The sequence below is a fragment of the Choristoneura fumiferana genome, chromosome 12, assembly GCF_025370935.1.
Source record: "Choristoneura fumiferana chromosome 12, NRCan_CFum_1, whole genome shotgun sequence".
In the NCBI taxonomy this organism is placed as follows: Eukaryota; Metazoa; Arthropoda; class Insecta; order Lepidoptera; family Tortricidae; genus Choristoneura; species Choristoneura fumiferana.
In genome coordinates, this window is record NC_133483.1 from 15,113,483 (window position 1) to 15,177,614 (window position 64,132).

At 37.0% G+C, this 64,132-nt stretch overlaps 9 protein-coding genes across 9 annotated transcripts in view; 5 read left to right on the forward strand and 4 right to left on the reverse strand.

The window, feature by feature from the left end:
- The window catches only part of LOC141433487 (uncharacterized), an 8,129-nt gene extending 3,222 nt beyond the window's left edge, over window positions 1–4,907 (forward strand). The window contains exons 5-7 of the mRNA XM_074095539.1: window positions 4,120–4,287; window positions 4,368–4,534; window positions 4,752–4,907. Of these exons, the coding sequence (XP_073951640.1) occupies window positions 4,120–4,287; window positions 4,368–4,534; window positions 4,752–4,815 (399 nt within the window). The 3' untranslated portion in view covers window positions 4,816–4,907. The remainder of the gene's footprint in view (window positions 1–4,119; window positions 4,288–4,367; window positions 4,535–4,751) is intronic.
- On the reverse strand, window positions 1,509–8,039 carry LOC141433484 (uncharacterized). Its single transcript, XM_074095535.1, has 7 exons — window positions 7,985–8,039; window positions 7,679–7,843; window positions 7,426–7,592; window positions 7,294–7,330; window positions 1,990–2,154; window positions 1,748–1,914; window positions 1,509–1,659 (listed from the first exon to the last, which is right to left on the reverse strand). Exons 1-7 carry the CDS (start codon window positions 7,994–7,996, stop codon window positions 1,593–1,595), a joined length of 780 nt encoding a protein of 259 aa, XP_073951636.1. The 5' UTR covers window positions 7,997–8,039; the 3' UTR covers window positions 1,509–1,592.
- A 6,146-nt stretch (window positions 8,040–14,185) lies between these two features.
- Window positions 14,186–21,087, reverse strand: LOC141433488 (uncharacterized). The gene is made up of 7 exons (XM_074095540.1): window positions 21,026–21,087; window positions 20,741–20,905; window positions 20,490–20,656; window positions 20,362–20,398; window positions 14,669–14,833; window positions 14,413–14,579; window positions 14,186–14,320 (listed from the first exon to the last, which is right to left on the reverse strand). The coding sequence occupies exons 1-7, from the start codon at window positions 21,035–21,037 to the stop codon at window positions 14,257–14,259; spliced, it is 777 nt and encodes a 258-aa protein (XP_073951641.1). The 5' UTR covers window positions 21,038–21,087; the 3' UTR covers window positions 14,186–14,256.
- On the forward strand, window positions 15,899–24,129 carry LOC141433486 (uncharacterized). Its single transcript, XM_074095537.1, has 7 exons — window positions 15,899–15,965; window positions 16,217–16,384; window positions 16,465–16,631; window positions 16,725–16,761; window positions 22,802–22,969; window positions 23,697–23,863; window positions 23,967–24,129. Exons 1-7 carry the CDS (start codon window positions 15,954–15,956, stop codon window positions 24,028–24,030), a joined length of 783 nt encoding a protein of 260 aa, XP_073951638.1. The 5' UTR covers window positions 15,899–15,953; the 3' UTR covers window positions 24,031–24,129.
- A 10,226-nt stretch (window positions 24,130–34,355) lies between these two features.
- Window positions 34,356–36,521, forward strand: LOC141433456 (uncharacterized). The gene is made up of 4 exons (XM_074095508.1): window positions 34,356–34,400; window positions 34,873–35,451; window positions 35,707–35,873; window positions 36,388–36,521. Exons 1-4 carry the CDS (start codon window positions 34,389–34,391, stop codon window positions 36,425–36,427), a joined length of 798 nt encoding a protein of 265 aa, XP_073951609.1. The 5' UTR covers window positions 34,356–34,388; the 3' UTR covers window positions 36,428–36,521.
- Window positions 36,522–39,789: 3,268 nt separating this feature from the next.
- On the forward strand, window positions 39,790–42,605 carry LOC141433455 (uncharacterized). Its single transcript, XM_074095507.1, has 4 exons — window positions 39,790–39,849; window positions 39,927–40,433; window positions 41,245–41,411; window positions 42,475–42,605. The coding sequence occupies exons 1-4, from the start codon at window positions 39,790–39,792 to the stop codon at window positions 42,542–42,544; spliced, it is 804 nt and encodes a 267-aa protein (XP_073951608.1). The 3' UTR covers window positions 42,545–42,605.
- A 3,078-nt stretch (window positions 42,606–45,683) lies between these two features.
- On the forward strand, window positions 45,684–48,071 carry LOC141433454 (uncharacterized). Its single transcript, XM_074095506.1, has 4 exons — window positions 45,684–45,716; window positions 45,946–46,530; window positions 46,797–46,963; window positions 47,934–48,071. Exons 1-4 carry the CDS (start codon window positions 45,705–45,707, stop codon window positions 48,001–48,003), a joined length of 834 nt encoding a protein of 277 aa, XP_073951607.1. The 5' UTR covers window positions 45,684–45,704; the 3' UTR covers window positions 48,004–48,071.
- Window positions 48,072–49,352: 1,281 nt separating this feature from the next.
- LOC141433722 (uncharacterized) lies at window positions 49,353–54,814 on the reverse strand. The gene is made up of 7 exons (XM_074095816.1): window positions 54,794–54,814; window positions 53,777–54,418; window positions 53,521–53,687; window positions 53,172–53,223; window positions 50,547–51,305; window positions 50,081–50,247; window positions 49,353–49,501 (listed from the first exon to the last, which is right to left on the reverse strand). The coding sequence occupies exons 1-7, from the start codon at window positions 54,803–54,805 to the stop codon at window positions 49,429–49,431; spliced, it is 1,872 nt and encodes a 623-aa protein (XP_073951917.1). The 5' UTR covers window positions 54,806–54,814; the 3' UTR covers window positions 49,353–49,428.
- Window positions 54,815–55,425: 611 nt separating this feature from the next.
- Window positions 55,426–60,615, reverse strand: LOC141433810 (larval cuticle protein A3A-like). Its single transcript, XM_074095912.1, has 5 exons — window positions 60,550–60,615; window positions 59,338–59,491; window positions 58,957–59,057; window positions 58,067–58,233; window positions 55,426–55,898 (listed from the first exon to the last, which is right to left on the reverse strand). Exons 1-5 carry the CDS (start codon window positions 60,559–60,561, stop codon window positions 55,802–55,804), a joined length of 531 nt encoding a protein of 176 aa, XP_073952013.1. The 5' UTR covers window positions 60,562–60,615; the 3' UTR covers window positions 55,426–55,801.
- Between the last annotated feature and the right edge of the window lie 3,517 nt (window positions 60,616–64,132).

Genomic DNA, 64,132 nt, shown 5'->3' on the forward strand with positions numbered 1-64,132 from the left:
AAGACGAAAAACATTTTTAATTTTAAGACACATTCACCCCTTAATTAAATAGTGTCGGGTAACAATTTATACACCTTCAGTGTATAATATCACAAAGACAAACATTAAATAATATAGAACTAGGTTATGTATATATAATAATTACGTTAGATACTTAAATAAAATAAGTTATTAAAATTTATCATCATTTAATGATGATAACAATAAAATTCAATTTATTAAAATCTCAACCACGGGGAATTTGATTCTTGTGTACGCGGCAACACATAATGGCGTTTAGGGTTCATGTTATTTTATTTTGTAATTTCGAAATTATACGATATTTACTGATGGTATGTGATCCCAGTGTCCTTCTTATTTCTGTAGTATTATTTTTAAACAGTTTCACTGCGAAAACTGGCATTTTACTTCGGTTTATGACCAAAATTTAACAAAAATTCGGGACATGCACATTACACACAGTTTGCAACGCGACTGACTCGCCTCGGGCTCAGGTACGCCGATTTCGGCGTACTATTTGTTGCCGCATTTGACAAGTACGCCGGCGGTATCTAGTCGAGCGAGCGCGCGAGACCAATCATTCATCTAAGGCGAGAGGTAACCTCAAAATGACAATTATGTTTAAATATAAAAAAGTTTAGTTTCGTGAAATGCGATTACTAATTACGAATATGAATCTTTTTAATTATAATTAATGATGGGTGAATTCAATTTATTATGCATAGTGGACTATTATTAGTTTTAATATAGTTTTCAAGTTTGAATCTGTTGGCTACATACGCAAGCATTTAGAGCGTCTTTACAAAAAAAAGAAAAGAAAAAAAGCGGGTACATTTTTTTGCTATTTCAATTTTAAACATAATTGACATCCCATTACCTACTCGTATTGAGCTGCTTGTGTTAAGCTGTAAAAAGTAATATTGTAATTTTGCTCAGAACGTTGTTTTTTTTCCTCGCGTTCAAAGTGAAAAGTAAGTGTGGTTAACATGCAACTAAACAACCATCATGACAGTCGAACTAAAACCCACCCTTTCTCTGCTGGGGTGGCTAAAAATCTCATATCATTATGGGTTTCTAACTATACTAACCTAAAATTTGATGATAATAGAAAAGTCGTTTGCGTTTAACTTTAAGGAATTTAACGTCGCAATGTGATTTGTAGGGTTCCGTAGTCAAACCGTCAACAAAAAAACCTGATCAGTTAGAGATCAAAAACTAAGCCACTAAACTACCATGAATTGCATTTAGGATAAAAATATAGTATCTTGGATCGATCCGTTTGATTACAACCACATTAAATACCTACAGTTTAGTATTTTTTTTTGCAATTGCTCTTGTTGTAGTATAACTCCTTTCAAAAATAATAATTTTGAACATACGAGTACATTAATTTATGATACAGACCTTCCTTTATGTAATGCTTAAGTCATTTTCAAGTGTTATTATCTCAATAAACGTTAATGTTAAAAAATATTTCCACGACAAGTGACGTATTAAAAGTTCGAAAATGAATTACAACATTTATTCTTAACAACTAAATAACAACATAATTATAATTCCAGTAGTAGGTTATTTATCTATCGGTTGCTAATTTAATTATGATGATGGTGGTGTTCAGGTACGATGTGGTGGGTATTGTGCTTGACCTCGGCGTGGAAACTGCAAAGAAATGCTTCGTCAGTAAAGATGACATTCTAGGTAAATTCTTGAACAATTTTTTTTACAAAAGTTGTAATCGTCGTCTTACCCTGTCTTCTTGTCGCTGTGGTAGTGCACGTCCCTGACGGAGCCGTCGGGCTCGTGCAGCGAGTAGAAGCCCTGGACGACGTCGCCGTCGCGCTGCTCGTGCTGCGTCTTAATGTCGCCGGTGTGGTGGTCTTCTACTTTATACGCGAACTCGTACTTGGGATGAGCCTGCAATGTAAATATGTATCGTTATTTTACTGGTTTTTAGTAAAAATACACTTTTTATTTGTTTTTGATACTTACGTAGTAGTCGACGTGTTTGTGGCCGTGTTTGTCGGTGATGACCACTTCTTCCGCGTGTCCGTCGTGCCTGGTGATGTGTTGCGAGGAGTGCGCGGGCTCGTGCTTTTCGTGTTTGTACTCGTGCTGAGCTGCCGCCACAGCGATGAACGCCGCGAAAGACACAATCTGATGATAAGATTTTAGCTTTTTATTTTATTGACCCATTACTCTGCTTCTCCTGTAAAAAGTTATACAAATCGGAATGTATTACTTTTTTAGGAGAGCGTATTAAGGAAAAAAATCTCTTCTGTGTAGAAGGCATTTCTACTAACTTAAACAAGAAAAAAATAAGTAAAAAACAAAGGCTTTTAATAATAAAAAAAACATAATATCAAGTGGAGTTGTATAAGTTTTCACTGGAGGCATAGAATTTTGATTGTCACAAACTGTTATCTCAATGTTCTTATCAAAAATTACGTGGCAATGACAAATGGTAAATACCTTGAAATACATTTTTTTTACTGAATTGTTTTGCTGTACACCAACTGAAGTACTGTTGCAAACTGATACATTAAAAAAATAATTCATTCCTTTTATACAACAGATTACGAACCAGTTAGTATTGAGCTGAGTTCAATTTACACGTGGATATAAATGTTACCAAAGGACTGGTCCTTAAAGCGAATTCTTTGTTGAATTTTTAGACTTACAGTTATACTGATACGTGCTGATACAAAAAGAAAATGATAAATAGAATATTGACAATATTTTAATTATGAAAAAAAAAGAGTTCAAGCACAAATACTCCAAATATTCCAAATAATAAAAACATTACATGGACACTCGTATATATTTAGAATGGGCTAATTATCAGCTTTCATTTAGATATCATCTTCTTACTATACATTTGTTTTAATTCCTCGCCATTTTTTTTTGCGGGTGCCATATTGATCGAAATATTATATAGGTACCCTATGTCACTTTGACAGTTATGACAAATCGAATGATACCTAGCTCATATGTTAAAATCCGTCCAGCTGTTAAGGCTTTAGCGAGGACCAAAGAAATGGACATACATAATATACGTGCATACATACATACGCTAGAAAAACATAACTCTCCTTCGGGAAGTTGATTAAAAAGTCAATATGTTATTGTTTTATTTCTATGTATCTTTTCACACAATAAAATACAAGGCTCTAGTTTCAACGTGGGCCAAAAAGGATTAGGTACCTATAAATTTTACATTCACGTATTTTTACACAAAAAATGTAGTCACCGTTTAAGAAGTAAGTCTTATTTACTAAGTTTAGTATAAAAGACTACTGCTATCAGAAACAAATCAAATGCCTTGTTCGTTTTTCAGCATAACCTATTACTATAATATACGAATTGCCTATCGTAACCTAATAACCTAATCATAACCTATGTATATGTTAGGTGATGTGCAATTTAATTTATCAACACACACTATTATTGTGCTCTGTTAGTAGTAATAGGAATTAATAATATATATTTTTTTAATTTGTCTGTCAGCGGCTGATTCTAAATACTTTATTTAAACAGGTGACAAATTTTATTTTTGATATGTGGTGGTATATAATTATACATACCAATAAGATTTTGCCGTTGACTGTACGGAGCCCTTGGTAGTCGAGCCCGACTCGCACTTAGGCTGATTTTTCAATTATACTTTTTAAACCCTTTTTTTACGAATTGGATTTATCTAATTTCAATCATCGCGTTATAATATAATTAAAATACAGTAGGTACCTACCTATTTAATTATTTCGTGTAATCAAGTAAAATAATTCACCTTATTTTGATTAGTGCAAAAATTACAGTTGACACAATAAATATTTCATACACCCACTCCATAATGCAATGTAAACTCAAACAGGTTTGAGTTTTTACGGCCTGAAATTGAATTTCTTTAGTCAGGTCTTGAGTATTATAAAAGAAGTTGGTTATTTTGCAAACGTATCAGTTTATAACTGCCTTTCATCAAGTGAACAATTAAATCACAATGTACTTCAAGGTACATGTAAAAAAATGAAATAAAATTATGTTTGAGTTATTGATAACATTCAAATCGATTTTTAATTAAGCTTGGTCAATTCAAACATTATAAAAACGATTTTCTATTCACAGTTTGTGTGCCTTTTGGCCTTCGTGGCGATGGCAGCCGCCCAGCACGGACACAATCACGAGAAGCACGAGCCCGCGCACTCCTTGCAGCACATCACCAGGCACGACGGACACGCGGAGGAAGTGGTCATCACCGACAAACACGGCCATAAGAAGCATGTAGACTACTACGTAAGTTCTGAAAAACAATAGCATATTTATGACTTACCGCAATGTAACAGTAAAACTTAAGAAGTATTTGAACATTGCAGGCTCATCCCAAGTACGAGTTCGCGTATAAAGTAGAAGACCACCACACCGGCGACATTAAGACGCAGCACGAGCAGCGCGACGGCGACCTCGTCAAGGGCTTCTACTCGCTGCACGAGCCCGACGGCTCCGTCAGGGACGTGCACTACCACAGCGACAAGAAGACTGGGTAAGACGATGACTACAATAATGATGTATTAATTCGAAAAACTTACTCTTTTAAATGTGTCTTTTTGTGTTTTGTTGTTGTTTTGTCAATGTCATCATCATATCAGCCGTAGGAAGTCCACTGTTGGACATAGGCCTCCCCCGTTTTAATTGTACCTGGAGGTATCTGACTGAATAGAAGTATAATATAATATACTCATAAGGATTTTTTGTTGCAGTTTCCATGCTGAGGTCAAGCACAACACCCACCACATTGTACCTGAACACCACCATCACCATTAAAATTGACAACTGATAGACGTCTAAGTACAAAATTTGTTATAATTAAGTTTTTTTATCTTTGTTTTGAATATATTTCATTATTTCCACTTTAATCTTCACTTATTTTTAATATCATTTCTTTTTTTATTAATTTTTACCATGAGATGACGTTCGATATTGGCGTACGTACATAACAACACTAGGGGAGTGTTTCACATACCTACCCGATAAATAACACCCTCCGGCTAATTACATAAAATTTAAGATGGCAACTGCTGCAACAGCGACCAGCACTAGGACGTCTACCATTAATGATGGTTATTATTTGGCCTTGCCAGTTCCGTACCATTATCTATGCAACATTAGACGTTGGCAAAAAAAACACGTTTGCCGTATGGGAGCCCCCCTTTAATATTTATTTTATTCTGTTTTTAGTATTTGTTGTTATAACGGCAACAGAAATTCATAATCTGTGTAAATTTCAACTGTCTAACGGTTCATGAGATACAGCCTGGTGAAAGACGGAGGGACGGACAGCGGAGTCTTCTACCCTTTGGGTATAGAACCCAGAAAAGAAAAATCGTACTTTGTGCTGATTTAAATAGATAATCTGAATATGCCAAAGATTACCGTTAATATTGCTGGGTAATTTTACCGAAGATCACAGAATTACACTGCTGATATGACTAATTTGAAATAAAATATTGAATTATTAATAACTATCGTTATTAATGATCAAATTGTTACCGTTGAACGAAGCCTTATTCCGACAGAGATGAAAGCATTTGCAGCACTTGCAGACACTTTTTGATGAACTTAAATTTATTTTTCACGTATAAAGATTGACTTTTGACTTTGAATGAAAAATCAAAGGCAAAATCATTTTCAAGTAACACAAATACAACCGATAATTTAACGCGTTGCCAGACTAAAGTGAGAATGGTTGGGTCACGTGGCACGAAACACTGATTTATAGAACAAGCTGTTACTCGAGTGGCGACCATGGGGCAAAAGCGTCCTTCGGGAAGCGTTGGGACGATGGTATCAAAATGACAGTGGCTATAATTATGTTACAGAGAAGCGTAACGAGTGGCTTAGTTTAAAAGATGCCTACACATAAAGGGTAGATGTTGATCGACCTTGGATCGGTGATCAGCTGAAGTTACAAAACTCAGTAACCCTAATGTACAAAGAAAGAACGCAGAAATGTTCTTTCGATATTACTTCCTAGCTATATTAAAACCGTGCAAAATAGTAAATTTGTCTAAAACCAACGTCATAACGTACAGCTACCATATTTTATGAATGTTTTTTCGTAATATTAGGTACACCAAAATATGCTTTAAAATTATTAATGACAAATTAAATTTATTTTAAACGAAAGGGACAAAAATAAAAAAAATAAAAAAGTTATTTTAGGGTTTCGTACCTCGAAAGGAAAAAACGGAACCTTAATAGGATCACTTTGTTATCCGTCCTTCCGTCCGTCTGTCACGACCCTTTTTCTCAGGAACGCGTGGAGGTATCAAGCTGAAATTTATATCAAATGTGTACTTGTAAATTTTGATCATCAACCAACGTCTTGGTTTTCTTATTTTTCGTTTAAGTTCATTTTGCTTTCCTTATAATAATAATAGTTCATCCCGAAAGTAATCACTGCAACAACAAGATCGTCGTCCGCCATGTTTGCCAATCCTGCCATGATCGCCAAGCCTGGGGATGCCGTGTTTGTGTTGTGTGGTTGTGGTCAGTGTTTGGCAAGTGTTTGGTATTTGTGGCAAACATCAAGCATGTGGAGGCGGCCTAAGAATACATGTAATACTGGAGCCTGAACTAGTTTATCTTTTGTTTCAGGCCAGCAAATTAACTCTCATGAGTAGCGTTTTTACTTTTTCTGGATCCACAAACTATTCACAAACCAAAAAATACAATTTCAATTATTTTCCTAAAAAACGTTTTAATCATTTAGGTCCTAGGTTTAAATTATATGTTTTTTAAAATAATTTTAATATCGCCCGGTAAGACAGCCCGGTAAGGTATCGTTTAAAATGTTCCTTTAGGATAGATCTGAATGTTTTGTTTTGTTATACCATTGTGTAGAGATTGTAAGGTCAAAGAAAATTCCTTACTAAGTATGATTTGTCTCGATATTTGTATAAAACTGCACATGCAAAATTATTTTTGAGTGTAGTGTACTGTACGGCAATTTCGGCAATGTTTTGCTACATTTCAATTAAGCAAATTTAATCAACAGAATTTTAGTAATTCGTTGATTTCAATAGATAATTACTTATCTATCACTAAATTATCACGACTCTGTAACATACAAAAATCACCTAAAAGGATGGTATCGTAATTGAAATTCATAAGTTTCAGTAACAAATTTATTAAATGGGTACCTACAACTACAAAATATCACATAATACAGGTAGTAAATAGATTGTCTATTATCAATCGTGATGTGATGTAAATCTAGTGGTGGTGGTGATGTTCAGGTACTACGTGGTGGGTGCTGTGCTTGACTTCGGCGTGGAAACTGCAACAAAAATTACTCGTTATAAAGATATGAACTAACTGGATCAATTTTCAAAGGAAATCTTCAATATTCAAGGGTTGTGATTATCGTCTTACCCAGTCTTCTTGTCGCTGTGGTAGTGCACGTCCCTGACGGAGCCGTCGGGCTCGTGCAGCGAGTAGAAGCCCTTGACGACGTCGCCGTCGCGCTGCTCGTGCTGCGTCTTAATGTCGCCGGTGTGGTGGTCCGACACTTCGTATTTGAATTCGTATTTAGGATGAGCCTATGACATGAAAGTGTTTTGTTAGGTAATTTTTTGGTTTTTGTTAATTATAAATCAATTTAAACGTTTTGTTTTTCGATCCTTACATAATAGTCGACGTGCTTATGGCCGTGTTTGTCGGTGATGACCACTTCTTCTGGGTGGCCGTCGTGCCTGGTGATGTACTGCGAGGAGTGCGCGGGCTCGTGCTTCTCGTACTTGTGTCCGTGCTGGGCGGCCACCGCCGCAACGAGACCCAACAGACATACAATCTGTCGAACATATTCCTTTTAATCTAAGTTTACTCACTTTGGCACATTCATTGACCCACAACTATAACATTTTTGTCATTTGTATTTTAATCAATTAATATCTTAAACTTTATATTTTTCATTATTAGTACACACCAATACCTTGAATTGCATTTTGTTTCTTTATTCGTTTCACTGTACACTAATTGAAGTGCAGTTGCAAACTGATATACAAAAATTTTAATTCCCTTCTTTTATACTACAGATTACGACCCAGTAGATATTGAGCGGAGCTAAAATTATGGACAGATAAAAAAGTTACCACTAAGTATCCAAATGTAGTTTTTGTGTAATAACTGGTTGACAAACGAATTCTTTGTGACAATTTTAAACCTACATTCATCCTGGTGAAGCCAGAAAAGGATTTAATAATGGTTCGTAAGTTGTTAAAGGAAATATCTTTATTTCTCAAGTCTGTTTGTCGGTCTGTCATCTGGCTCATTTTTGTCTAAGCAATTTTGTTAACTCAAAGTCATACCAATTGTTCACAAATAACTCTTTTTGGACAATCATAATCATAATCATAAATTTATTTGCGAGAATGTAGTATTACAATGTCATGTGGTAGATTAATATTATAATTCCAATACATTCTGCCTAATTAACGAAGCATGCAAATATTTTTAACAGTAAAATAATATTCCATTCCATAGCCTTAAGCTTATGGTGTACAATAGTGACAATGGCAACTGGTTGAAAAATAAAATAAATTAGCCAAAGAAAATTAATTAAATTGGGTAGACTAACATACATATTATAAGGAAGTATTACAATAGTTGTTGTGCAATTTTACCAAAGTCAATACGGTTTAATAAAATAGAAACTATAATAACTATACAAAAATAATTAGGTACAGATCAAATGTCAATATTAAACCTAAAAAACCTAACCTCAGATAATTAAATAAGTAAAAATAAAAATTACAACTTTCCCTTATTACTAAGAAAGTCGAGTGTGCACTAAAACATTCTATTTAACAGCCAATCATTGATAGCCTTTTTAAATTTCACATTATCGTATGTCTTAAATATGTCAGGAATATTATTGAAAATTTTAATTGCCATTACATTAGTACTATTTCTATAAAAGGCGGACTGGTTGCGATATACATAAGAAAGCTTTTCGTTATTTCGGAAATTTCGATTATATTTTGCATATCGTTCAAAAAGTTCGGAATGTTTTTTCACAAACATAGCCACTTCTTTAATGTATAAGCAGGGAAGTGGCAATATCCTATACTTAGGAAAAAGAGGCCTACACGAGTCTCTTTGGGTTTTACCACTTATAGCTCTGATACATCGTTTTTGCATTTTAAATGCCTTTAACCAGTCTGTAGAGTTACCCCAAAAAATAATGCCATATGCCAAATTAGACTGAACACATAGCCATGGTAAGCCATGATGGCTGCCTCAACGGATGAGTTACGTACTAACCTGCGCATTGGATAAATAAATCTAGATAGCCCTGTGCACAAGCACAACTCGTCTATATGATGTTTCCAGCCGCAATTTCTATCACTTGTAAGACCGAGAAATTTTGTAATTTTCACTTCAGCAATGTTTTCATTTTTGCGTGACAAAATAATCGACAATGGCAGTCTACGACTACTATGGAACTGCATAAAATGTGTTTTAGCTAAGTTGATATTAAGTTCATTTTTACACAACCATTTAACTATGTCATCAAGAGTGCAGTTTATATCAAGTTGATATTCATCTACAGTAGTCAAACATTCTATCAAAGCAGTACTATCATCTGCGATGTTTTAAGGGAGGCTGCAAAATATAAAGGGGGCCGCGAAACAAAAAATGGCATACTGCATCGAATCGGGTATCGTTGATTATAGCTCGTTTAGTAGATAATAACTTTATCCATCAAAATCATCTTTTTTTTTAAATTTTGTTCAGAAGAATTTTTTTAATTTCCCTTACCTATGAACTTAAAATATAATATTGATAACTTTTATTATATTGAGATTATTTATTCGTATATTGAGATTACTTGGTGTACATTTTCTAGTCTGACTTGTACTTGACCGATTTTTTTCTTTCTAATGCTTCAAAAAAATAATATTTTAGAACAGAAAATCTCTAGCTCAATAAGAAGTTAAGAGGCTTTTGTCCAATTTCCGGATGTAAATTTCAGATAATTTATTATGAATAACTTTCCAGAGTCAATAAGTAGATGAGAATGTTGTCTTTTGTGGGACGCAACGTGTGTAAGCACTTTGCTGCGTCTCAATTAAGACAAACTTCCCGGTTAGCTGTTTCTGTGGCTGAAAATTCTGCGAAGTTGAAGCATGCGAAGTATTCTGCCTTGGAGTCGGTGTACGATTTAGTACCGGTTGCGGTGGAGACAGCGGGTCCCTGGTGTTCGAAGGCCCGGGATTCATTTCTTTATAGTTGGGTCGTCGTCTCAGGGACAATTCTTATCTTAAGGATGGCAAAAAATAGAAAAATAAAAACTTTTTAACAAAAAAAAAGCCGAAAAAACTGAAAAGTATATAATTTTATATTGTATATATTTTTTCAGGAGTTAATTTTTTTTGTTAAAAAGTTTTATTAATTATATAGTTTAATTTAATTGTATTAAATGTTTTTTTTTATATAATCCAATATTAATTTTGTTACTTGACATTTATTATTATTTAATAATCATTGTAATGCAATAAATAAATTTAAAATGAAAAAAAGATGAACAGATAGTCAACTACTTCTACTGTTTTACCGGTAAAGTATTCAGGTACCTCCGGCAATGCATTAGTAATGAGTGTTTAAAGGTTGCAATATCTGCTATATTTTAAAACGTAATTTATTCATATTTAAAATATCAAAAGCTGTGAAGTAATTGTTGAAGCTTGCGTTTTATTGCTCCCGTACTTTCTTATTACTGAAAAGTATTTAGTCAGCATCTGGTAAAGTCTGGTGACAAAATAATCGATAAAGACAAAATAATGATTAAGAAACAGAATCTTAATAAGCTCAAGGAGGTTTACGCCGCAAGTCGAGTTTCAGCTTATCTTAAAACTGACCTTGGATTGGTAACTCACTAAAGTTCTGTCACAAAACCCAATAACATAATTGAAAGATAAATAATGTGAAAGTACTATTTTAAAATGTACTGCCAAGATATATAGTATAAATCTAAGTTTAGCTTTATACCTTCAGCTGAATGCATAAGTATCTAATACAACCAAAGCGTCGAATATGTGTGTATGTATGTGTTGCAACTTCTTTGCTTAAACCTAAAAAAATAGTTATGGAACTATGTTGTGCTATAAATGGACAAAGCTACGACAACTCTTGAATTTAACGGAAAAGACAGCAAGTGCGATGAAGCCCTCTGATTCTGAGAGGAGGTGCCTGTGTTTCTGAGTTTTTAGTGCTAATCAATGTGGATATGGGGGAAGGGGGTTGATGGAAGATAGGGGCAAAGCACGGTGGCTCAAGACAATGGTCTTATACCTCTAGCTTGAGCCACCTCCTTATCTCAAATATTTAGACCTAGATTTTTTTATCAGAAAGATCAAAAACACAGCAGATGTAAAAGACTTAGATGGAAGTCCGCTTCACGGAGCTCTCTTGTTCGGCGTTGTTTAGGCGCTTCGCACCTGAGGCCGTATTGCCTACCGTTTCTGACTGTCGCGATCGCAATAAAATGACAGAGTTCTCATACAAAAACCGGCCAAGAGCGTATCGGACACGCCAAGATAAGATAAGATAAGGGTTCCGTAGCCATTACGAAAAAAATAAGTAATATTTTTCTAAGGATTTCGTATTTTATACAAAATCCTCCAAGTTTAGGTATATTTTATACCTTAGACTGCTATTTACTCTTAAACTACAAATAATTCTCAAGCAAACTTAGCCGTTATAGATTTCCTTGAAAGTTTGATATATTAACTACCATTCTAATTTTTTCAAAATTTTCCACCCACCAGTTTAGATTTTAGAGGGGGGGACGCTCGATTTTCATGAAATTGCACTTTAAAGTTGAATATTTTGCAAAAATATCACTGAATCGAAAAATCGTTTTAGCAACCCCCTAATGTTTTTTAAAGACCTATCCAACGATACCCCACACTACAAGGTTGGATGAGAAAAAAAAAATCACCCTCGCTTTACGTCTATGGCAGGTACACTAAAATTTTTTTTTTTAATTTTTATTGTACCATTTTATCGGCATAGTTTATACATATTCGTGCAAAATTACAGCTTTCTAGCATTAATAGTCCCTGAGCAAAGCCGCGGACGGACGGACAGACAGACAGACAGACAGACATGGCGAAACTATAAGGGTTCCGTTTTCGTCATTTTAGCTCCAGAACCCTAAAAACTGTCATTTGATTGCGATCGCGAGCGTTTAAAACGGTAGGCAATACGGCCTCGGGTCACCAATCTAACCTTACCTAACCAAAACGGTTTTTTTTTTAAGTGTCGAAAGCTCATATTTCCGCCATTGTTGGTCGCAAATAAATATTTTTCTATATAATGCAATCATTTAAAATGGTGACCATAATAACATACCTTTGACGATTTTTAGTACTTATAGTTTCGCCATGTCTGTCTGTCTGTCTGTCCGTCCGCGGCTTTGCTCAGAGACTATCAATGCTATAAAGCTGTAATTTTGCACGGATATATAAGAAAAGTATGCCGACAAAATGGTACAGTTAAAAAAATAAAAAAAAAAATTTTTAGTGTACCTCCCATAGACGTAAAGTGGGCGTGATTTTTTGTTTTCTCATCCAACGTTATAGTGTGGGGTATTATTGGATAGGTATTTAAAAACCATTAGGGGTTTGCTAAGACGATTTTTCGATTTATTGATTTTTTTGCGAAATATTCAACTTGAAAGTGCAAATTGTCATTAAAATCGAGCGTAAAATTTAAACCGGTGGGTGGAAAAATTTGACCAAATACAGGATAGTAGTAAGTATATCAAACTTTTAAGGAAAACTATAACGGCTAAGTTTGATTGAGAATTACTAGTACGTTATGAGTAAATAGCAGCCTAAGGTATGAAATATACCTAAACTTGAAAGATTCCGTATAAAATACGAAATTCTTAGAAAAATATTACTTAATTTTTTCGTAATGGCTACGGAACCCTATTTTGGGCGTGGCCGACACGCTCTTGGCTGGTTTTCTTAAGTGTCGAGACTCCATTTGCTTTGTATACGAAGTGCCATCCACGAAGACGCGTGATTTTGTTAAAATTAGCCATTAATAACATTGTAATAAGAACCACGGCACGCGTCATCGTGAATGACTCTAATTGTTATTTTTGTGGATGAAGAGATTTAGGATCTAGACCGCGCAGTACACAAGCTTAAAATTTGGTTATCTTTTTAAATTGATTTCTCCCATATTATTTCCGTTCATCATAATCCCAAAAACTTATTGCCTGATTAGAACTTTCACATTATTTCCGTTTATTATCAACGACTTGGCGTTTAAACATCCTGTAAGGTGTAATGATTTGCACATTTATCTATTTTTTATTTATTTACGAACTACGGATTCAGTACCTACGCTGCCATGATAAATCGCTAGACCGGTTGCAAAACGATTATAAGAAATCAGCTTAAAATCCAGCTGATAATTCATTGTAAACCAGGAAGATTGATAAATTGTGCAACCATATTGTAATATAAACCTTATCTATGAATTGTCATGATCTTATGCCTCATCATCCTGCATGCCTTGTGCGAGCAGTATTCAAAAATGTCGTCTATCACAAATCAAATTGTATAGTATCCCACTAATATTATAAATGCGAAAGTTTGTAAGTCTGTTTGTTTGTTTGTTTGCTTGTTGGGTTGTTTCTTTGTTTGCTACTCCATCACATCAAAACCGCGGAACCGATTTAGATGAAATTCAGTAAACAGACAGTTTGAATTAAGGGGCGGACATAGGATAGCTTTTATCCCCGGAAATTGCATAATTCCCGCGGGATAGGGTTAAACAAATTCTACGTGGACGGAGTCGTGGGTAACAGGCAAGTAGTATAAATAAAACTTGATATTTAAAACTCTTTCAGCCATAACATTGATATCGATGGGTCAAATTGACAAACAGTTAGCAGTTAACAAAAATTCATTAATCTGTTTGTGGAAAATTCTCAAAATCTGTCACTGAATGTATGGAAAGTACAAAAATGTCACTATCATACTCCCATCAGAAATCTTGTGATAAGTCACTATTTATAGTTCAACGAATGGGGACGTGAATGTTATTTAGTAGAATAAATTGCGATAACATTCATATTTAAAGTAAAAGAATGGTTTTATAATGATAATTCTGCTATTTCAGTAACAAATATATTAAAACAAAATATCACATAGTATGGTAATATTATTATCTATTAATCATTATTTAGTGATGGTGGTGGTGTTCAGGTACGACGTGGTGGGTGTTGTGCTTTACTTCGGCGTGGAAACTGCAAAAAAAATTACTCGTCAGTAAAGATAATGTTACTTGAAAAAAAGTTTTTGAATACTATTTATTCGAAAATTTTAATCGTCATCTTACCCAGTCTTCTTGTCGCTGTGGTAGTGCACGTCCCTGACGGAGCCGTCGGGCTCGTGCAGCGAGTAGAAGCCCTTGACGACGTCGCCGTCGCGCTGCTCGTGCTGCGTCTTAATGTCGCCGGTGTGGTGGTCTTCTACTTTATACGCAAACTCGTACTTGGGGTGAGCCTGCAATGTTCAAATACTTCGTTAGTTTTACTATTATATTACGGTAAGTCTTAAATATAAAATACTATTGTTTTTCATTCAGAACTTACGTAGTAGTCGACGTGCTTGTGGCCGTGCTTGTCGGTGATGACCACTTCTTCCGGGTGTCCGTCGTGCCTGGTGATGTGCTGCGACGAGTGCGCGGGCTCGTGCTTCTCGTGCTTGTGTCCGTGCTGGGCGGCCGCCACAGCCACGAGACCCAAGAGACACATAATCTATTAAAAAAAAGGGTATTTAAGTTAATATAAAAGTTGTATTAGATGCTAAATGATAGATTGATATTTTTGCTAACTCAATATTTTAGTTTTTATTTTATCTACCTACCTTAAAATACATTTTGATTTGATTGTTTACTTGTTAAAAGACAGTTGTAAACTGATAAATTTACAAATTAACCAGGTTCTTTTATAATACTCAAAACAAGTTTGAGCAATATCAGTTTCAGACCATACTTAGAGAATGAAACCTGTTTGAATCGACATGTGGAGTAGGTGTGTGAAATATTTATTTCAACAACCGTTGTTCTTCAGGTTTTTGCGCCTAATAAATGTAAATGTGACATTGAACTTGGTAATATTGAGTACATTACCTCTACAGTTACTGTCGAGTTACGAGCCGCGAGATGTATTGTTCATAGACTTTTCACTAGGTAGACTGACAACATAACGAGAGTCGCGGCCAACAAGTGGATGCAGGTGACGAGTTGTCATTCATTATGTATTGTGTCTAAATGAGAGAAATTTGACAAAAGTGGATGTCTATCTTCTTTATAATAGAGATGCGCAGTCGTGTACTCGCACTCGACAGTGATTAACTGATTGATTATACAGCGCTTCTTGGAGTTTTGTTTTTCAATCAGTTGTTTTATGTTTTTCCAATGACGTCTTAACTGTTATGCGCCTCATTGTTCTGGTTGTGTGGTACTGAAACAATTCAAAGATTGTAACTTTAACGTTTTGATTGTAGAACCTGTGTGCCAGACGACAAACAGAATTAAGAAATAGAGATATTTTCTTTGTCATAATTTAATGACTTAAGACACATTACCAATCCTAGTTCCAGTGCAAATCCTCATTTGACTCTGTTACGATTAAATATACCTACCTAAGTGTAAAATTGACGCGAAGAATTTGCTTACCAACCAGTTATTGCATAAAAACTATATATGGAAACTAGGGGGTAACACTTTTATCTGCATATACTTAATTAAAGCTCGACTCGATAATGACCGGGTTATAATTTGAAGTAAGTATAAAAGAATTAAATTATATTTACAATGTATCAGATCGCAATTGCACCTCCATTAGTGTACAACTAAATTATTAAAAGAATAAAATGTATTTCAAGGTATTTAATTTACCAATAGTGAAAAATATTTAGTGTAATCAACCATAATAATATTGATTAAAAGACAGATTACAGTCATCTTATAATCGCTACCTATATAATTTCCCACTTCAGGGTACAGCTCTTCTCTTAGTGTGAGAGGGCTTGCACCCTACTTCTCAAGCAGGTCCAACGCGAAAGACAATAATGTCACAGTTAAAACTATGGGTCAAAAGTAGTGCTAAAGTGATTAAAAGTAACATGTTCAACAGATTGTGTGTCTCTTGGGTCTCGTGGCAGTGGCGGCCGCCCAGCACGGACACAAGTACGAGAAGCACGAGCCCGCGCACTCCTCGCAGCACATCACCAGGCACGACGGACACGCGGAGGAAGTGGTCATCACCGACAAACACGGACACAAAAAACATGTAGACTACTACGTAAGTTCTGAAAAACAATAGCATATTTATGACTTACCGCAATGTAACAGTAAAACTTAAGAAGTATTTGAACATTGCAGGCTCATCCCAAGTACGAGTTCGCGTATAAAGTAGAAGACCACCACACCGGCGACATTAAGACGCAGCACGAGCAGCGCGACGGCGACGTCGTCAAGGGCTTCTACTCGCTGCACGAGCCCGACGGCTCCGTCAGGGACGTGCACTACCACAGCGACAAGAAGACCGGGTAAGATTATAGATCAAAACCCTTGACTATTCATGGTATACCCTTGAAAATTGACGAAAGCATTTTTACTGATGAAGATTCTTTTTGTTGCAGTTTCCACGCTGAGGTCAAGCACAGCACCCACCACGTCGTGCCTGAACACCAGCATCACAAAAATTAAACGAAGACTGTTAGATAATGTACCACCAGTATTGTAATATTTTATTATGAATTCTCATTTGTATTAAATAAATCTGTTACTAAAACTTCAAAGCTTCATAATTTTAATGACACAACTTCTTTTGATTCTATTATCCCGGCCTGTGTACGCCCCATTGGTAGGAACAGAATATGCCTACTCTCAAAATGAGAGGGCTTGGGTCATTACTGCCAGACGTAGCCAGTGTGAATTATCCAGGTTTTGTCAAAATATTTTTCTTCACACATAATCTTGTGGGAATAATAAATATAAGTCTGCACATGGGTTGAAAAAATTAGAAAATTGAATCCTGATTTGAACATACGATCCTCTGCTTGAGAGGCCAGAGGTCGAGCCACAAAGCCACCATGGCGAGCACTCTTGATAGGTACTAGCCAGGAATTTTATTGTTATTTATCATTACCAAAATTAACATTTCCTCAAAACTGTGGTATGATGTGGAGCGTAAATGAAACAAGACTGTGTTCACTGATCTGCGGTTGTATTAGTACTTTTTGAAAAAAGTATTTTTTTTTCACATTATCAATATTTACTTTTTATTTTTTTTATATAAGAGGGGAAAACTAACATGCGGGTCGCCTGATGGGAAGCAATCACCGCCGCCTATGGACACCTGTCATCATGAGAGGTATCACAGGTGCGTTGCCGGTCCTTTGAGAAACTGATAGACTCGTTTTTTAAACACAAAAATTACATAAAATTCAATAAAAAAGTAAAATGTTGACTGATGTGATAAGATATGTTAGTTAGTCGTCAATTGTGAGATGTACATAATTTGTTTTTCTCAAACATGCTCGGAAATGTATGCGTTAATGTCACGAAATGGAGACATGAAGTTTCTCATTTATGGATCCCTACACCTCCCTACATAACTTCTTGGCCTAGGCCATGAAGTATGTATGAAAATCCATTATTGTCCGCTGCTCTAACTTTTTAATTCTGCTTACTAACATTAAACTGACAAAGGAAAAATTACGAACAGCCAACCACCACTACTCTGTGCGTACTGCGATGCGATGCGATGCGAAGCGATGCGATGCGATGCGATGCGATGCGAAGCGATGCGATGCGAAGCGATGCGAAGCGATGCGAAGCGATGCGAAGCGATGCGAAGCGATGCGAAGCGATGCGAAGCGATGCGAAGCGATGCGAAGCGATGCGAAGCGATGCGAAGCGATGCGATGCGACGATGCGATGCGAAGCGATGCAAAGCGATGCGAAGCGATGCGAAGCGATGCGAAGCGATGCGAAGCGATGCGAAGCGATGCGAAGCGATGCGAAGCGATGCGATGCGATGCGATGCGATGCGATGCGATGGATGGATGGATGGATGGATGAAATATTTCCTCACATTGTTTGAGAAAAGCACTATACAAGCCTCGGCCAGAACAGGGATTGCTGGACTCGTTCTATCCGGCCTCGTCTACGACTCGGCCGTCTACCCCGAACTCGTCCATCAATCCCTTACTTCATGGCCTCTGCAGTAATGTACTATTTCTCAAACATGCTCGGAAATGTATGCGTTAATATCACGAAATAGAGACATGAAGTTTCTCATTTATGGCTGCCTACCACCTCCCTACATAACTTCTTGGCCTAGGCCATGAAGTATGTATGAAAATCCATTATTGTCCGCTGCTCTAACTTTTAAATTTGCTTACTAACATTAAACTGACAAAAGAAAAATTACAAACAGCCAACCACCACTACTCTGTAAGTATTTGCGATGTGATGCGATGCGACGGACGGACGGACGGACGGACGGATGGATGGATGGACGGATGGATGGACGGACGGACGGACTGATGGACGGACGGATGGATGGACGGAAGGACGGACGGACGGACGGACGGATGGATAGTGGGTGGATGGATGGACGGATGGATGGACGGATGGAAGGACGGATGGATGGACGGACGGAAGGATGGACGGACGGAAGGACGGACGGACTGATGGGCAGACGGACGGACGGATGGATGGATGAATGGATGGACGGATGGATGGACGGATGGAAGGACGGATGGATGGACGGATGGATGGACGGACGGACGGACGGACTGATGGACGGACGGACGGATGGACGGAAGGACGGACGGACGGACGGACGGACTGATGGACGGACGGACGGATGGACGGAAGGACGGACGGACGGACGGACGGACGGATGGATGGACGGATGGATGGACGGATGGATGGACGGACGGACGGACGGACTGATGGACGGACGGACGGATGGACGGAAGGACGGACGGACGGACTGATGGACGGACGGACGGATGGACGGATGGACGGATGGACGGATGGACGGAAGGACGGACGGACGGACGGACGGACGGACGGATGGATGGATGGTTGGATGGATGGATGGATGGACGGATGGAAGGACGGATGGATGGACGAACGGACGGACGGACTGATGGACGGACGGACGGATGGACGGAAGGACGGACGGACGGAAGGACGGACGGACGGACGGATGGATGGATGGATGGATGAAATATTTCCTCACATTGTTTGAGAAAAGCACTATACAAGCCTCGGCCAGAACAGGGATTGCTGGACTCGTTTTATCCGGCCTCGTCTACGACTCGGCCGTCTACCCCGAACTCGTCCATCAATCCCTTACTTCATGGCCTCTGCAGTAATGTACTATTCTTGTTATTTAATGTTTTGCCCTATGGGCTAATGTGACGAATGTGTACGATGCCCGTTTCAAAATAAAATTAAAAAAAATTACATTATCAAATTCATCCTACTTATATAATATTATAAATGTGAAAGTTTGTGAGTGAGTGAGTGAGCTTGTTTTTTACTTCTTCACGCTGAAACGGCTGGACGGATTTGGATGAAATTTGGCGAAAAGTTAGTTTATAACCTGGATTAAAACAAAGAATACTTTTTATCCCGATATTCTTACGGGATAGGGATAAAATCTTTAAATAACACATAGGCTACTTTTTATACCGATGTTCCCATGGGATAGGTAGGGATAAAATCTCGAACTAATAAACGCTGGGCTCATGGTCATGAAATTTGGTATCTAGGTAAAGTTGGACATCTGGAATAACACAATAATATATAGGCTATTTTTTATCCCGATATTCCAACAGGATAGGGATAAAATCAAGAAACAACAACCGCTGGGTTAAGAGTCATGAAATTTGGCATGGGTGTTTTAATTTAACGTCAATAAAAACCACGAAGTAATTTTAGGGAATTCCCATGAGAATTTAATAAAATCCCGGTAAAATTCAATTCAACTGCTGTAGGTATCAAATAATTTACGCGTGCGAAGCCGCGGGTAAACGCTAGTTATATTATAAATTATTTCTTAAAACTAAGTACCTACCTACATGCAACTCATCTCAAAGGGTGAGGTAGAGGCAGTTGATTCAGGTTGCAAGCATGTTTGTAATGAAAATTCTGATTTTTCAGTAACAAATTTATTAAAACGAGATATCACGTATAAGTGGTAATATATTATCTATCAGTCATTATTTAGATTTAGTGATGGTGCTGGTGTTCAGGGACGATGTGGTGGGTGCTGTGCTTGACCTCAGCGTGGAAACTGCAACAAAAAAATCCTCATCAGTAAAAATGATTTCGTCAATTTTCAAGGGTCATCATGAATAGTCAAGGGTTTAGATCTGTTATCTTACCCAGTCTTCTTGTCGCTGTGGTAGTGCACGTCCCTGACGGAGCCGTCGGGCTCGTGCAGCGAGTAGAAGCCCTTGACGACGTCGCCGTCGCGCTGCTCGTGCTGCGTCTTAATGTCGCCGGTGTGGTGGTCTTCTACTTTATACGCAAACTCGTACTTTGGGTGAGCCTGCCGATGTTTAAATACTTCTTTAGTCTTACTGTTACATTACGGTAAATCTTAATTGAGTATGCTATTGTTTTCAGAACTTACGTAGTAGTCGACGTGCTTATGACCGTGTTTGTCGGTGATGACCACTTCCTCCGCGTGTCCGTCGTGCCTGGTGATGTGCTGCGAGGAGTGCGCGGGCTCATGCTTCTCGTGCTTGTGTCCGTGCTGGGCGGCCGCCACAGCCACGAGACCCAAAAGACACACAACCTATTAAAAGAAAAATGTTTTTAAGTATTTATAAATTTTGTATTAGATGTTAAATGATAGGTTGATTAGGTATTACTGTTCACTCAATATTTAAGTTTTTTATTTTACTTATGTAATTACCTTGAAAAACATTTTGGTTTGATTGTTCGCTTGTTAAAAGACAGTTGTAAACTGATAAATTTACAAATTAACCAGGTTCTTTTATATTAGGTACACAAAAGTAGATCAAGCAATATCTGTTTCAGGCCATAGAGAATTAAACCTGTTCGAATTGACATACGAAGTAGGCGTGTACAATATTTATTTCGACAACAGTTTTTCTTCAGGTTTTTGCACCAAATAAAAGTAAATGTGACATTGAACTTGATATTGTTGAGTATCGTTACTGTCGCGTAAGCCGCAAGACATTCGTTGTCATACCTCTCACTAACTGATGATCTCGCGAGAGTGGCGGCGAATCAGTGGTTGCAGGTGGCGTGTTGTCATTCATTGCGTCTAAGAATGGAGACCTTTGTCAAAAGTGGACGTGTTGCGGCTGATGATGTTGATAATGATTATAATCTCATCTCACTAATATTATAAATTCGAAAATTTGTTAGTGTTTGTCTTTTATTTGTTTGTTTCTTTGTTACTTCATCACGTTTAAACCACTGAACCGATTCAGATGAAATTTGGTATAATTTAATAATAATAATAAATAATAATGATAGATAATTTTGGTCTCGGAGAAGGACATATATAGTTTTTATCCCGGAAAATTGCAGTTTCCGTGGGATAGCGATAAACGAATAATTCTGTACGGACGGAGTCGCGGGTAATGGCCAGTTAACTAAATATAATAAAATGAATGAATACCCTGAACGTAGTATTAGGGACCTTCCACATGACGATACAAACGCGCGTTTACAGCGCGTTACATTTGCGACAAAAAACGTGTGCCATTACGCGAAGAAAACGCGCATTGGACACGCGCATCAAAAACGCGTGTCGTCAGCGCGTAAAAAAAACGTCGTGTGGAAGGTTTCTGAACTATGTATTGTTAACTACTTAACCAAACGTTGCTATTGAACTAGTACATATTTAGAAATGAGTCAGTATTTGTGTGGTGTTTGTGACAGATGAGCCTATGTGACTTATGTTTTGTTATATGTGCTAAAGTTAGAGGAAGGGTTCTACATCTTACTAATTTTATAAATGCAAAAATCTGGGAATAGGTATGGATACATGTATTTAAATTTTTTATTGCACAAAATAAATAAACATTGACATACATGTCTACACGCTACAATCTGGCCGTCTTCAAATCTAGCGTGAATGGGCATTTATTAGGTAAGCGTCCTCCATCTTAGTTAACACTTCGCTTACCATCAGGACCGTAATCAGGTCAAACGCTGGCCTTTTTATATTAAAAAGGTACAAAGGCAAATTTATCCCCTTACTCGTAAGTGTGTGTGTTAGTGTGTGTGTATGTTTGATTCGATACTCCTTCATGCTAAAATGGCGAGAACTTCGGTGGCTAATTGAAATAACTCCTTTTCAAAAGTGCAATGTCACATTCACTTAATTAATGCAAGAATTGAACACTTGGTTTACGAAATTAGTATTACATACTCATACATGCACTCACTGGCTTGATCATTTAAGGCCTGAAACCAATATAGCCTATACTGGTTTTGAATAGTATAAAAGAGATTTAAAATTTTGTTAAAGTATCAGTTTACCACTGTCTTTCAATAGAAGCATAAAGGAACGAAAAAAAATGAACTCAAAGGTAAATTGCAAAACAAACAAATATAATAAAAGACACGGGTAACTGATAGAAATATGTCCGTAAAATTCATTGCGGGTCTTTAAAAAATGGTGTTGCTTTATAGTGTAAAATTCATTTTTGAGCAGATTGTGTGTCTCTTGGGTCTCGTGGCGGTGGCGGCCGCCCAGCACGGACACAAGCACGAGAAGCACGAGCCCGCGCACTCCTCGCAGCACATCACCAGGCACGACGGACACGCGGAGGAAGTGGTCATCACTGACAAACACGGCCATAAGAAACATGTAGACTACTACGTAAGTTTTGAAAAACTATATAGCATATTTATGACTTACCGCAATGTAACAGTAAAACTTAAGAAGTATTTGAACATTATACACATAATTATAATAGTTTATGTAAGAATAAATTATACATTACATTATTTTATATTTTTATAGAGACTGTATCCTGCTGACAAACTGTGTAAACAGTTTTGCAGGGCTATGTACAAAAAAAACTATGTAAAAAATAATGTCAAATAATAGTACATTGTGTCTTAAGGGCGGTAGATAAGGAATTACGAACGAGAGTCTATTGGAAGCCCGAAGTCGAAGACTGAGGGCTTTAATGAGTCGATGTTCGTAATTCTAGTACCGCCCGTGCGACATACAATGTTTTTCATCACATTTGCAAGTAAATATAATTCTTCCAAATATTGGCGATACCTTAGGCTGTGCTCTTGGCAGCGTCGCCCTCAACCTCCCTCAGCATGCGCCGCAACGTGCGTGTGCATGTGGTCCATGTAGTCCTGCAGCAGCGCGCGCAGCACCATCAGTACGGGCACTGCCTCATTTACCGACCTTGGGTTTCATGACAAGAAAATGTGTACGCGCAATGACTCATTTACCGACCACGGGTTTCATGACAAGCACATTAAGGTCGAGGGTTTTATTTGGGGGGTTGCAAGCAAGGTAGCCTTCATGTTACGACACTGTTTACGAGCAAGTGTGATGAAAATACTTTTTCATTCATTCATTTCAGGCTCACCCAAAGTACGAGTTCGCGTATAAAGTAGAAGACCACCACACCGGCGACATTAAGACGCAGCACGAGCAGCGCGACGGCGACGTCGTCAAGGGCTTCTACTCGCTGCACGAGCCCGACGGCTCCGTCAGGGACGTGCACTACCACAGCGACAAGAAGACTGGGTAAGACTGAATATTATTATGATCGTCCTCTTTTTGTGATTTTTTATTTGTGAGTGTTTATAGCCAGTAAATTATATGACTAATACATTGTTATTTTTTACAGTTTCCACGCTGAGGTCAAGCACAGCACCCACCACATCGTGCCTGAGCACCATCACCATCATTAACTGTTAATTTACAAAAGTTAGACCTGTATGTTATTTACTTTGTTACTATATGTTTTTATGTAGGTAATAAATCTGTGAATAATTATTTAATTATTTAAACTTGAGTTTGTTATTTACAAAACATAATTAAGCATATGAATAAAACAAGTTTAATATCCTATTATTAATAACATAGTCGGAACTACGTATTTTTTTGTGTCAGTGGCCTAAAAAAGATTGGTAAAAAGTAACAAATCCTACCTATATTTGAGTCAGCGGGAAAGTACAAGTCATTATTATTTCGTCCACTGCTAAACAAAATACTCCTCCTTAGTTTACCTATATTTTATACTTAGGCTGCTATTTACTCTTAAACTACTAATAATTCTCGAGCAAACTTAACCGTTATAGTTTTTCTTGTAACTTTGATATACTTACTATCATCCTGAATTTTTTCAAATTTTTCCACCCACCGGTTTAAATTTTAGAGGGGGGGGACGCTCGATATTAATGAAAATTTGCACTTTAAAGTTGAATATTTCGCAAACAAATCACTGAATCGAAAAATTGTTTTAGCAACACAATGGTTTTAAAATACCTATCCAACGATACCCCACATTATAGGCTTCCATTCCAGCCTATCTATGTCCCACTGCTGGGTACAAGTCTCCTCTCAGAACAAGAGAGCTTGGGCCGTAGTTCCCACGCGGGCCCAGTGCGGATTGGGAACTTCACACGCACCATTGAATTGTTTCGCAGGTTTGTGCAGGTTTCCTCACGATGTTTTTCCTTCACCGCAAAGCTCGTGGTAAATTTATAGGCTTGGATGAGAAAAAAAAATCACCCCCACTTTACGTCAATGGGAGGTACTTACCCTAAATTTTTTTTTAATGTACTTACCATTTTGTCGGCATAGTTTACATATAATATATCCGTGTACAGCTTTCTAGCATTTATAGTCCCTGAGCAAAGCCGCGGACGGACAGACAGAGAGACAGACATGGCGAAACTATAAGGGTTCCGTTTTTGAAATTTTGGCTCCGGAACCCTAAGAACGAATTATTTTTTAATGTCGCTGAACTAATGTTGTTTAGTTTGACGAGCTCGATCTATGTTTTAATTGTTTGCCCGTGTTACAGGCCCCACCCGGTATACACCTTTATCGTGCTATCCCGCAATCGCAGTATGACTGAATATGTTCGTAAATGGTAAAAAACTGTTACATTGGTGCGATTATGAATGATCGCCAATTAAAACCAAAATCAATCACTTACACTTTACTATTCCTGCTTCAAAGAAAAATCATGTGCAATTAATGAATATTTGATTGGCTATGATTTCTTTGGCAGATGCATGGAATGTCAATTAAGCAACCAGTAGCACAAAGGTAGGTAGGTAGGTAGGTTGTTACACGATACCTTTTCTCAACTTGTAATACGCCCTTTTGATGGTGGTATTTTAGGTGATGATATAATAAGTATTTTTTTATTATCTTTAATTGTACTTGTACTTGACTGTACTTATGCTGGTCACGGCCAACAAATTGTAACAATTTCTTTTGATGACTTTATTTTTTTAATTATACTGGCCTTGAATTAATAGCTAATTTTAAAGACTAGCTAACTACCCCGCTTAACCTAATTAATACTATACTTAACTTGTGGTAACGCTATGGTGATTTAACTTAAATTAATTTATGGCCTTGTGATCGTGAATCGTCTAGTGGATTAGGAACCTACCTTATGCCCAGCAATAACCTAAGTGCTTTTATTTGAGAATTAATTTGAAAAGCCTACAGTTGTGTTTCTAATGTTATAATTAATTAAGCAGTACCTAACTTCGTGATAATTTTGACTCTAGATTGAACTCTACTGAACTTTAGGGTGAAACTTTAATTACTGAGATGTGAATTTAGATATACTAGTATGTTTAGACTGGATAGTTCTAGAAATGGATCTTTCAGGTTACCTAGAATAATCAGTTTGGAAAAATGAGAGGAAATATTTCTACTACGGATAGTGTTTGTGTTTGTATTACTTCTGAATCTATTTTGACTTAAACTAAGTTTAATACCGAGACCTGAGGTCTCGGAGAGTCTCTACCTCCACCCCCGACTCTTTCCTTTCGCACACCAGAGCAATATATCTCTATGGATATGTCAAGTTGTGATTTTACTAGACTAAGCACTAACTTTCGGTGCATTCAAATCAAAGTATGGAAATACAAACACAATGTTTTGTAACAAGTTGAATCTAATTTTAGACTTATGGTTACTTATTCTATGCTTATATTAGAATACTCTATGAGATGCTTAATTATAACTTTGATAATTAGTTCAGGAATGAGTTTAGACACTACAGCTATTCATTTACTATAGGCACTAGTATCTCTTAATTTAGATTATGTCTTATCTATCTTAGATATATGGAATGTCTAATTTGACATAATTTTATTTTGGTATAATTACTAATCTCATAGTGACTTTCACTTATTTTAATGAGCTATCTACTTAGTCTAATTTTCTAGTTCTACCAGCATTTGGCGTTACCAGAGTAAAGCAGAAAGTAAGTACCGATTTCTATACTTTACGCCCAGAACACAAGCGTTAATAATAATCTAACTAGCTTATAACTAGATAACCCTTGGGTATTCAAGATAACCTCTGTATTAGGTTTTGGACTCGTCTATGACTAGTTTTGTCTCAATTCATATATTTTAAATGAACAATAAACTGTTTCAACTATCAATCCTTAATCAATTATGTTTAAATCGAGATCGAATGAAAAGTAGGTAAATTTCCAGATAGACTGTTGCCTGGTATGTGTCAACGTAAGCTATCGACCGTAGTCAGGATTTCTACATCCGTTCACTCAATGTAAGTAGGTACGACAACTAAAACAGCTAGTATGTATTTATAACACGAAAGACTTTTGTATTTTAATTGATAGATGGTCCAAAACCCTCTACGATTTTATCTCTAACTTATTACTAGACATAATTTGATGAGATCTTAATCAAAAGTATGAATATGATGTTTGATATTAATTTTATCAAAACAAAGCTTATTTTAGCTGGCAATCGTAATTCAAATCGAAATTAGATGATAATTGTGTTAAATATTATTCAGTAAGTTATCTGGCATTTAATTGTCCACTTAGCTATGAGATCGTGTCATATCAATTCCCGCTTATTCATTATAGGAAAGACAGCTAAAATATGTTATTGTTATTTACTCTTAACAAAATGATCAAACCGTATTTTGGTTTTAAATTGAAGTCAACTTACTAATTTTAATAAAGTTATTCGTAGTCAAGTTCTTATGAACTAAGTTTTGTATAATGAAGTTTTGACGTAAGTACTTAAATAAATGTTATATTTTATTTCTTAAAATCTAGTTTATGCCTTAAAACTATGTGTGTGCGAGTTTAAGCTTTCCCTAGCTCTGTGTTGAAGTTTAGCAATTTGGAGGAAAACCCTCATAGGTGAACTAATTGTGTGGTGAGTTAAAATAGTAACTTTTCCCGGTGTAAGGAAACGCTACTCTAGCTAAGCCCTATGAACTTCCCTACCTATATAGCCCTAATAAATCCTACAATTGTACTTTAAGCTTGCCTGAGGCCCCTACTCTCTGTCTGTGATTAGCAAAACTAGGGAATTAATCCCACATGTACATTTAGTGTAATGTAGAAATTCACGGTGCAATGAATTTCTTCTAATCTCCTATCAACAATGATGGTGTGTATACCTAAAGCCCTATCGGTCCCTAAATGGTGCTGAGCTCTCAACTTTCCCGAAGGAAAGTCCCTATGACGGAGAGCCCCGCGGAACAGCAGAATACCTAACGTTGTGCATAAATACGTAAATAAATAGGGGACAGGAATTCTGAGTTTCTTAAGTACAAACCAAGCGTCAACAAGACACGCATTCACTTCGACGAGCGCTACTTAGTCGTTACAAAAGACAAACAGAATCCACTGGTGGCTGGTACGACAGTAATTTGCCGCTGAAGCCGCCACAGCTTCAGGAAGTGGAAGCCTATTTCGTCCACGGTTGTCACCGTTAGGTGTCAGACGATATAGACGGACTTAAAGCTCAACCAAGGTACGTTATGGAGGAACCAAAGTCATTTCCATTAAGTTGGGAAAAACACAGAAAAGTTATGGGTTAGTACAAAATATACGTAGGCTGAAATGAAACGCTATAAAACGATCACTCCACACTACAAGAACAAATAAAGGACTTCACCGCCACAAGACCGCAAAGTCCCTCACACAAAGATTTTCCGAATGAAAATCAGCACTAAATATTTCACAAATAATTAAAAAACCAGAGAGTTAATCATTATTCCGAAGATTAATGATCAAGACCCCGACACTTTACTTCCTGAAGAAATACTCACATTTCTTGTAAATTAAAATTAATTCTAATTAAATAAAATCAAAAACCCCAATTAAAATTAATGAAATAAAATTACCCGATACTATTGACTCTAATTTGTTAACAAAATGGCGCACAGAAACTAAACCCCCCGACTAGCAAAATAACGATGTTGACTCTACGAAATCTAAATCCATCTGGCTCCCGCCCTTTTTGTGTCACCTCTATTTATAGCTTCTCTCCCGGGACCTCTGGTATTTTCGCGCCAAGCGACCAAACGACGCCAAGCTTACCAAAGTCGACAACGTTGACATTGCCAGCTCTCGCTTTTTCTTCTGCCAAATCCTTATCTCAAAATAGCCAAATTTTATCCGTAAAATTTATTTTTGAACTAAAATTTCCTATTTATCTTGACACTATCCTAGCTTACTATTCTAGTAAATACGTTTCATTTTTTATATTGTGCTACAACAATAATTTTCAATAAATATTTATATGTATTTGTCAAATACTTCAATTTTACCTCAACGTTTTAATTTCCTTAACCTATCTAACAATAATCTTACTTCTAATGATAATTTTCTACTTATTACTCCTACACTCTTTGAATATAAATAGCCAATTACATACTTCTATTGTTCGTTATAAAATAGCTAATTTGCCTACAATTATTAACTGGTATCCCAAATTCGCGCCGTTTATTCATAGTTTCCTTTGTCGAATTAACGCTACTCAAAATTTGCTTATAATTTCGCCACGTTCCTACTTTAAGTCAGTGCGACAGAGTACTTGTAATTTCGTCTTAACTAAATGTGTAATTACTCTGCTAATACTACTCCGTTTTGAATGAAAACTTAAATTTATAATAGCTAATGAACTAATAATCTATACTATGATTACGTAATGCTTGCATTTTAGGTTTTCTTAACTTATTTAGCTAATTTCGACAAATTGCCCTTTCCATGATGCTTTCGTTGATATTTCTTTAAATTAACATAATTATTAACATCAAATGTATCTAAGATCTACTGTAGACTAATACTAATGATTCTATTACTATATCAAGTCTATTTTTGATGAATTTGTGACCATATTTCTTGTTTTTAGATAAAATTTACATTTCCATTACCAAAAGCGACCTCTATAATTCCCACGTGAAACTAACTAAATAGCCTCCCAGGTTAATCTGCCGCTAAACCCAGTTCGGCATTAGTTCACTAATTTTCCATGACGCCTACCATTAATTCCTCTAATTGACCATAGATGGCGTTTCTTTACATTAATTATTATACCCGAACAACACAATTCTAATCTCCAATTAAATTTAACATTTACTCATTAAATTGACTGCTAAATTATCCCTGCTTTAATTACGTCGACATTCTAATCTCAATTACTCTTATTTAACTGTCTTTGTCGACATGTTTTTGTTTCGAGTTTCCATCAAACCTTCATAGATGGCCCTACTTAACAATTTTCTACTAATTTATTCCCAGTGACGGTCGTGTGACACATCCGATCCGTTACAACTGTATGTACGCATGAAGAAAGCAAGCAATAAAACTAGGTACATTAATAGTTGAGAAAGGGGAGACTTATTACTTTATCTTAATTTTTAACAATCGACCTTTTTCATGATTTAAACCAATTTTTATTTTTATTGTCACGGTTACTGTCAGATTGATAAACATAAATTGTCCTTAATAATGAACACGTGTCGTGTTAAGTTGTAAAACCAGTTCATTGCAGAAATTCGGTTTGTTGCTTTATCAATCGTAAAATTACCGTTTGCGTTTCATTAAAAAATCAACTTTAACATGTTCGTCGCAAAGTTGTTTTAACGAATGAAAAATTGGTAGAGATACGAGGCAGAGAAAGTAATCTTCCGAAATTGGAACCAAGTGCAGTGTTACAAGGTTTCACGTCCTTGAATTTTGTGCCATTCGTCCTTACACTGCAGAATGATTATAAGTACATTCACCAAATTAAATCTTTGTCACGACAGAAGTGTTACACTGGTTATTAAATCTCTCCCTCTCACTTTTGGAATCACGTAATCGCTAAAAACCCTTAGGTCGGTGGTAATTCTACTATCTTGTTTTAACCGACTTCAAAAAAGAGGAGGTTATCAATTCGGTTGTATTTATTTTTATTTTTTATGTTTGTGACCTCAGAACTCCGTCATTTATGAACCGATTTAAATTTTTTTTTGCGATCGTGTAGGAATCGGCTTCAATTAGGTCCCATACGCACCAAATCAGGATCTGATGATTGGATCTTAAGAAAATCGAGGGAACTCTTCAAATATTGTAGGGAAAACTATGGTAAATTAGATATATTTAGTAGCAACTTGTGCATTTGCTCTTGAAAAGCTTAGTACTCAATAACAAGTATTTCACGGGTTGAATTTCAATTACTTAACACAGTTGCTACTCATAATATGGTAAAATGGAACGGGTGGTGAAGCACCAGGACTCCTCGATAATGAACGTCTCTATATCGGAAAAAACAATCTTTCTTAAATGCTGACGAGCAGTTGACATTAACATTTAATGATCGGATGGCCAAGTGGTCAGAGAACCTGACTACGAAGCTTGAGGTTCCGGGCTCAATTCCCGGCCGGGGCAAATATTTGTATGAATAATACGAATGTTTGTTCTCGGGTCTTGGCTGTTCAATATATATTTATGTATGTATTTATCTATCCAAGTATATTTATTTATTATTATTAAACTACAATAGATTATCTTAGATTATTTTCATTAAAAAGCGTAAAAAAATGTAACAATAAATTGAACCGACCACAAAAAACCATGAAAATAATTTTCTACCAGTCTGAAGGTATCTGAAGTCGGTGCTTCAGCACGAGCCAGCAGGAGACGACCTTTAGTCGTCTACCTCACCTACATAATTTACGTTGGGCTTCAATCACCGCTCCTGCTTTCTCGTGCTGAGGCACCGACTTCAGACCACCTTCAGACTGGTAGAAAATTATTTTCATGGTTCTTTTGTAGTCGGTTCAATTTTTTTATTTTCTTTGTAAATACCGCCTGTGCTTATTTTGTAAATTTACTTAATACGTACTTATTATACTATTACTATTGTTTACAACACAATAAAGAGCCACTGTTTAGTATGATTTTGCTATTTCCATTCGTGTAATTAGCGATCTTTATAAACAACATATTTTTTTAACACTCGCTTATTTATCAACATACTGATACTGACCAAATTTGGTGTAAAATGCTTTACGAAATGTTTGTACTCAATGCTTGCAAAATAATTGCTTATTTTTTTTTCAATATTTTGGGCGTTGTAATTATTACTTTTTTCTTGTCGTTTTACGTGGGATCTAAAATTGTGCAAGTTACTCTACTTTGTGAACAGACAAAAATGCAGGTCAATAAAAAAAACTGACTTAAAAGTGTGCGCTACAAAGCCAAAAATTACAGACTAAATATTTAAATAAGATGCACACGTCACTTACTTATTAGTAGCTGAGGAATGGCTGACTTGTTTAGAACCAATGGCGGAACCGTGGATTCTTGTCAAGGTTAGCTTTAACGGAAAACTAACCGTAAACGATAGGAGAGCGTGACAGTTCACGATTAGGTTTCCAATCGAGTTCTTCTTGACGAAGAACCACAGATTAGTTTGTAACACATAGGACATTATTTTTACCAGGCATACTTGAGTGACCCATATATCTGATTACATTTATTTATCTGTTGTTCCGCGGTTAGTAGTTAAAAAAAGATTTTCAAGAAATATGATTGCTATATCGCGTTATCTAAGTTATTGAAGTCAATGCCAAGCACGATAATTCTTGAATGGTTATTAACTATTTATCGGTAGGTCCTTGAATTTTCACGTTGATAGTTAACCTATTCCAAGATAATATCATAGACTAATATCATGCAATGTAATTGGAGAAATCCGTGTTTAATCACCGTTTAATGCCCAGCTTAACATCCTGGAAATACTTGGACTAAACCTGCGATAGTTAATACCTGATCGTGCACCAGCTAATTCACATTTTCCGCTATAAACCGAAGATCCTAATTGTATTCAATAATTGGAGTGCTCATTAACCGATTTAGGCACTTTCCGGAGGTCCATTAGTAATTAGGAATTGACCTTACTTCTTCGCGATCATACAAGTAAAACAGCATTTTTTTACACGTCTTTGCGGCACAATTACTTTGCTACCGCTTTTAGATTACTAATGAACATAATGTTCTCACCCAGCCCCACTAATTTCCAACACCACAGAAGACTAGCGTTTCAAATTCTATGCGGATTACCAAGTTTTATTTTAAGTTTAATAGTTATTTTATTTATTTGGAAAATAACTTTTTTAATACAAATTCTTTGTCATCTTACTAGGTAATACTTTTGTCTACGAGCTTACAACCTCTTGACGTCCAGTCTACGACTTAAGCTAAGCGCCTACTGCATCGGAATCGAACCGTAAAAAAAAATTATAACAAAAAATTTAACCGACTGAAAAACCATGAAAATAATTTTCTACCAGTCTGAAGTCGGTCGGTGCCTCAGCACGAGCCAGCAGGAGTGGAGTCCTATATTCACCTACCTGACCTATACGCACTTTATATTGGGCTTCAATCACTCCTGCTGGCTCGTGCTGAGGCTTCCGGCCGACTTCAGACTGGAAGAAAATATTTTCATGGTTTTTTATAGTCGGTTCAATTTTTTGTTATAATTTTTTTTCACGCTTTTTATTGTAAATAATCAAAGATACCTACAATAGTTAAATATCAACTGCACGTCAGCTTTTACGAAAAATTGATTTGTGTGATATCTGTCCGTCGATATCTACTTAATTTCTATAATTAATGTAGGATGACCATGTATCCGGTAGTTATTTAATTCATCATCATGTCAGCCGAAAGACGTCCACTGCTCCAGCATAGCTATGTCTAACATAGGCCTCCCCTAAGGCTCTTCACTCAGACCGGCGGCGGCGGTTCTCGAATGGCGTCCGCGGACCGGGAGACAAGCTGTCGCGCGGTGGCCAACAAGATGGAGCGACGACCTGGTTATGATCGCGGGATCGCGGTGGATGCGGAAATAAATAATTAATTGTAAATAATTAATGCTTAAGAACTCGCCTGTTAGATTAAATTTTAGCTGGTTATTAATATTTTCAGCGTGTATAATATTGCTTTGCTTGTAACCTGTAGCTGAGAGCATTTATACGTAAAGATATACATGTGACACAAAGACCATACTGTCTTGCAGTATGATCAAGAATAGCAAGTTAACTTTACTGCAGTTTGTGAAGTGTAATCGACTAATTTCAGAAAGTTACCCACAGTTTTGACATTTCATATTCGGTTGAAGCATTTTTAAACAAGTACTTTTACTTTTTTAAGGTGGCGTGTCATTCAATACCAACTATGCTCCGTTTTACAATGTTACGAAACTTAATACTAGTTAGTTGTATAGCTACGTGCATACATAAGTATCTGCATACTCTCTTGCTATCCTATCAGGTAGCAGACAGCCATGTTTTTCAAGTGACTTAGTTATAATATATTATCATCCTATTATCCAAGCGTTATTATATTTGTCGAAATTAACTTTAATTAACCTTTGGATATATGTAGATGATAATTTGTTTAATAATTCTTGAGATTTAAAAATATTTCTTTCACAATTTACTAAAAATAGCAATGAAACATGGGATAAAGTAACTCATATAGATAGAAGAACGATGCAATCTTAAGATCATTAAAATATTTAAGTATCAATAAAGTATAAAAAAATATTTGATCGCCTTTTAAACTATAACCTACGTTATGTAACAAATCTGTATGCAGGTTAAATTACTCGGAGCAAAATTGCAAAAATGCATATCAAATGTCGGCTTCCGAACCGAACAAACCAGTTACGAAGTAAATTTATACCATGTATAAAATCGAGAGCTTTTGTTGCAACGAGACAATTTACGTAAGTGCTTCAGTGAAGCTGGTAGCAAAATGTTCACTAAGGTACGATGAATTAATAATAAATTTAATTTATAAAGTGAATAATGCTTTGCCATGTTAAGCATTATTTGTTTTAATGACCGGATGGACTAGTGGTTCGAGGACTGTGATGCTTGAGGTCTCCGCGTTCGATCCCCGATCGGGGCAAATTTTAAGTATGAAGAATACTAATGTTAATCCTAGAGTCTTGGATGTTTAGATAATATCTATTTAAGTGTTTGTATCTATTTCTATATAAGTAAGTATTATTTTTTGCCCAGTACCAATACTATAATCTTTTCTTAGTTTGGGACTAGGTCAATTGATGTGTCAATTACCCCGTGATATTTATTTATTTATTTCAATAATGACTAAGTATTAAAATGGTCTATGGGGGATGCCTATGTCCAACAGTCGACGTCCTATGGCTGATATGAGCTTTAATAATGTCATAATAATAACGCTTAAAGCTAACATCTCGGTTATTTATTTACAGGTACTGGCCGCTGCGGCCATAGTCACGGTGGCTCTTTGTCAAGACCACCACCATTCTCATTCATACTCAACGGTCATACAACATGAAGCGCCAAAGAAAGTTGAATACCACGTTCCATCGCACACAACCTACGAGTTTCCTAGCCACCAAGAATCTTTATCCAATCAAGTGACCAACTCCAAAAAGTATACCTTGCCTACTGCGGAAGAAGTGGAACATTTACCTCCGCCAGTTGTTCGAACATTCATCCCTTCGGAGCCGGCTCCTGTGCATCAGAATCAAGAACCTCCAGTTCCTGTTCAGAAATATTTTACGCCTGTCAATTTCCAAGCCAAGCCGATTCAGCCACCTCTTGTTCAGTATCAACCGCTGCCAGTTTTTCAACAGTCAGCGCCCGTTCAGCATCAACCAGCCCCGATAGTGCACCAGTCTTTTTCTATTCAGCAGCAGCCGATAGTAACTTATGAATCAGCACCTGTGTACCATCAGGCTGCTCCAATACATCATGAAACTCCAGTACATCATGAAGTCCAACAATCTCATCATCAAGAGGAGCATCACGAGCATGGGTATTATTATGTAAGCATCTTTGTGCTAGTTTTCATATGCTTTTCTGTTCCTTTACATTAAATACTTAAATCATGTTCAACAATTATGTCATTATCACATTATTAGGTACTTGAAATAATGTTATTTGATTGAACTGAAGTCTTTATTGTGACTGAATTAATTTGGTCAAAGTTCTCTTAAGTTATCAAGAAATTACCTACTAATAATGCTCCTAGAACCAAAGTACCTAGGGTCGCAAACACTAAGGCATTTTTTTTTCTCCAGGCTCACCCGAAATACGAGTTCGAGTACAAAGTGCAGGATCCTCACACCGGCGACAACAAGTACCAGCACGAGTCCCGCGACGGTGACGTTGTAAAGGGCGTCTACAGCTTGCACGAGGCCGACGGATCTGTCCGTACCGTTGAATATTCTGCAGATAAGCACAACGGGTAAGTCACGCAGTTTTACTGTCCATAGTATAGACGACGCGCATGTGGTTTTCACTATCATCATCATCATATCAGCCATAGGACGTCCACACAAAATTTGAAACATAGCTCAAACGACACACAAAATGGTTTATTTGTTTTTTTACACTCTTTATTGTAGAAAATAAAATGTCGCTTAGATCAATTAGCCTTTCAGCCGTCGCAAAGATAATCTCAATCTTTGTCAGGTAAAATTATGTCCAAGAGAAACCAAAAACGGTTTGACAGAAACTAGGTAATAGTGTCATTGAAAATACTCACTGCCGTAGTAGCTACTGGCTCGTGATAATTTTGTAAATATTGGTTTGAATCGATCACCTAAACAGGGAAGTAGTTACTTTATAAGACCTGAAAGTAAAACTAACAATGTAACTTAAAATATTATAGTTATTAATGCATTTACGTGGGAACATATTATGCAACAAAACAAACAATCTAATAGTTACGAAAATTAAATATCGTTTTTTTCTTACAGATTCAGCGCCAACGTTAAAAATCACCACAGTCATCAATAGTGCAAAGTACCTGTTAAACTATTATTTCTTAAGTTTTATTACCTCTGTGACCAGTTTAGATGTTTAAGTTGTTAATAAAATATTTTAAATGAAATGACGTGTTTAAAATAGAGAATGTAGTGACTTTATTAGAAAAAGTTGAAATCTTTTGATTGACAATAAATCAACATTTTAGTAGCGTCATTATTATTAATATTAAGTGAGCGAAATATGATAATGTCTAATTCATTAAGTTATGTAAAATATACTTTATATATGACGACGTATGAAAATCAGTTTCCGTAGCTGATCCAGTTCCCTATAAAATACCATTTAATTCGTTAATTAACCTTCTTAGGTTTGAATTCATTTAAATGGGTACTTTATTTTATTATCTAAGACTTACGTAAATGTATACAGCTACCAATAAAATGCGTAAGTTCAGTGATTCAGAGGAGATACGATCAGTTTAAAATTCTAAGCCCATTTTCTAAAAACAAATAAATACTAGTGAAAGTTGACAGGTGTTGTGCTAACGTTTGCATTAAATGTGCGTAGGTACAATAATTATCTAGTTCGAAGACTAACGTGAATCATGATTTGTGCGTGGACGCATAGCTTAAATAAAAACAATTAGCGCTTACATCAAATAGGTATGTAGTTCTTTCTTACTACACCCGCGACTAACATGACCATTAGTTTGAGAATAAATTAATTCATCTTTTTAATCACACTGAGACTGCATTGCATAGCACAGAGTAGACGAGTCTATTTGTGACTCCGGCCGCTGCCTTATGGTTAAAACGTCGCGGTAGTTTTAAGTCTCAATTTAAACAGTTGTCAGTAACCAATATAAAATGACTCCACAGTAGAAGATGAAATGTTAGCAGGCCTGCCGCAAGGACAATGGACGAATTGGTAGCGAGAAGACATTCGCTACGGGCACCTAAGAATTAATCGCAGTGGAAATCCTTGGGGAAACTCTAGCAGTAGACGAGTTCTGGCAGATATGATAATGTTGGTAATAATTATGGCATGCATAAGTAGATTTTGATAGGAAAAAAATCATTATTTTTTAACCGACGAAAAAACGGGGGGGGGGGTTCTCAAGTCGACGCGTATTTTATGTATGACCACGCATAACAGGTTGTGTCAAATGTCCCAAGATATTTATTTATTTATGACTTTTTATTATTAGGTATATCTACCTACTAGAGAAGAAATATCTGGTACAGCAGGTTTCTATGACTAAGTATTCAGCAAAGCAACGCATTATAGGAGATTTTGCCACGAGTGCGACCCAGATCACGTGATGGCGGATAAAAATTAGATGTCTATATAATTTGTCACAATTAATAGATAGATGTATGTATGTAAACTCTTTATTGTACAAAATAAGTAACAAACACAATTGACAGATTCCAACATAGGATTCAGATGTCATCTTGAATTGACGACTGGCTCCGCTGTTCTAAATTTGATAGTATTTGTTTGTTGCAACGGATGTATGTATTTTTGGATTAATTAAAATTTTAATAAGTTTTAATATAATTAAAGATCTTTTTTATTGTAATTTATAAAAGACATACTTAAAATATTAAGTTTGATACTGTTCAAAAACACTTAATTCAGTCAACTTTTCGTTATTAACACATTCTTTTGCTTCTGTTGACGTCTGATTTTTTTATTTATAATTACTTACGGGTACACAGCAATCTCAATTACTGAATAATTACGTATGTTTTGTGAATGAAAGAGATACCTATCTATGTATAAGTACTCAGTGAATGACACGGGGTTTTTATTTAAACAAAGTGCAATCATCTTGTAGTTTAACCTATCAACTCGCATGGACAAGTATTTAGTGTTCTGCTGCTTGATTATGTAATTATAACCTACCTATCATGTGTAAAAGTTTGCGTGCATATTATTAGAAAGCAGAATATCCTCGAATTTCGAATGTTGACATAATTATAATATCGAACGAGACTAATCGTTTATTAAATGAAAGTCTCTCAATCATTGTTTCTTTTATTCTACATAAATCAAATTAAGTATACTTTAGTTCACTTGTGCAGTTTCAACAACGGTACAGCCTACCGCACACTGACTTCGTCTACTGACAACAATCTTTAATTAGGTGTTTACAATTATTAGGTACTTTTTGTATTTCATATATTTTATAAGATTAATTTTAATGAAGTCTTTGTATATAATTTATAAAATAACTTGAATTAAAAAAACAACACAAATTATTACAAAGTTTATATTAAAAAGGAAAAAAAGTATAGCCCAGGTGTGTGTCTCAGCACTCAAATATAAATTAAAACTAAGAAAATTTACTTAAGTTCCTTATCAGTTCTGTACATTCAAGCCTTCTTGTAAGGCCCTTGCTTGCTTTTTACCCACGCACGTTACGAGTTTGTAAGAGCTAAATAAGAGTTCTACGCAAAACTGCGGGGTTACTCCGAATTTCTAAAATCGAAGTTCGTGTCGTTTCGTCCCTCTAACACTCAATACTATTTAATACAGTGACAGGGACGGTACGATACGAACTTCGATTTTCGAATTTCGGAGTAGGCCCTCTGCATTCGTTTAAAACAAACTATGCAGGTATTTTCTATATACTTACATCTCATCGTGAACATTATTGGAAATTTTACAATAATTAATTAGAAATAGTACCTATTTAGCAGCTATTATGAAAAACAAATTGCATTTTCGAGTAACTAAAATAAAATTATCAACATTCCTTTGCATCTTACAAAGAGCACGGAGGCAGTGGCGTAGCTACCAGAGGGCTAGACGGGGCAGTGCCCCGGGGCCCCCACGCTCAGGGGGCCCCTCGGACTCAGGAAATTTGGAGTACTTCGAACTCGGAACACGACGAACACGGAACAAACGATTTTAAATAGTTTAGTTGGAGCCCTAGTTTATTTTTTGCCCCAGGGCCTTTGGTTACTTAGCTACGCCACTGCACGGAGGATCGTTATAATTAACTTAAATAATTTTTTATACGTTTGATCGAGCTTTAGTTACTTTGCTCTCAAGCAAACTACTCTACTGCATAAGTTTTAATGGCAGAGGAAGTCATCACCGATCAGCTTTATAAACAACGCAAACATTTGGAGTGTGTAATATTAGATAAATGGCTGCATTTGCTAAGAAAGGCCTTTTGCAAATCTAGGCTTCATTATTATTAGTAGTGGTACTTGCAAATTATGCGTAGTGCACTAGTTTAACGGTCTGCCAGCCTTCACATTGGTTACATAAGTTACATCACACAAAGGCAACGCGGCGCGTTACGGACAAGATGCCTGCAGCAGTAACAAATTCAATCAATTCGCTCTTGTAACATCTGTGGTATATATTGAGCTATGACTATGTTAATTCATCAGTTCCACCGCGGAAGTGAAAGAAGAAGGATCGAAATGTTCGCTAAAGTGCGTGTCATCGTTGTGTAACATGTCTCGAGTATATTTGTGCATATAGAGTGTTCTAACAATGATTGTTGTTTCAGGCTTTAATCCTTGCTATAGCCGTCGGGACGACTTACTGCCAAGAGCATCACTATGCCCATAAAACGTTAGTGCGCCCTGAGCAACCCCAGGAGTACACCCACCATGCTTCAGAGCACGCGTCCCATCAAGAGCCAGCTCCTATTTATGAGATCCAATACCAGACAGCTCCCGAGAGCCACGAGCAGGCGATTTCATCTCAAAGCGTGCAGCACGAGCCCGCAGAACATGAGATCAAACACGCTGCACCCACTTACCAATACGTTCAAGCGCAGCAAGAACAACACGAGCCAGTTCATTTCCACCACGGGGTCTCACTCCAATCGCTCCATAAGCACGCTGCTGCGACTCGCTTTGCCCCGCAAAAGTACCAATCGCACCACGAACCTTCCCACTACGAGTCCCATTATTCCCAAGAGGCATTGAACCATCATCATGCCCCTCAGCAGCACCAGGCTCACCACCAGGCTCATTCCGAGGAATCCCACGAAGAGCCGATCGACTATTACGTAAGTGAATTCCTCCTTCGGTTATAAACTGTTTTGTCACCAGCATCCGGTTCGCATTTCAAATCAGCTTTCCTCTACTTGAGTATTCTGATCGTGCATTTTAAACACAGATCTGGCGTATACAGCTAGATAAATTAAGGAGATGGCGGAAACAGTTCGATTACTTGGGTATGGAAGAAACTTAATAGAAAAGTGTCTAACTCACTGAGTCATGATAAAATTTACAGATTCAGTACATTAATAAGTATTAAAAATACATATTTTAGATGACTTTGTGGAATCTCCTTTTTTTAACACACGAAAACAAAGCTTAAAAGCAACGAACATAAATTAAATAATGCTCTTTCACTAAAATATGTACCTAAATTTTTAAATAAAAATATGACGTGTAAAAGTGTCCACTGCAGCCTAATTTAATTATATATTTTTAGATTACATACAAAGTTTTCTAAGACTAAAAATACTCGTATCTTTAGGTGGCATGAACGCCGGGAAGTCCACTAGACAATTTTTGTTGTTTGGTATAAATATTATGATTTCATTATCCAAACCGTGTGTAACAAAAAGAGCAGACGGGTCCATTGCTATAAATACTATCTAATACGCATTAAAAAATATAGCTAAACAGATATGCAATTCTGTCAGATTTCAGAAGAAAGAAAAACATAACTGTAAGATAAAAATTAACTTCCTTAAAATTGTCTTCAGTTGTCACGCAGACGAAATTGTCAAATGTAGCGGGGTTTATTTTACTCTCCAGTTTATTTTTGTATCTGGCCTAAGTTCGTAAATCATGGTTTATTTTTCCCAGGCTCACCCCAAATACCAGTACGAGTACAAAGTGGAGGACCCTCACACCGGCGACAACAAGTACCAACACGAGGTCCGCGACGGTGACGTCGTGAAGGGCGTCTACAGTCTGCTCGAAGCTGACGGCTCCATCCGCACTGTCGAATATACTTCTGACAAACACAATGGGTAAGTGGCATAATAGTAAATATTTGATTCATCTTGATTCAGTTTAAGAAATAACCTAACCTAACCAACAAAAACTTGGAAACCCCCGACTTTGCCACTTCAAAGTTCAATATCTCAAGAACAGCTGAACCGATTTTGATGAAACATGTATAAGAACCATCGCTAGAAAACTTGCTTTTAAATAAAAAAACCGCATTCAAATCGGTCCACCCGCTTAAGAGCTACGGTGCCACAGGCCGACACATACACAGACAGACAGACAGACACACATTGCGGACAAACTTATAACACCCCTCTTTTTGCCTGGGGGGTTAAAAACAGAATGCTAAAGCTACTTACATATTTTTTATATAGTTACCCAGGGTTAAGTAGTACAAAAATGTATGAAACTGTTACCCCTAAGCTCAGATTAACGATTTAGGGGCTGTTTCACCATCCATTGATTAGTTTTAACTGACGGTTAGATGTGATGCCGTCTCCGTCTATTCGAACAAAACAAATAGAGACGGCATCACATTTAACCGTAACTGACGGTTAAATGTGATGCCGTACACTAATCAATGGATGGTGAAACAGCCCCTTAATGTCTTAATCCTGGACCATACAGCGGCCTATAGAGTTATAGAGGCCAGAAATTTGGCCTTGTCCATCACAGATAAACATGCTCAAAAAACGGGATTTATCTAAAACACCTTTTTTGACTGAAGATGAAACACAAGATGCTAGACAATGCTAGTTTCTAAATACTTACAAATAGGTACAAATCAGCTAGTTGTTTTGTGTATAAAGATCTGTTTAACCTTAAAAGTGAGCCTTTTTATTGGCGAAAGAGCTACACATTAAAATCGGTGCAGTTCTTATTTCTGGAAATTATCCATTACGTACAAACAATAAATTCCACATTATCATTATTAAAATACGTAAGACATGCATGCTATATAAATATAACATCTCTGAATGTTAAAATGAAATTTTACGCAAAAAAAAATAGTATAATATTCGCCACTAAACTTTTATTGCTTAAGCAAGTTGGTCAGTAGATTAATAAGATGCTCTTCCTCAGATTCAACGCCGTAGTGAAGCACTCCGCGCCGGGCCAGCACGTCCACATTGAACAGAGGCACAAAAACTAGGTCAAAGGCTGTTATTAATTATTGTTGTTAAATGTGTAAATAAAAATTATTTATTATTGTTTTTTTGACATTTATTTCTATACCAAAGATACTACTGAAATATGATACTTTATTGAAAAAAGAAATGGACACATTAGAAAGGGAGTCCTTCTCTTAAGCACTATGATATTACCCATTGCTTTACATGTATTTATGTTAGTGTACTATTCCTCTGAACTATTTGTTTGTGGTCTTGATATTATATATTTTATTTCATACAATACTTAAATAACTAAAGAGGTTTAAGTATTTACCCCTTTAGTTATGTCAGTATTGTACCTATGAAATTAATTTGAGGAAACAGACTGTTCTGTGAAATGTTACAATAGAAAATGTCAAATAGAGATAATAATATTGAATTAACAACAGTATGTTTGGACGACAACTTTATAATATAGTCAGTTCTTTAAAAAATTAAAGCGTTTGGCCGAACTTACGAACATAAACAAATCGAAAGAAATGATATAAAAAAACGTGCCACAGTGTTGCATAGTCCCCGTTTTGTTCGGAAAAAAGGGAGGACAAAAGTTTCCAAAAAACAAAACTGTCTCAAAACACAGACATTCATTGCCCCGGAACGCATATTTGCCATAATTAATTTCAGATGTTGCAAAATATTCACAAAATTATTCTAATTATAAATAAACCCGCGTAGCTCACCCAAAAACTATGAAATTTGACATTTCGGAGACCTCACGCTACACTAGCGCCTCTAGTGGCGAATTCATACGCGATAGCCCTCATTGCCCTAGTCCCAAAGTAAAGAAAGCTTATGTTATGGAAATTTGGCAAGCGATAAACAAATTTAAATAGAAATATAAATCCAACTTAATTACATATTAAACACCCATGACTCGGGAACAACCATAGGTATTTTTTTCATACAAATATCTGGCCCGACCGATGATTGAATCCGGGATCTCAAGCTTCGTAATCAGGTTCTCTAACCAATGGATTATCCGGTCGTCTAAGCTTTATGTTGCAACTGTGGGTGAGAAACGCTATTTAGTGTTTATAGATAGCAATAAACGTTTTATTTGTGATCAATTACTTCCGCTTAGTTTGGGTTCAACGCCTTTAGATGTGTACTAATGGTCAAACCATTTGTGTACATCTGTTTAATTTAAAGCTAGCTTTCACACTCAATTTTCATCACTTTGAAAACATTTCTTTATATTTTTTTTCGGCAGTTTGTCCTTTCAGAACTTATTTACTACATCACTGTAATATTTAAAATACTAGCCTTTATTATTATCATAGTATTTTAATTTAAATTATAGTTGCATAAAAAACCTGTGCTTAATATCGTGGCCTTAAATTTAAGAGTATGGATTTGGGATATTATCCTGATCCCAGTGGAAAAAACAGGACTCTACGTGCTACTCCAAAGACCAAGGCATTGCTAAGTTTTGAATCAAATCCGTTCAACCATTTTAGTCACAAAATAATACACGCACACACACACTCATGCACAAACTTTCGAATTTAAAATACATAGTTAATATGTTTATATCAACGATTCAAATTGACAATAAACGATCGAAATTGACGATCTTTTTGTGAATTTCTTATAAATAACTAGTAGGTATTTTTCCAAAAGGTAATAAATAAATCTAATCTAATCTAATCTAAACATTTTACTGTATCAAAATAAATAATCATACTCAATTGAAGAAAGTTACGACACATGCACAAAGGCGAACTTATCCCTTATTACATGTGTAGGATTACCACCATAGAAGTATTACCACGCACTGCACAGGAATATAGCTGATACACGAATAGGCAAACCGATTTTTATGTTTGTTTCGCTTACAGTGTCGATGACGAAATCACAACTCTAAATTGATATTGACTTCCCAAATGTCAGGATATTGATGTAATGTAATGATGATGATGAAGACCAATGATTTGATCGTCGTTCATTATCATCACCGTCAGCTATAAGACGTCCACTGCTGCTGAACAAAGGCCTCCCCATTAGAATGCCACAATGAACGACAACTCGCCACTTGAATCCACCGGTTATTTTATGGAAATATGCATTTCCATCTACGGTATAGCGACGTGCAAATTTCATTCAAAATCATTCGGCTATTAACGCGTACTAGAAAAACAAATAAAATTAACTACATATATGAACATAACTTATGTACTTAATAAAAAAAATTAAGGTATGGATCGACCAAAGTATATATTATATCGAGCTGATTTTTTCACGCTAATTTTTAGAAAAGTTTCACTTATCAAGACTTGCGTTCATGAAAATTTCATGGATGGGTACTTTTAGAATCAAGTAAGTAAGTAGGTATAATCAGGAATAAAAAGAACGTTCTAAATAATACAACATAATAAAATAATAGTACCTATATAGAAAACTTTGTGTAAAGATCTTTTTAAAAGCTTCCCTATTAAGCAGTGTTGTGACATCAATTAGCACCAGTTCTACTATTATATTTATTTATAGCAGAGTATTTCTCAAAAAGTTGTCCTGTCATGAAATTGACAAGAAATCAGTTTTGTCAAGAAATTATTAACCCTAAGGACGAGATCATAAAACATAAACTACATAAGACATCCAAAATTTCTTGACTTCAGGAAAACGTCACGAAATCTTGTGAGGAAAAAATCGTGATTTTGTAACTACATCAAAACTTTCTATTGGATCCAACAACAAAGATTATCTGACTTTTTATCACTTTTACCACAAGGTTTTGTATATATGTATTTAAAAACAATGTTACTTATTTTTTGTGGTGAAATATTTTGATTTTTTTTTAATAAGTGAACAACTGAAAAATTTAAAAATGGACAACTTTTTGAGAAAGTCAACATCCTATTTTATACTCGTAGAAAATAAATATAATTTTGAGTTCATCCTGTTCCAAATTGGTTATTTTTGCAACATGACAAATATTTGGAGCATACCTACGAATTGCATACGTAACTTGACGGTAAGAAAAGAGAGTGACAAGTTGCTGGGCAGCCGTCATAAACGCCCACGAAAAAACCTGTTGGTCCACTGGACAGGACTGCTTCAGGCACAATCTGAGTATAAAAGTGAAGCTTATTACATACCAATATTATTCACTCTCTAAGTTCATCAGAACAAACAAGTGAAATGATCTCCAAAGTAAGTTTAAATTAATTTATTTAAAAACAAATTAAAAATATAAAATTACTTTTAATTTGTCCTTTGGGAGTATAAGTTTTTTAACGAGTTACAACTTTGATTTAATTAGCTAATTCTAACATCCCCAACTTTAGAGTAACCCAAAGTAAAGTTAATCCATGTGGTGTAGAATATAATCATTGAAAGTTTTAAACAAGTATTTTTTACTAATAAAATATTTTCAACACAGATCGTCATCCTTGCTGTGGCGCTAGCGGCGGTATGTGCCCAGGAACACCACGGACATAAAAATGAACATGGACACGCCTTCTCCTCTCAGTCCTTCGTGCTGCACCAAGTGCACCACGATCACCACGAGCAACACGCCGCTCCTGCTCACCACGCCTCTGAGCACCACTCCGCTCCCGTCCACCACGAAGCTCAAGCCCACCACTCTGCTCCCTCTCACCACGAGCATGTGATTTCCGTGCACCATCCCCAACACTCTGAACATCATTCATCCCACGAGCAACACTCTGCTCCCGCTTACCACCACGAGGCTCCCGCTTACCACCATGAGGCTCCCGCTTACCACCACGAGGCTCCCGCTTACCACCACGAGGCTCCCGCTTACCATCACGAGGCTCCTGCTTACCATCACGAAGCTCCCGCTCACCACGAACACGTTGTGTCTGTGCACCATGCCGCTCCTGAACACCACTCAGCTCCTGCTCACCACGAACAAGTTGTGTCTGTTCATCACGCCGCTCCGGCTCACCACTCCACTCCCGCTCATGGAGACCAACACCACAAAGAGGAGCACCACGAATACTATGTAAGCCAGATATCTTATATAAAAAATCTAATTATTTTGTACAATTAAGTGCATATTCATAACATGAAGGAGTTTTATCCTGAGCAAATGCAACTCAAGATTTTTTTAAAGTTATTCCATAGCAGTCTCAGTGATTTTTTGTAGCAGCTGGGAAATTATTATTTTTCCATGGATGTTAAAAAAAAACTGTTGCTTAATATTAAACTCTACTAATATGATGACATGTCATACGAGAACTGTTGATTAACCATAAAGTTTTTAAAAAGGGTCACCCCAAATACGAGTTCGCGTACAAAGTGGAGGACCCTCACACCGGCGACCGCAAATCTCAGCACGAGTCCCGCGACGGTGATGTCGTGAAGGGAGTCTACAGTCTGCACGAGGCTGACGGCTCCGTCCGTACCGTCGAATACAACTCCGACAAGCACAGCGGGTAAGACTTACTAAAAACTATTCACAACTTTTTTTATAATATAATCTCCAAAATGATTCAAATCTAGTAACATTCCGTGAACTCGACACTGAAATAAACGAAACGGCTGTATATTGGGATAGTAAATGATGAGATGGTAAAACAAGTATAATAGTACTTGGGCGACCGAGCTTTGCTCGGGGTTAAACTCGTTAATAAGCATTTTCCCAGCGATAAAACCAAACTAGATCGATTTGTCATCCCCGAAAATCCCTACATATCAAATTTCTTCTGTTGCCTATAGAGGCAACAATAGTGCTAATAACATAAAATTTAAAATGACAACTATTGGTACAGTGACAAGCACTCGTACGTTTACTTTACCTTTTGTAAACTTAACTATTGACAATGTGCAAACAAAACCAACATTTACATCAAAACTAGCTTTTGCCCGCGGCTTCGCCCGCGTGGAATTCGGTTATCGCGCGCTGTTCCCTCGGGAACTATGCGTTTTCCCGGGATAAAAAGTACATAGCCTATGTCACTCTCCGGCCCAACTATCCCTATGCCAAAAATCACGTCGATCCGTCGCTCCGTTTCGACGTGAAAGACGGACAAACATACACACAAACATACAAACACACACTTTCGCATTTTTAATATTAAGTATGGATTATAAAAAACACAATACCTTTTTTATGACAAGGACGTCAGAAAGTGTAGTCTCAGAGATCTAGATTTATTTCTGCCGAATTATTGTTTTATTTTAATTAACTACAATATTATTGTTATCTTGCTTCTACTCTACCAATGGTGCACGAGAGCTATCTCTGTATGATACAAAATTTTAGCATACAAGTTTCTGTAGGGGTCAAATATTGTCGTCCATTGACATGGATCTCCACAATTGTTTTTTTGTAATCATAGCTTTATATCTATACATAGAATTGTGGATGCAAATATGTTATTATTATTATACTTTTATTTTCAGTTTCAACGCATACGTGAAACACTCTGAACCCATCAAGCACATCCAGCCCGAACATCATCATCATCATTAAGTTTACCTCATGGAAATCGACTGATTGTTGTTATGTTGACTATTTAATAAAGAATAATTGTAAATCAATGTAATTTTTATTCATTTCAAATGTCCAGAACATGACCTACTCAGAAAATGACTTACGTAGAAGATGACCTTCTCAGAAAATGACTTACGTAGAAAATGACCTTCTCATAAAATGACTTACCAGAAAATGACTTACGTAGAAAATGATCCTCTCATAAAATGACCTACCTAGAACATGACTTAAGTAAACCAAAGGCTTTTTCCTTTTAAATAGCATTATTCGTGCATAATATTAGTGCATAGCAGTTTTATTGCATTTAATATATTAAAATCTCTCAAGAATCACCATATTGGAAAGAGAAAATTGCTGTGTACTCGTAACTGTAACAAATCAATTTGTAATCAAATCAGCGAATGAACTGATTTCACGAAATTAATGACAAACGGCATTTGTACCGACCGACGATATAATAAAACAAAAGTAGCTTAGTTATGCGAGTAGAATCGACTCTTGAATTTAAAGCCCGATGGTCAGACACCCTGTATTATACCTAAAATGCCTATTTAAGTCTTTCTCCTTTTTTAACCGACTTCAAAAAAGGAGGAAGTTATCAATTCGGTATATATTATGTTTGTAACCTCAGAACTCCATCATTTATGAACCGATTTGTTTTTTTTGTGTTCGTCTAGCAATGTCTCCAATTAGGTCCCATAAGCACCAAATCAGGATCTGATGATTGGATCTTAAGGAAATCGAGGGAACTCTTCAAATGTTGTAGGGACCCCTATAGTAAATTGGATATATTTAGTAGTAACTCGTGCATTTGCTTTTGAAAATCGTCATTTGGTGAAGTGGAACTAATGATAAAGACCACAGTTGAACGTTGGAGTTACTACTCAATAACGTATTTCACACATTTTTTAAGAAAAATAAAATGTTTTTTCACATAATGAAGTATAAGGAAATGATGAGGGTTAAAAATATGTATTTTGTAGCCTATTTTATTATTGTCAAATATTATTTTGTTTAATCTAACTTGCTGATGATTTTAAATTATCTTGAATAACTCGAAAACAAAACAAGATCGAGGACTGATATTAAGCATAGAGTGTTCTTAAGACTTGCCAGTACACCACCTGAAAGAATGACCAGATCCGTCATTGGGGGCACTTCTAGTTCGCTTAGCCTGCTAGACCCTTTATACAGCCAGTCATCCGAATTTACTTCCAATTTTGCCATGTTGTGCGCTGCAATCGTTGTTTGTACCCCCACCACCCGCTTCGCACATAGCCACAGTTTGTCAGTCTTAATTCACCCTGATTTTGAATAAAATGGAGTAGTAAAATTTAAATAATTTTTATTTACAATAGTTAACAATAACAAAAATCAGTTCTTTGGTTATGTATAAGTTATAATTTAATGATGGTAATGACGCTGCTGAGGCTGGACATGCTTCGAAGGCTCGGAGTGCTTCACGTACGCATTGAAACTGAAAAAAAAATTAAGCACAATGTTACAAACTTAACTGGAAGAGATTCTTTTATGAGATAGGTACGCCTTGTACATCCCGTTCCTCACTGTAATCAAATTTTTTGTTGTGTTTTATGAACAAATAATACAATGAAAAATTATACAATATAATGCTAGTGGCGACCTTGTGGCGTTAAGGGGGAGGCCTTTGTTCAGCAATGGAGTCCTTCGGCTGATAATGATGATGGTGACGACATTTGTACATACACATACCAATATTTAATATTTTCTTTTCTCTAAACATTAAGAAGCTGAAGGAAAGGCCGTTAAAAGAAATGAACAATTTGTTTGTCAGACCATTTAAGTCTTAGAACGTTATTCAGGTATTTTCCTAGTTTGTGTCCTAATTGAAACGTTACTTTTTTTAGGGTTCTGTACCCGAAGTATGACTATACTACCGCGAAAGAGTACCGCGGGGTATTCTTCCCGTACCTATTTATCTAGGTGTGAGGTGTAGTTAGTTAGTTAAATTCAGGAAAATTATCTAAATTTAATTGAGGTCATATTATTTAAAGGCTATATTTATGTTATGGCTTACCCGCTGTGCTTGTCGGAGTCGTATTGGACGGTGCGGACGGATCCGTCAGCCTCGTGTAGGCTGTAGACGCCCTTTACTACGTCACCGTCGCGAGACTCATGTTGGTACTTGTTGTCACCAGTGTGAGGATCCTGCACTTTGTATTCGTACTCGTATTTGGGATGAGCCTGTAAGAAAAGAGATTGGGATGAAATTTGGCATGTCGATATAACTGAATCTCGGAGGCTACCTTTTAGTCCTGAAATCTCAACCGTAAAGACAATAGATAAAAATTTCAAACGGGTATTTCTCGAGCTATGTTGATTGAAGACTTCAAGAATTCCCATATAAAATTACTCAAACCATAGAATTTTAATTCAAATATCATATTTAATGGTTCACGCGAGCGAAGTCCAGGATAAGCGTTTATACATGATACTACTATGTATTGTGTAGGCTATGAGACAACATTATGATGTTAACTTACATAATAATCATGATGTTCTTGTTCGTGATGTTGTTGTTCATGATGAGCAGAAGAAACGTGATGGATGGGAGCTGTATGATGAACTGGGGCAGCGTGATGAACGGCCGCTTGTTCGTGGTGAACGGGGGCGGAGTGGTAGACGGGAGCAGCGTGATAAACTGGGGCAGCGTGATGGACAGACGCTTGTTCATGATGAGCCGCAGCCGCACGGTGGACCGGAGCAGCATAATGAACAGGCACTACGTGTTTGTGATGAGCGAGAGCAGCGTGGTGAACAGACACTACTTGTTCATGATGAGCGGGAGCGGAGTGGTGGGCAGGGGCGGCGTGTTCGTACGAGTGGTGTTCCGGAGCCACGTAATGTACGGACTGTTGAATCTCGTGATGGGGGGTATGATGCACGGACACTTGATATTCGTGGTGAGCCGGCGCGTGGTGCGCAGGAGTGGCACGATGCTCGTAGGAACCGTGGCGCTCATTGTGTTGAACAGGAGCGACGTGTTCACGGTGAGACGGGGCGTGGTGAACAGGAGCGTGCTCGTAGGAGCCGTGGTGAGCAGGAGCGGAGTGCTCGTAGGAGTTGCGGTGCGCGGGCTCGGCGTGGTGCTCGGAGTGAGGCACTTCATGGAGCACGAAGGATTGGGAGGACACAGCGTGGCCGTGACTTCGCTGCCGCTGTTGGTGTCCATGTTGTTGGTGCCCATGATTATAGTGATCCTGAGCGCACACTGCCGCTAGGGCAACTGTTAAGATGAGGACCTAAAGAAATAAATAAACATTAATTTTGTGATAGGTAGTTCTACGAGCGATTCAACAGCTATCATGTTTTCTGTCGCATATATTGAAGAAATAAGAGACCGTAAGCAAGAGATTTTAATGAATTCCAATTGTACCACGTGCAGACCATATCGTTTTATAAAATCCTTTAATTCTACCTGACTGACTCATTTCTTCTGGAAACTAGGATAGCGGTTGAAACGCTCGCAGAACTACCCTACAGCACAAAATGGTAGTTTTTTATACCGCATGCACTAAATAAATTCAACTGTAATACTTAATAACTATTAGGTACAGTATTTCTGATATAATATGACACTCCACTTGTTAGTTTGTATATTATAAACACACGAGTTACTTAACAGTTAACGTAACAATCGTTTATTACATACTTTAGTTAATTAAAATAGTCGTAATTATAATGAGACTCACTTTAGAGAGCATTTTGAGATGTGTGTGTTCTTATGAGGTAAGTAGTTGAATGTTGATACTTCATGATACTTTTGCTTTTTATAGTCGAATCTTGAGCTTGAATGTTTGACTGGATGAACAAGTTGGTACGTAAGAAGTATCAAAGTAGTTTTGGGTCAGCGTTACGTTCATTGACTTGGTAACGGAAGATCGAGTGCGGGTTAAGTTCTAATTACTCATTAAAAGTTTGAGTACTTAAGAGTATTTGCATGCAGAACAATAAAATTTTGCTAATTGTTAATACTTCCTGGATTAATTGGACTGGACAATTCGGCTGTTGTTACCGTTTACCTTTGTCGTATATTGTTCAATACTTATTATTCCGATATTATTGAAAAGAGCAACACGTCAGAAAAACTCATTTAATAAGTATCAAAGAAAAAGCTGATACCTGTCTCGCTCCTAAAACATTTAAGTAGGTGGCCAAGAACTTGAGAGCCGACATCAAATTGATTCCGAATGATGAATCATTTTTTCAAATCGGCGCATTAATATTATTAGACTTGGCTTGTTTATTATTAATCTGGCGTTAGACTTGTCCGTGATTCAGTCCAAAAAGTTAAGGAAATGCACAGAAAAAGTATTTAACAGCTTAAAATAAATGAAGTAACCCGCCCCGAAATAAAGTGCCCGATTCACTTATTAATTATAAAAAAATTACACCAATGACATTCTGTAATTAGAGAATGCGTAAGTGATATTGGTTAAGGTTTGGGTAACCGATATCACCCACGCATTCTCTAATTACCCAATTGATATTTAGTTATGTGTTGTATCCTATTGATTGGTAATTTTGTAAATCTTAACAGCATAACATTCCATCAGCTTTCCATAGAAGTTTTTCGCTTCCAGCCAAGGGTATAAAGGGTAGTCAGATATTCTATAACCAATGTTTTATAAGATGGTGCTATTTACTGTTATTGATACTTTCACGCTTTTATCTTTTAACGATATGGTAAGCAGAAAAAACACGTCTGGGCCCTCAAATTGAAATTCGATATTGAATTAGAGTGTAATTTAAATAGAGCTGTAGACAATCAGAATTAATTTCGGGTTGGTAGACAGGTTTGTAGAATATTGGACTTCATATCAGTGTGGAATCATTTATGAAAGTGATTGTTCACGCAAGTAGGTACCTACAAGCTTTTGATTCCATCCTTATTAATAAAAAATATATAAAGGCACTCCATCTTGATTTTCTGATTTGGCAAAGTATCCATAAGCCCTGTCATGGTGACTACAGATACTTAGTGGTAGCGTATATACTATTTCATAGATAAATAACGTTACTTTGTAGACTAGGCCAATTTATTTAACAAAATTAACAAGATAACAATTTTATCAGGTACGTGAGAATGAAGTTATGAATTAGTGATGATGCGGCTGCGCATGCTTGCCGGGCTCAGAATGATGCACGTAAGCGTTGAATCTGGAAATAATAAACATGCATCGTTAGTTTACGAGAAAATTTAACTAGAACGGTAACATAAGGACAAGATGATAATAATATAATTCAGATGCTCTGACTTGGGAGATACGTTTGCATTATTAATAAAGCCATTGCTCCGGTGAGTTTCGAGTATTGATTTAATACGGCTGACCGAAGAATGTACTACTACTACTAAGACATACTAAGAGATACTAAGGGTTAGTTCCAATAACATTGCATGTAAGTTTGAGACAACACACAAGACCCTGCCTTTAGATATCCCTACGGTTTTCTTACCCAGTGTGTTTGTTAGCGTCGTATTTGACAGTACGGATGGAACCGTCAGCTTCATGCAGGCTGTAGACACCCTTAACGACATCACCATCGCGGGACTCGTGCTGGTACTTGTTGTCGCCGGTGTGAGGGTCCTGCACTTTGTACTCGAACTCGTATTTGGGGTGAGCCTTAAAAACAGAACTTGGTTGATAAAAGTCTGCTCAGAAGAAGTCAAAGCTACTTAACAAGAAGATGGGGATTATGTTGTGTCACTTACATAGTACTCGTGGTGCTCCTCTTTGTGGTGATGTTCTTCATGATGAGCGGGAGCGGCGTAGTGAGCTGGGGCGGCGTGGTGGACGGGAGCAGCGTGATGGACTGGGGCGGCGTGATGTACTGACACGACTTGTTCGTGGTGAGCGGGAGCTGAGTGGTGTTCAGGAGCGGCATGGTGTACAGACACAACGTGTTCATGGTGAGCGGGAGCTTCGTGATGGTAAGCAGGAGCCTCGTGATGGTAAGCAGGAGCCTCGTGATGGTAAGCAGGAGCCTCGTGATGGTAAGCGGGAGCCTCGTGGTGGTAAGCGGGAGCCTCATGATGGTAAACGGGAGCAAAGTGTTGTTCGTGAGATGAGTGTTGTTCGTGAGATGAGTGATGTTCCAAATGTTGGGGATGGTGCACGGAAATCACATGCTCGTGGTGAGAGGGAGCAGAGTGGTGGGATTGAGCTTCGTGATGGACGGGAGCGGAGTGGTGCTCAGAGGTGTGATCGGCAGGAGCGGCGTGGTGTTCGTGATGGTCGTGGTGCACTTGGTGCAGCACGAAGGATTGAGAGGAGACGGCGTGTCCGTGCTCGTGGCCGTGCCCGTGGTGTTCCTGGGCACACACCGCCGCTAACGCCACAGTAAGGATGACGATCTGGATCAAAGATAACTTGTAAGAATCTGGATGTAGGTACTTTATTGTTATTTATTGGTTCTTCAAGACTAGAGTACAGGGTTTTATTGAATCAGTAAGACTTTTCATCAGATTAAAATCAGGAACTGGTATTGTAAAAAGATGGCCGATATAAATTTCCCTCAAGTAAAATTTAATAAGATTCTAAGTGATTGATTAGGATTATTAAATAGTGGAAAACCATTAAAGAAACCTTTCTATCACTGCAAAATAGAAAAGCTTATTTAATTTTGTACTTGTTTTCTTAGCAAATGATAAATTCATAATATAACATTGTAGTTTATGAATTTTTTTTTGAGTTCATATTTTTGTAAAACTTTGTAACTGTATTCTTACTTTGCTGAACATTTTGCTTGTTTGTGAACTGACCAAATGAATGATACCAATACAAAATAAGCTGGAGTTTATATACACCGAAACCAAACTTGAATTACATTTTGGGGTCGTCAGGTCGTGCGTCTGTGCGTGTCACGGATACGTAACAGTGTAGGACGATTGTAAAAGGGTGGCAAACGAGTTCTGAGATGACCACTGACAACTATCACTTTTGTTCATTCTCCATGTAACTGAATTCAGTGGTATAAGAATAAATGCATAAAATCTTTATTCACGACGGATGAGTTGTCAAACCCGATATGCAAGTCGATCTATTTTGTAAGAATTTTAAATTTAGATGTTTTAGATTTTTTCAATAGTCAGTTATTTTGACTTATCGGGTTTGACCACGTACTCCTTGTACTGGTCAAATCAATCTTATTTAGTTGGTAAAAATGTAGCTTTATATACACTTTACTAAAATTTTAGCCTAATTCAGCTACTACAGCTGTCTCCTTTATTCTTTTGGCAGACATCTTCCCATCTTTTTTTATCTATTAGGTACTACTTCTGGGATACCATGTCATTAATTCCAAGGGTTACTCTTAGACAAAATAAAATTTGGACATTTTATGATGGTATAATATTTATTAACGCCATTTTCAGTCACAAAAACCGTCCTCTTTACAGCACCTCGTGACGTTTCATAAACTGTATTCAAAAAGTTTTGTACAACACTAACAAAAAGTTTGAAAAAAGACTTACAAACTACGAGGAAGTATGATACAAAAGTTAAGTCCTAATGTGGATGATGGATGATGATACAACTAATTTGGGCCATTAAGTCCCGGGATCGATACACCTTATGAAACGCGTAGCCTGCTCTCAGCTCTTTTAGTCCGTCGGACTCAGGTCTTAAAGGTCTTTGAACAGTAACCGTGAAGCATTCTCGTTTCGTTGTCGCATTCCGTCCGTGCTTAAGCTATGTATTATTAAGTTATAAATAGGTGTCGTCGGTTGTTGGAGGGTTTAGCCGTGGATAAGGCCGTGGCCATACGCGGGTGCGGCGACGACGGTGGCGGCGGGATGCGCGGCGTGACCCTGCCTGCTTACGACTGCGTTGAAACTGAAAAAAAAAACTTCCTTTTACTTTTTTTTTGCAAAAAAATGGTTGTTGGCATCATTCATAAGTATTTTGAAAAGGTTTGTTATATTTAAGAAGGCAGCTAATTCTTATTAGTAACAAGCGGACCCAGCAGATGATGTTCTGCCCGAAAAAATAATACATTGAAATTATGATAACATACCAACAACAGCGCCATCTAGCAGGTCCAATTTATTTAAATACGTTCTTTAATTTGAGGGGAGAGTTTACCGTATCGACGGGATGAACATTAAATGTTTGACAGTTACGAAACCCATGAACATTTTGTATGGGAAAGTGATTTTTTTGTTTTATTTTATATTTTTTGACAACTTTTCAATGTTTTTAATACTTATTATCCTATTCCTGACGAAGACAAATCCAAAAACACATAAAAATCGTAAAAATTGATTCACCCGTTCTTATGTTATAAATGGAGTAACAAACAAGACTCTGTTTTATAATATATATAGATATTAATTTTTGTAAGTTAAGATATATATGCCGTGGTGGCCCAGTAGTTTGACCTATATGTAGCCTCTTAGGCAGAGGATTGCACCTCTGAGTTATTCTGAATTCATGTGCGAATTTACATTTGAAATTTAGCACAAGATGAAGGAAAACATCGTGACGAAACCTGGACGACCTACGAAGTAATTCGATGAAGTGTGTGAAGTTCCCAAACCGCATTGGGCTTGCCTGGAAACTACGGCCCAAGCCCTCTCATTTTGAGAGGAGGTCTGTGAACAGCAGTGGAATGTTATAAGGTGATGATGAAAAGATATGATTTTTAATTTCAGTATCTCTATCTGTACAAATAAATTAATAAAATAAATAAATATCATGGGACACTTGGCACCAATGGACCTAGTCCCAAACTAAGCAAAGCTTGTACAATGGATAAACATATTTATACAGATAAATACATACTTAAGTACATTATTAAGCATCCAAGACCCGAGAGCAAACATTAGTATTATTCATACAAATATGTGCCCCGGCCGGGAATCGAATTCAGAACCTCAAGCTTCGTAGTCAGGTTTTCTAACCACTTGGCAATCCGGTCGTCTAAATACTTTACCTCATAAATCCGTGAACCCGCTGTTCAAAGGCAATCGCAAACTTGTTCTAAATAGCAGGTAGCAAATCCAATTTTACAACGATCCATTCAAGCCAAAGTCATTGAACCGAAGAAAACCAAGCCACAGTGTCAAGGTGGCCACGTGGCCTTGTTGCTAAGCCGTTGTAAAACTGTCTTTAATGGCCGGTTACAGATTTGTAAAATTATCTAATTGCTGTATTGGATACGATTAGAAGTATTAGAAATCGGTTTGATCGCTTTAAAATATTTGATAATTTTAGTGCGTAATAACACGATAATGTAATGTTGATTATTTTTCTCTTTTGTTACCCGACTGTTTGACTTTAGTTACGAGCAATTATTTATTTGTACTTTTCAAGATTCCGTGGGGATTTCAAAAATGTTTTTATTTTCGCGTGCATTGTATAATACTCAAAATTGTAAGTCTAAGGCCGAGGCCGCACTACGGCTAAACCGCCGCGGTTAACCGCGTGACTTTGTGAATCAAGTAAACTAATTCAAGCGGCCGCACTGGCGGTTTTAATTTTACTTGTACGTATATAAAAGTCACGCGGTTAAAAACCGCGCCGGTTTAGCCGTGGTGCGGCCTCAACCTAATTGTTGAAGTGATTTCAACTTCTAGTACTTCAAAATGTTCATTCCCTGTGAGTCTCTTAGACATGGTACTGTTTTATAGATATATTTAGGTAAAGATTCATATTTTTCCATAAATTCGCTAACGGAAAACATTTGCAGATATTATTATGTTTTTATTAAACACAGTAGATTTATCTGCTAACATTATAACAACTGACTGCTACTAACAAATACGAATAAAGTTAGTTCCACAAGTTTTAAGATTCTTATGATTTTAATTTATACTCGTAGGCCAAAATGCTCTTAAGCTTAATTTAGACTACGACACTACATAGTATAGGTACACTCAGTGTATAAATACACGAAGTGTTTTTATATCGCGGGTGACACGCGCATATACACAGCTACACTTCGTGTATACACTAAATGCAACGTGTAAGGTGTCGCCGTGTGTTAGAGCCTTTAGTCTTACCCGTTATGATCATCAGCGGAGTAGTTGACGGTGCGAACGGTGCCGTCAGGCTCGACCAGCGAGTATTGGCCCTTCACGACATCCCCGTCCCGCGACTCCCACTGGCTCTTCTGATCGCCTGTGTGGCCGTCGGCGACGCCATAGTTGAATGTGTAGCGGGGATGGGCCTGGAAATATAATAAATAGGTATCATCATAACCACTATAGCATGAGGGTTTCATAAAAGTTTCCGCACATCCAGATCATCATCATCATATCAGCTGTAGGACGTCCACTGTTATAGACCTTCAGTTTCTACAGTTGAAAGCGGTCTGCGTCGACGTGGCTGCTATAATCTGGTCATCTTTTTCTTACATGCCGAACCGCAATCTCCATGCGAGAACTTTACTGCCCTAACGGCCATTGTTCTCCGTGATTGCCACTTTTCTCGTATTTAATAAGCTAATTTAATTGGCTATGTCGGTGACCCTTGTTCTTCTACTTATCTTCTCAGTTTTGATTTGATCCTGTAGGTAGAGCGTAGCGAAACCCTAAGCATAGCTCTCCCCTTTACTCGCTGAGCAACTGTCAGCCTATTTATAAGGCAAATAGTGAAGCAAAAGGTTAATAATTATAAATTTAGAAAACCCTGTATTCGTCCCTGGGTTCGATCTACCCCCTTATGGTTTGATCGCGTTTTCTTTCTTCATTGCGCGGTTGAGTAGCTCGCCACGCAGTCATTACCTAACAGCGCACGCAATGAACAGTGAAAACGCGCGACGCGCCCTTAGTCTCGCGTGTACTACCCGTGGTCAGGTCGTCAGGACACAAACTTTGCTATTTTGCCAGTGATGTCACGTAAAAAATTTTTGAGCAACCCGGTGGGAATCAAGCGTCACTCTGGTACTCACATAAACTTCAACAGGGGCGGCGGCGTGCGCCAGCGGCGCGTAAGAGGCGCGCAGCACCGGCGCGTGCGCAACCACCCCGTGGGCGACCACTCCTCCGTGCCCTGAAAATACAATTAGATATTATTAGTCTATACCCATAAATGCGTGATTGAGTGAGTGACAAACATCGAACAGCTGGTACTACTGGAGCTAAAGACTTGAAATCTGGCAGATTTCTTCATATTTATTCCTTAAGGATCAAATATTCTATGGTGTGCATTGAGGGTAGGCAATGCTTGTGTTGCCTACCTTGCAGCGGGTGGGGTGGCGTGCTGCTGCATTTTATAATACAGGGTATAAATCCGTAATTCACCAAAATGCAGAGCTATTCAGCTACCTTACCATATCCCAATCCAAGAGCTGGAGCCGCGATGCCGTGACCGAGTCCGCCGTATCCTCCGAGTCCTCCCAGCACGAGGCTCTGCGAAGACAGACCGCCGTGGGGAGCTATGAGGCCTCCACAGGCCATGCTGACCAGCGCGCACGCGAGAACCACCTGAAAATTATAAACACGTTCTTTAATTATTGCGGTTAATGCGGTGCATGCTGTTTGTTTGTTTATTTGTAAGTACGTAGGCAAGTTTTATCCCAGAAAATGAGGGTAGATGGCGTTAGTATCGTGAGGTCCGTTTGACGTTTGATGTTTGCTCGTGATTGGTTAAATAACTAAATGAGCCAATCGCAAGCAAACGTCAAACGGACCTCACCATATTTCGCCATCTAGCCATATTTCGCCTCTGTGAAAACCCTCATTGCATAGTCCCCACGGGATAGCGACAAATGAATTCTAGCGGATTTAGTCTTCGGTGGTTCGATAGTATAATCCCGAGGAATTAGAAGAGGTGAGCTGAAGATTGTGCTCTGTGTCATGCCTATGTCCAACAATACATTAAAACTGCCTGATGATGATGACTTGCATTCTAATACACATACAATTTTGACTGCAATGGACAAAAATACTGTAACACAACTGTAACATTTGCCGGCAGTGCACTAATATTATTAATAACAATCTAACCGATTAAAATCTAAAAAAAAAACTGATGAATTTACATGGTAAAAAAAATATGTTCAAAGTCAATATCAAGTAAGCCAGATTTTAGTGGTTTAGAACTTTTGGAACTAGTAGTAAACAAATTTTATTCTACACTATTAAGGGCACAATTCGTAGTTATTTTCAAAAAACAACCAAGCTAAACAAACGTATCTTTAAAGATTATCTATTTTTATTTAAAGATTTATCTTTTACAAAAGAAGAAGAAATGAAAAAAGAAGAAGATAAAAAGAAAAAGACGTGTCATCTGATACATAGTAATCACCGCCGCGCATAGCCACTCAAATATTGAATAAATTAAATAGCTTTTTGAGCTTTTAACAAAACAAAAATCAAAAATGTAAATTAGATCAATACAAAAAATCACAAAAAGACGAATAGTTTCCAAAAAAAAAGCAACTCATAACAAAACCTCACTGACATTTTATCAAAACACTTTTAACTTTCGACGCTTTCACACCTTTATAATAACCATTATCACACACGGAAATACACATTACCTTGGCTATCATATTGCTAGAGCTTAGTCTAACGTTAGTTCACTGTAAGCTAGGGCCTGGTTTGTGTCAAATTGTGAGATAACTGAGGCTTTTATACCGTGGCTGTGTCCTATAGGTACAGCCTAGAGTCCCGCATGGCTATAAGTTGATGTATGTATGTGCCTTGTGGGCGGAGCCGCGTTTGAACTAGATCGTGAGACTAGTCTGGATACGCTCTAGAAACAACCGCATTCGTGGTTTCGTGAAATATGAACTTAACTCCAAAATAGTATAGACTAATTGATTTTCCGAAAATGTAATAATATCCAATGGAACAAACCACTCAAAAATGTCTGTTATGCTCAAATGGGTACCAGATATGTATAAAGTAGTGTTAGACATGTTTGAACGCTTTATCAGATGTATTAATTTGAACATCCAAAACGTTATATGAATTTTATAAACGTTATATGTATTTTATTACTATTATTAATAAAAAGAACGTTGAGGCATTGATTAAATACATACTTTTCATTTTACTATTTGTTCATTATTTTTTAAGTTACAATCTTTGAGTATAGAGGAAGCTTCATACGAGTACGTATGTATAAGTGATCAAAAATTATTTAATATAAAAATATTTATACTTATAAAAAAAAGTCCATTCAGGATAACATTGGACTCTAGATGGTCACAGAAGAAGGGGTTCTAAAAAAATGCAATTTATTAAATGACTAGAGCCTATTTTCCTTCTGCCCATTCCTATATTGAACAGACTGTAGCAGTAAAAAGAACAGACTCCTTCATTAGAGTATTTTTTAATTAACAACATGAGGACATTTGCATAATACGAGTATTTTAATTATTTATTACCCAATTAGTTCCATTAGACTTAATAAAAATACTAAGTTTGCATTTGATGTAACTGTCTCATAAACATTGAGTAATCTTACGTTCCGCATAACAAAATTCAGTTTCCTACTACAATTATGTGAATGTGATAAAGTATTTTGAGTCTCTTTATAATTGACACGTATAATAGGTAGGTACTTGTAGTTAGTCAGTAAAAACAATTTATTGGAATACAAAAAGAAAAATTTAAAAATATGTAAGTACTAAAGATATTACATGAAATTAGACAAACAAACATACGAGTAGCTAATATAGACTTAGGTACTTATAAGGATATCTAAGATTGATCATGTACTCAAAGTTCTACTTTAGTTTAATGAGTTTATAAAATCTCAGAATAATATCGGCTTAATAGACAATATTGCACTTTATTATCCCTACAATACCATGGCTGCGGCAAGCGTGTCAAGGCTGCTTACACAATAAAAGCCCTTCCAGCATAAATCTTAAGAACTTTCAATTTGTTTATTTTTACGCTGACAGGACGCCAAACGAACAACTAGATTGCCAAGTGACCACCGCTGCCGTCACCCGCAGCACCAGATGGATTGCAGATGCATTACCATTATCAATCTAGAAGAATACATAAATTATATTACGAACTAGTGAGGTAACTGAAGTCTGTGATATAGCTTAGAGAGTTGCCAGACTTAGCAGCAGGAGGCAGAGTACCTTGCTTGTTACAACCGATAGTTGATGGGGTAGTAAGGTTCAGGAGTGGTGACCGTGAACCGGAAGACGTAGCGTGGGAAAGCCCACAATAAAATGGACCGACGTAATGGAAGGGGTTGCGGAAACTATTTGAAAGCAGGTAGCATAATACAAATCGTTTTGGAGCTATTCAGTTAGCCTTTGTCCAGTAGTGGAGGTCCTTTGGCTGAAATGAGGTATCTTTAGCCGTTTGGACAGGGGAACGACGACGCGTTGCAGTGCGGGAAAGGGACGCATTCGTAGCGGTTATAAATTACCTCATAGGTCCCATGGATTTTGTATGATAATAACTAGTTACATATATATGGCTACTTACCTACCAACTTTATCTATTTATTTGTTTTAAAACAATTACAAATCTAATAATTAATAATTCATTGAATATTGATCTGATTTTCAGGACTAAAATAATATGTGCTTTTACTGGAGTTGCTTCTTGGAATTATTGTTTTATGGTATCATCTATCCTTTTGTATCTAGTCAGTTAACGCTGTGATGAAGAAATACGACCAAAATTGTCAATTGAGATACTGGAGGATTAAGATGAAGTATCTAGTCTTACCCTCCACTGCAGAACCTAACTCACAGAATTAGGAACTTAAAATCTACATTTTGAAAACGTTAAATTAATGATCCTGGTCCTGAGGTTCTACGAATTATGGCCAAAAATGGTCTATCCCAAAGGCATGGTGGTTTGTGATGCCAGAGGTTTGATAGCGATGTAATTACCATTGTTAATGCTTGAATGCCGCCGCATGCCTTTAAACAAAGCACGCATGCTCAACGCCCCCGCATGATTTTAAGCTTTAGTAAGACTGCATTGTTGGACTTAATGTTGCCTTTATAATTATGAGTATTTATGTAGTTATTGTTTTGTACAAATTGTTGCTAAGTGTTTAAGTTTTGGCTAGTTGAGGGTTGTTTCGGAGTAAGTTTAAGGAAAAAAACCTGCCAAGTTTGAATCGACCATATTACAGCGACCGTGGTCACGAGTAGACTGAAGTGTGGGGTGTCAAGTCTGCCTAGTAGTGCGAGTCCTTCGAACTACCCGCACTTGGTCATTTTTATTTGTCACCTCATCACATCGACACACAACACTAACAATGTCCGACCGTGCCGTATTTTAATTATGAGTGAAAATCACGAATGCTTTAGATTAAAAACATAACTTACATTGAGTTGTTCACTCAAAATAATCCAACTATTTGCTGCAATATTCCAATTTTTTTTTTAAATTTTAAAACAGCGTACCCTTCTGTCTACATCCTATTATTAAAATAATCTCCGCGCCTACAAAGTATTTCTGAAATGTAAATGTAAAACCTCTTTATACGGTGCAAGAACTTAAACGGCTATGGATTTATAAATGACATACTAGCCTTTTCATGAGGGTTCGCTCACATAAACTATTAGATCTGGCAGTCGATTTTACTAAATTCTCATGAAAATTCTCAAAAACTACGCTGAAATCTTCATAAATTTACGTTGTATGATGAACGATCGTACAAAATTTAATGTTTCTAGATTTAGCAATTTTAACATTTCAGAACTTCATATACCTATAATATATCGAGAGGGAATATCCACCACCATTTCACCATCCATTGATTGAACTGACGGTTAAATGTGATGCCGTCTCCGTCTATTCGAACAAAACAAATAGAGACGACATCACATTTAACCGTCAGTTAAGACTTATCAATGGATGGTGAAACAGCCCCTAAATGTACTTAAGTGTAATTCCAAACGTTTAGCTATATTACATATCAAATGCCATGCAAATCCGCAAGCCGTTCTAGTGTGAAAGAGTAGCAAACATACGTACATGTACGCACTTACAAACTTCCGCATTTATAATTAGAAGGATCGAGCATCAACGTCAATATAACGCAACTCGTGCGATATTCCTCTAAATAAGGCTAAAGGGATTCCACCGTGTCATTACCAAGCCGGCCAGATGTCTCGTCGCGTGCGCCTTGGC

Bases quoted from the DNA above. Each gene is read 5' to 3' on its own strand.
- LOC141433456 (XM_074095508.1), top strand. The intron at 35,452-35,706 runs GTAAGCATCTTT...TTTTTTCTCCAG, and splicing joins ACGAGCATGGGTATTATTAT to GCTCACCCGAAATACGAGTT. The intron at 35,874-36,387 runs GTAAGTCACGCA...TTTTTCTTACAG, and splicing joins TCTGCAGATAAGCACAACGG to ATTCAGCGCCAACGTTAAAA.
- LOC141433810 (XM_074095912.1), bottom strand. The intron at 59,058-59,337 runs GTAAGGTAGCTG...TTGTATTTTCAG, and splicing joins AGCTCTTGGATTGGGATATG to GGCACGGAGGAGTGGTCGCC. The intron at 55,899-58,066 runs GTAAGACTAAAG...TTTTTTTTTCAG, and splicing joins TCCGCTGATGATCATAACGG to TTTCAACGCAGTCGTAAGCA.
- LOC141433454 (XM_074095506.1), top strand. The intron at 46,531-46,796 runs GTAAGCCAGATA...GTTTTTAAAAAG, and splicing joins AGGAGCACCACGAATACTAT to GGTCACCCCAAATACGAGTT. The intron at 46,964-47,933 runs GTAAGACTTACT...TTTTATTTTCAG, and splicing joins AACTCCGACAAGCACAGCGG to TTTCAACGCATACGTGAAAC.
- LOC141433455 (XM_074095507.1), top strand. From the start codon at position 39,790: ATGTTAATTCATCAGTTCCACCGCGGAAGTGAAAGAAGAAGGATCGAA. The intron at 39,850-39,926 runs GTGCGTGTCATC...TTGTTGTTTCAG, and splicing joins GGATCGAAATGTTCGCTAAA to GCTTTAATCCTTGCTATAGC. The intron at 40,434-41,244 runs GTAAGTGAATTC...TATTTTTCCCAG, and splicing joins AAGAGCCGATCGACTATTAC to GCTCACCCCAAATACCAGTA.
- LOC141433484 (XM_074095535.1), bottom strand. The intron at 7,331-7,425 runs GTAAGACGATAA...TTTTTGTTGCAG, and splicing joins CACAGCGACAAGAAGACTGG to TTTCCACGCCGAAGTCAAGC. The intron at 1,915-1,989 runs GTAAGTATCAAA...TTTACATTGCAG, and splicing joins ACAAACACGTCGACTACTAC to GCTCATCCCAAGTACGAGTT.
- LOC141433722 (XM_074095816.1), bottom strand. The intron at 51,306-53,171 runs CATCACTAATTC...TTATTTCTTTAG, and splicing joins GCAAGCATGCGCAGCCGCAT to GTCCTCATCTTAACAGTTGC. The intron at 49,502-50,080 runs GTAAGCCATAAC...TTTTTTTTTCAG, and splicing joins GACTCCGACAAGCACAGCGG to TTTCAATGCGTACGTGAAGC.
- LOC141433488 (XM_074095540.1), bottom strand. The intron at 20,399-20,489 runs GTAAGATAACAG...TTTTTGTTGCAG, and splicing joins CACAGCGACAAGAAGACTGG to TTTCCACGCTGAGGTCAAGC. The intron at 14,321-14,412 runs GTAAGATGACGA...TTTTTTTTGCAG, and splicing joins CACAGCGACAAGAAGACTGG to TTTCCACGCCGAAGTAAAGC.
- LOC141433486 (XM_074095537.1), top strand. The intron at 16,762-22,801 runs GTGCCTGAACAC...ATTTTTGAGCAG, and splicing joins AGCACAGCACCCACCACGTC to ATTGTGTGTCTCTTGGGTCT. The intron at 22,970-23,696 runs GTAAGTTTTGAA...CATTCATTTCAG, and splicing joins AGAAACATGTAGACTACTAC to GCTCACCCAAAGTACGAGTT.